This window comes from Salmo salar, chromosome 17, assembly GCF_965601325.2.
Source record: "Salmo salar chromosome 17, fSalSal1, whole genome shotgun sequence".
Classification (NCBI taxonomy): Eukaryota; Metazoa; Chordata; class Actinopteri; order Salmoniformes; family Salmonidae; genus Salmo; species Salmo salar.
The window spans coordinates 35,914,470-35,986,558 of record NC_138307.1 but is presented as its reverse complement, the minus strand read 5'-3'; positions in this window follow the sequence as shown (position 1 = coordinate 35,986,558).

Sequence of the window (72,089 nt, the reverse complement as noted above, 5' to 3'; positions counted from 1 at the left end):
TTACCTATATGCCTAGTTTCCTGTGTTTTCATGTTATCCATATGCCTAGTTTCCTGTGTTTTCATGTTACCCATACCCCTAGTTTCCTGTGTTTTCATGTTACCTATATGCCTAGTTTCCTGTGTTTTCATGTTATCCATACGCCTAGATTCCTGTGTTTTCATGTTATCCATATGCCTAGTTTCCATGTTATCCATACACCTAGTTTCCTCTGTTTTCATGTTATCCTTTCACCTAGTTTCCTGTGTTTTCATATTACCCATACGCCTAGTTTCCTGTGTTTTCATGTTATCCATACGCCTAGATTCCTGTGTTTTCATGTTATCCTTTCACCTAGTTTCCTGTGTTTTCATATTACCCATACGCCTAGTTTCCTGTGTTTTCATGTTATCCATACGCCTAGTTTCCTGTGTTTTCATGTTATCCATACACCTAGTTTCCTGTGTTTTCATGTTACCCATACGCCTAGTTTCCTGTGTTTTCATGTTATCCATACGCCTAGAATGCTGTGTTTTCATGTTATCCTTTCACCTAGTTTCCTGTGTTTTCATGTTACCCATACGCCTAGTTTCCTGTGTTTTCATGTTATCCATAAGCCTAGATTCCTGTGTTTTCATGTTACCCTTTCACCTAGTTTCCTTGTGTTTTCATGTTACCCATACGCCTAGCTTCCTGTGTTTTCATGTTATCCATAAGCCTAGTTTCCTGTGTTTTCATGTTATCCATACGCCTAGTTTCCTGTGTTTTCATGTTATCCATATGCCTAGTTTCCTGTGTTTTCATGTTATCCATACGCCTAGTTTCCTGTGTTTTCATGTTATCCAAACACCTAGTTTCCTGTGTTTTCATGTTACCCATACGCCTAGTTTCCTGTGTTTTCATGTTATCCATACGCCTAGATTGCTGTGTTTTCATGTTATCCTTTCACCTAGTTTCCTGTGTTTTCATGTTACCCATACGCCTAGTTTCCTGTGTTTTCATGTTATCCAGATGCCTAGATTCCTGTGTTTTCATGTTAACCTTTCACCTAGTTTCCTTGTGTTTTCATGTTACCCATATGCCTAGCTTCCTGTGTTTTCATGTTATCCATAAGCCTAGTTTCCTGTGTTTTCATGTTATCCATATGCCTAGTTTCCTGTGTTTTCATGTTATCCATACGCCTAGTTTCCTGTGTTTTCATGTTATCCAAACACCTAGTTTCCTGTGTTTTCATGTTACCCATACGCCTAGATTGCTGTGTTTTCATGTTATCCTTTCACCTAGTTTCCTGTGTTTTCATGTTACCCATACGCCTAGTTTCCTGTGTTTTCATGTTATCCATATGCCTAGATTCCTGTGTTTTCATGTTAACCTTTCACCTAGTTTCCTTGTGTTTTCATGTTACCCATACGCCTAGCTTCCTGTGTTTTCATGTTATCCATAAGCCTAGTTTCCTGTGTTTTCATGTTATCCATAAGCCTAGTTTCCTGTGTTTTCATGTTATCCATACGCCTAGTTTCCTGTGTTTTCATGTTATCCATACACCTAGTTTCCTGTGTTTTCATGTTACCCATACGCCTAGTTTCCTGTGTTTTCATGTAACCCATACGCTTAGTTTCCTGTGTTTTCATGTTACCCATACGCCTAGTTTCCTGGGTTTTCATGTTACCCATACGCGTAGTTTCCTGTGTTTTCATGTTATCCATACGCCTAGTTTCCTGTGTTTTCATGTTACCTATATGCCTAGTTTCCTGTGTTTTCATGTTATCCATATGCCTAGTTTCCTGTGTTTTCATGTTACCCATACGCCTAGTTTCCTGGGTTTTCATGTTACCCATACGCGTAGTTTCCTGTGTTTTCATGTTATCCATACGCCTAGTTTCCTGTGTTTTCATGTTACCTATATGCCTAGTTTCCTGTGTTTTCATGTTATCCATATGCCTAGTTTCCTGTGTTTTCATGTTACCCATACCCCTAGTTTCCTGTGTTTCATGTTACCTATATGCCTAGTTTCCTGTGTTTTCATGTTATCCATACGCCTAGATTCCTGTGTTTTCATGTTATCCATATGCCTAGTTTCCATGTTATCCATACACCTAGTTTCCTTTGTTTTCATGTTATCCATACACCTAGTTTCCTGTGTTTTCTTGTTACCCATACTCCTAGTTTGCTGTGTTTTCATGTTATCCATACACCTAGTTTCCTGTGTTTTCATGTTATCCATACGCCTAGATTCCTGTGTTTTCATGTTATCCTTTCACCTAGTTTCCTGTGTTTTCATATTACCCATACGCCTAGTTTCCTGTGTTTTCATGTTATCCATACGCCTAGATTCCTGTGTTTTCATGTTATCCTTTCACCTAGTTTCCTGTGTTTTCATATTACCCATACGCCTAGTTTCCTGTGTTTTCATGTTATCCATACGCCTAGTTTCCTTTGTTTTCATGTTATCCATACACCTAGTTTCCTGTGTTTTCATGTTACCCATACGCCTAGTTTCCTGTGTTTTCATGTTATCCATACGCCTAGATTGCTGTGTTTTCATGTTATCCTTTCACCTAGTTTCCTGTGTTTTCATGTTACCCATACGCCTAGTTTCCTGTGTTTTCATGTTACCCATACGCCTAGCTTCCTGTGTTTTCATGTTATCCATAAGCCTAGTTTCCTGTGTTTTCATGTTATCCATAAGCCTAGTTTCCTGTGTTTTCATGTTATCCATACGCCTAGTTTCCTGTGTTTTCATGTTATCCATACGCCTAGTTTCCTGTTTTTTCATGTTATCCATACGCCTAGTTTCCTGTGTTTTCATGTTATCCATGCACCTAGTTTCCTGTGTTTTTATGTTACCCATACGCCTAGTTTCCTGTGTTTTCATGTAACCCATACGCTTAGTTTCCTGTGTTTTCATGTTACCCATACGCCTAGTTTCCTGGGTTTTCATGTTACCCATACGCGTAGTTTCCTGTGTTTTCATGTTATCCATACGCCTAGTTTCCTGTGTTTTCATGTTACCTATATGCCTAGTTTCCTGTGTTTTCATGTTATCCATATGCCTAGTTTCCTGTGTTTTCATGTTACCCATACCCCTAGTTTCCTGTGTTTTCATGTTACCTATATGCCTAGTTTCCTGTGTTTTCATGTTATCCATACGCCTAGATTCCTGTGTTTTCATGTTATCCATATGCCTAGTTTCCATGTTATCCATACACCTAGTTTCCTCTGTTTTCATGTTATCCATACACCTAGTTTCCTGTGTTTTCTTGTTACCCATACACCTAGTTTGCTGTGTTTTCATGTTATCCATACACCTAGTTTCCTGTGTCTTCATGTTATCCATACGCCTAGATTCCTGTGTTTTCATGTTATCCTTTCACCTAGTTTCCTGTGTTTTCATATTACCCATACGCCTAGTTTCCTGTGTTTTCATGTTATCCATACGCCTAGATTCCTGTGTTTTCATGTTATCCTTTCACCTAGTTTCCTGTGTTTTCATATTACCCATACGCCTAGTTTCCTGTGTTTTCATGTTATCCATACGCCTAGTTTCCTGTGTTTTCATGTTATCCATACACCTAGTTTCCTGTGTTTTCATGTTACCCATACGCCTAGTTTCCTGTGTTTTCATGTTATCCATACGCCTAGATTGCTGTGTTTTCATGTTATCCTTTCACCTAGTTTCCTGTGTTTTCATGTTACCCATACGCCTAGTTTCCTGTGTTTTCATGTTATCCATACGCCTAGATTGCTGTGTTTTCATGTTATCCTTTCACCTAGTTTCCTGTGTTTTCATGTTACCCATACGCCTAGTTTCCTGTGTTTTCATGTTATCCATATGCCTAGATTCCTGTGTTTTCATGTTACCCTTTCACCTAGTTTCCTTGTGTTTTCATGTTACCCATACGCCTAGCTTCCTGTGTTTTCATGTTATCCATAAGCGTAGTTTCCTGTGTTTTCATGTTATCCATAAGCCTAGTTTCCTGTGTTTTCATGTTATCCATACGCCTAGTGTCCTGTGATTTCATGTTATCCATACGCCTAGTTTCCTGTGTTTTCATGTTATCCATACGCCTAGTTTCCTGTGTTTTCATGTTATCCATGCACCTAGTTTCCTGTGTTTTTATGTTACCCATACGCCTAGTTTCCTGTGTTTTCATGTAACCCATACGCTTAGTTTCCTGTGTTTTCATGTTACCCATACGCCTAGTTTCCTGGGTTTTCATGTTACCCATACGCGTAGTTTCCTGTGTTTTCATGTTATCCATACGCCTAGTTTCCTGTGTTTTCATGTTACCTATATGCCTAGTTTCCTGTGTTTTCATGTTATCCATATGCCTAGTTTCCTGTGTTTTCATGTTACCCATACCCCTAGTTTCCTGTGTTTTCATGTTACCTATATGCCTAGTTTCCTGTGTTTTCATGTTATCCATACGCCTAGATTCCTGTGTTTTCATGTTATCCATATGCCTAGTTTCCATGTTATCCATACACCTAGTTTCCTCTGTTTTCATGTTATCCATACACCTAGTTTCCTGTGTTTTCTTGTTACCCATACACCTAGTTTGCTGTGTTTTCATGTTATCCATACACCTAGTTTCCTGTGTTTTCATGTTATCCATACGCCTAGATTCCTGTGTTTTCATGTTATCCTTTCACCTAGTTTCCTGTGTTTTCATATTACCCATACGCCTAGTTTCCTGTGTTTTCATGTTATCCATACGCCTAGATTCCTGTGTTTTCATGTTATCCTTTCACCTAGTTTCCTGTGTTTTCATATTACCCATACGCCTAGTTTCCTGTGTTTTCATGTTATCCATACGCCTAGTTTCCTGTGTTTTCATGTTATCCATACACCTAGTTTCCTGTGTTTTCATGTTACCCATACGCCTAGTTTCCTGTGTTTTCATGTTATCCATACGCCTAGATTGCTGTGTTTTCATGTTATCCTTTCACCTAGTTTCCTGTGTTTTCATGTTACCCATACGCCTAGTTTCCTGTGTTTTCATGTTATCCATATGCCTAGATTCCTGTGTTTTCATGTTACCCTTTCACCTAGTTTCCTTGTGTTTTCATGTTACCCATACGCCTAGCTTCCTGTGTTTTCATGTTATCCATAAGCCTAGTTTCCTGTGTTTTCATGTTATCCATATGCCTAATTTCCTGTGTTTTCATGTTATCCATACGCCTAGTTTCCTGTGTTTTCATGTTATCCAAACACCTAGTTTCCTGTGTTTTCATGTTACCCATACGCCTAGTTTCCTGTGTTTTCATGTTATCCATACGCCTAGATTGCTGTGTTTTCATGTTATCCTTTCACCTAGTTTCCTGTGTTTTCATGTTACCCATACGCCTAGTTTCCTGTGTTTTCATGTTATCCATATGCCTAGATTCCTGTGTTTTCATGTTACCCATACGCCTAGTTTCCTGGGTTTTCATGTTACCCATACGCGTAGTTTCCTGTGTTTTCATGTTATCCATACGCCTAGTTTCCTGTGTTTTCATGTTACCTATATGCCTAGTTTCCTGTGTTTTCATGTTATCCATATGCCTAGTTTCCTGTGTTTTCATGTTACCCATACGCCTAGTTTCCTGGGTTTTCATGTTACCCATACGCGTAGTTTCCTGTGTTTTCATGTTATCCATACGCCTAGTTTCCTGTGTTTTCATGTTACCTATATGCCTAGTTTCCTGTGTTTTCATGTTATCCATATGCCTAGTTTCCTGTGTTTTCATGTTACCCATACCCCTAGTTTCCTGTGTTTTCATGTTACCTATATGCCTAGTTTCCTGTGTTTTCATGTTATCCATACGCCTAGATTCCTGTGTTTTCATGTTATCCTTTCACCTAGTTTCCTGTGTTTTCATATTACCCATACGCCTAGTTTCCTGTGTTTTCATGTTATCCATACGCCTAGATTCCTGTGTTTTCATGTTATCCTTTCACCTAGTTTCCTGTGTTTTCATATTACCCATACGCCTAGTTTCCTGTGTTTTCATGTTATCCATACGCCTAGTTTCCTGTGTTTTCATGTTATCCTTTCACCTAGTTTCCTGTGTTTTCATGTTACCCATACGCCTAGTTTCCTGTGTTTTCATGTTATCCATATGCCTAGATTCCTGTGTTTTCATGTTACCCTTTCACCTAGTTTCCTTGTGTTTTCATGTTACCCATACGCCTAGCTTCCTGTGTTTTCATGTTATCCATAAGCCTAGTTTCCTGTGTTTTCATGTTATCCATAAGCCTAGTTTCCTGTGTTTTCATGTTATCCATACGCCTAGTTTCCTGTGTTTTCATGTTATCCATAAGCCTAGTTTCCTGTGTTTTCATGTTATACATACGCCTAGTTTCCTGTGTTTTCATGTTATCCATACGCCTAGTTTCCTGTGTTTTCATGTTATCCATACACCTAGTTTCCTGTGTTTTCATGTTACCCATACGCCTAGTTTGCTGTGTTTTCATGTAACCCATACGCTTAGTTTCCTGTGTTTTCATGTTACCCATACGCCTAGTTTCCTGGGTTTTCATGTTACCCATACGCGTAGTTTCCTGTGTTTTCATGTTATCCATACGCCTAGTTTCCTGTGTTTTCATGTTACCTATATGCCTAGTTTCCTGTGTTTTCATGTTATCCATATGCCTAGTTTCCTGTGTTTTCATGTTACCCATACGCCTAGTTTCCTGTGTTTTCATGTAACCCATACGCTTAGTTTCCTGTGTTTTCATGTTACCCATACGCCTAGTTTCCTGGGTTTTCATGTTACCCATACGCGTAGTTTCCTGTGTTTTCATGTTATCCATACGCCTAGTTTCCTGTGTTTTCATGTTACCTATATGCCTAGTTTCCTGTGTTTTCATGTTATCCATATGCCTAGTTTCCTGTGTTTTCATGTTACCTATATGCCTAGTTTCCTGTGTTTTCATGTTATCCATACGCCTAGATTCCTGTGTTTTCATGTTATCCATATGCCTAGTTTACATGTTATCCATACACCTAGTTTCCTCTGTTTTCATGTTATCCATACACCTAGTTTCCTGTGTTTTCTTGTTACCCATACAACTAGTTTGCTGTGTGTTCATGTTATCCATACACCTAGTTTCCTGTGTTTTCATGTTATCCATACGCCTAGATTCCTGTGTTTTCATGTTATCCTTTCACCTAGTTTCCTGTATTTTCATATTACCCATACGCCTAGTTTCCTGTGTTTTCATGTTATCCATACGCCTAGATTCCTGTGTTTTCATGTTATCCTTTCACCTAGTTTCCCGTGTTTTCATATTACCCATACGCCTAGTTTCCTGTGTTTTCATGTTATCCATACGCCTAGATTCCTGTGTTTTCATGTTATCCTTTCACCTAGTTTCCTGTGGTTACATGTTACCCATACGCCTAGTTTCCTGTGTTTTCATGTTATCCACAAGCCTAGTTTCCTGTGTTTTCATGTTATCCATACGCCTAGTTTCCTGTGTTTTCATGTTATCCATACGCCTAGTTTCCTGTGTTTTCATGTTATCCATACGCTTAGTTTCCTGTGTTTTCATGTTATCCATATGCCTAGTTTCCTGTGTTTTCATGTTATCCATACGCCTAGTTTCCTCTGTTTTCATGTTATCCATACCCCTAGTTTCCAGTGTTTTCATGTTCTCCATACGCCTAGTTTTCTGTGTTTTCATGTTACCCATACGCCTAGTTTCCTGTGTTTTCATGTTATCCATGCGCCTATTTTCCTGTCTTCATGTTACCCATACGCCTAGTTTCCTGTGTTTTCATGTTATCCATACACCTAGTTTCCTGTGTTTTCATGTTATCCATATGCCTACTTTCCTGTGTTTTCATGTTATCCAAACACCTAGTTTCCTGTGTTTTCATGTTACCCATACGCCTAGTTTCCTGTGTTTTCATGTTATCCATACGCCTAGATTGCTGTGTTTTCATGTTATCCTTTCACCTAGTTTCCTGTGTTTTCATGTTACCCATACGCCTAGTTTCCTGTGTTTTCATGTTATCCATATGCCTAGATTCCTGTGTTTTCATGTTAACCTTTCACCTAGTTTCCTTGTGTTTTCATGTTACCCATACGCCTAGCTTCCTGTGTTTTCATGTTATCCATAAGCCTAGTTTCCTGTGTTTTCATGTTATCCATAAGCCTAGTTTCCTGTGTTTTCATGTTATCCATACGCCTAGTTTCCTGTGTTTTCATGTTATCCATACGCCTAGTTTCCTGTGTTTTCATGTTATCCATACGCCTAGTTTCCTGTGTTTTCATGTTATCCATACGCCTAGTTTCCTGTGTTTTCATGTTATCCATACACCTAGTTTCCTGTGTTTTCATGTTACCCATACACCTAGTTTCCTGTGTTTTCATGTAACCCATACGCTTAGTTTCCTGTGTTTTCATGTTACCCATACGCCTAGTTTCCTGGGTTTTCATGTTACCCATACGCGTAGTTTCCTGTGTTTTCATGTTATCCATACGCCTAGTTTCCTGTGTTTTCATGTTACCTATATGCCTAGTTTCCTGTGTTTTCATGTTATCCATATGCCTAGTTTCCTGTGTTTTCATGTTACCCATACGCCTAGTTTCCTGGGTTTTCATGTTACCCATACGCGTAGTTTCCTGTGTTTTCATGTTATCCATACGCCTAGTTTCCTGTGTTTTCATGTTACCTATATGCCTAGTTTCCTGTGTTTTCATGTTATCCATATGCCTAGTTTCCTGTGTTTTCATGTTACCCATACCCCTAGTTTCCTGTGTTTTCATGTTACCTATATGCCTAGTTTCCTGTGTTTTCATGTTACCCATACGCCTAGTTTCCTGTGTTTTCATGTTATCCATACGCCTAGATTGCTGTGTTTTCATGTTATCCTTTCACCTAGTTTCCTGTGTTTTCATGTTACCCATACGCCTAGTTTCCTGTGTTTTCATGTTATCCATATGCCTAGATTCCTGTGTTTTCATGTTAACCTTTCACCTAGTTTCCTTGTGTTTTCATGTTACCCATACGCCTAGCTTCCTGTGTTTTCATGTTATCCATAAGCCTAGTTTCCTGTGTTTTCATGTTATCCATAAGCCTAGTTTCCTGTGTTTTCATGTTATCCATACGCCTAGTTTCCTGTGTTTTCATGTTATCCATACGCCTAGTTTCCTGTGTTTTCATGTTATCCATACGCCTAGTTTCCTGTGTTTTCATGTTATCCATACGCCTAGTTTCCTGTGTTTTCATGTTATCCATACACCTAGTTTCCTGTGTTTTCATGTTACCCATACGCCTAGTTTCCTGTGTTTTCATGTAACCCATACGCTTAGTTTCCTGTGTTTTCATGTTACCCATACGCCTAGTTTCCTGGGTTTTCATGTTACCCATACGCGTAGTTTCCTGTGTTTTCATGTTATCCATACGCCTAGTTTCCTGTGTTTTCATGTTACCTATATGCCTAGTTTCCTGTGTTTTCATGTTATCCATATGCCTAGTTTCCTGTGTTTTCATGTTACCCATACGCCTAGTTTCCTGGGTTTTCATGTTACCCATACGCGTAGTTTCCTGTGTTTTCATGTTATCCATACGCCTAGTTTCCTGTGTTTTCATGTTACCTATATGCCTAGTTTCCTGTGTTTTCATGTTATCCATATGCCTAGTTTCCTGTGTTTTCATGTTACCCATACCCCTAGTTTCCTGTGTTTTCATGTTACCTATATGCCTAGTTTCCTGTGTTTTCATGTTATCCATACGCCTAGATTCCTGTGTTTTCATGTTATCCTTTCACCTAGTTTCCTGTGTTTTCATATTACCCATACGCCTAGTTTCCTGTGTTTTCATGTTATCCATACGCCTAGATTCCTGTGTTTTCATGTTATCCTTTCACCTAGTTTCCTGTGTTTTCATATTACCCATACGCCTAGTTTCCTGTGTTTTCATGTTATCCATACGCCTAGTTTCCTGTGTTTTCATGTTATCCTTTCACCTAGTTTCCTGTGTTTTCATGTTACCCATACGCCTAGTTTCCTGTGTTTTCATGTTATCCATATGCCTAGATTCCTGTGTTTTCATGTTACCCTTTCACCTAGTTTCCTTGTGTTTTCATGTTACCCATACGCCTAGCTTCCTGTGTTTTCATGTTATCCATAAGCCTAGTTTCCTGTGTTTTCATGTTATCCATAAGCCTAGATTCCTGTGTTTTCATGTTATCCATACGCCTAGTTTCCTGTGTTTTCATGTTATCCATAAGCCTAGTTTCCTGTGTTTTCATGTTATACATACGCCTAGTTTCCTGTGTTTTCATGTTATCCATACGCCTAGTTTCCTGTGTTTTCATGTTATCCATACACCTAGTTTCCTGTGTTTTCATGTTACCCATACGCCTAGTTTGCTGTGTTTTCATGTAACCCATACGCTTAGTTTCCTGTGTTTTCATGTTACCCATACGCCTAGTTTCCTGGGTTTTCATGTTACCCATACGCGTAGTTTCCTGTGTTTTCATGTTATCCATACACCTAGTTTCCTGTGTTTTCTTGTTACCCATACAACTAGTTTGCTGTGTTTTCATGTTATCCATACACCTAGTTTCCTGTGTTTTCATGTTATCCATACGCCTAGATTCCTGTGTTTTCATGTTATCCTTTCACCTAGTTTCCTGTATTTTCATATTACCCATACGCCTAGTTTCCTGTGTTTTCATGTTATCCATACGCCTAGATTCCTGTGTTTTCATGTTATCCTTTCACCTAGTTTCCCGTGTTTTCATATTACCCATACGCCTAGTTTCCTGTGTTTTCATGTTATCCATACGCCTAGATTCCTGTGTTTTCATGTTATCCTTTCACCTAGTTTCCTGTGGTTACATGTTACCCATACGCCTAGTTTCCTGTGTTTTCATGTTATCCACAAGCCTAGTTTCCTGTGTTTTCATGTTATCCATACGCCTAGTTTCCTGTGTTTTCATGTTATCCATACGCCTAGTTTCCTGTGTTTTCATGTTATCCATACGCTTAGTTTCCTGTGTTTTCATGTTATCCATACGCCTAGTTTCCTGTGTTTTCATGTTATCCATACGCCTAGTTTCCTCTGTTTTCATGTTATCCATACCCCTAGTTTCCAGTGTTTTCATGTTCTCCATACGCCTAGTTTTCTGTGTTTTCATGTTACCCATACGCCTAGTTTCCTGTGTTTTCATGTTATCCATGCGCCTATTTTCCTGTCTTCATGTTACCCATACGCCTAGTTTCCTGTGTTTTCATGTTATCCATACACCTAGTTTCCTGTGTTTTCATGTTATCCATATGCCTACTTTCCTGTGTTTTCATGTTATCCAAACACCTAGTTTCCTGTGTTTTCATGTTACCCATACGCCTAGTTTCCTGTGTTTTCATGTTATCCATACGCCTAGATTGCTGTGTTTTCATGTTATCCTTTCACCTAGTTTCCTGTGTTTTCATGTTACCCATACGCCTAGTTTCCTGTGTTTTCATGTTATCCATATGCCTAGATTCCTGTGTTTTCATGTTAACCTTTCACCTAGTTTCCTTGTGTTTTCATGTTACCCATACGCCTAGCTTCCTGTGTTTTCATGTTATCCATAAGCCTAGTTTCCTGTGTTTTCATGTTATCCATAAGCCTAGTTTCCTGTGTTTTCATGTTATCCATACGCCTAGTTTCCTGTGTTTTCATGTTATCCATACGCCTAGTTTCCTGTGTTTTCATGTTATCCATACGCCTAGTTTCCTGTGTTTTCATGTTATCCATACACCTAGTTTCCTGTGTTTTCATGTTACCCATACGCCTAGTTTCCTGTGTTTTCATGTAACCCATACGCTTAGTTTCCTGTGTTTTCATGTTACCCATACGCCTAGTTTCCTGGGTTTTCATGTTACCCATACGCGTAGTTTCCTGTGTTTTCATGTTATCCATACGCCTAGTTTCCTGTGTTTTCATGTTACCTATATGCCTAGTTTCCTGTGTTTTCATGTTATCCATATGCCTAGTTTCCTGTGTTTTCATGTTACCCATACGCCTAGTTTCCTGGGTTTTCATGTTACCCATACGCGTAGTTTCCTGTGTTTTCATGTTATCCATACGCCTAGTTTCCTGTGTTTTCATGTTACCTATATGCCTAGTTTCCTGTGTTTTCATGTTATCCATATGACTAGTTTCCTGTGTTTTCATGTTACCCATACCCCTAGTTTCCTGTGTTTTCATGTTACCTATATGCCTAGTTTCCTGTGTTTTCATGTTACCCATACGCCTAGTTTCCTGTGTTTTCATGTTATCCATACGCCTAGATTGCTGTGTTTTCATGTTATCCTTTCACCTAGTTTCCTGTGTTTTCATGTTACCCATACGCCTAGTTTCCTGTGTTTTCATGTTATCCATATGCCTAGATTCATGTGTTTTCATGTTAACCTTTCACCTAGTTTCCTTGTGTTTTCATGTTACCCATACGCCTAGCTTCCTGTGTTTTCATGTTATCCATAAGCCTAGTTTCCTGTGTTTTCATGTTATCCATAAGCCTAGTTTCCTGTGTTTTCATGTTATCCATACGCCTAGTTTCCTGTGTTTTCATGTTATCCATACGCCTAGTTTCCTGTGTTTTCATGTTATCCATACGCCTAGTTTCCTGTGTTTTCATGTTATCCATACACCTAGTTTCCTGTGTTTTCATGTTACCCATACGCCTAGTTTCCTGTGTTTTCATGTAACCCATACGCTTAGTTTCCTGTGTTTTCATGTTACCCATACGCCTAGTTTCCTGGGTTTTCATGTTACCCATACGCGTAGTTTCCTGTGTTTTCATGTTATCCATACGCCTAGTTTCCTGTGTTTTCATGTTACCTATATGCCTAGTTTCCTGTGTTTTCATGTTATCCATATGCCTAGTTTCCTGTGTTTTCATGTTACCCATACGCCTAGTTTCCTGGGTTTTCATGTTACCCATACGCGTAGTTTCCTGTGTTTTCATGTTATCCATACGCCTAGTTTCCTGTGTTTTCATGTTACCTATATGCCTAGTTTCCTGTGTTTTCATGTTATCCATATGCCTAGTTTCCTGTGTTTTCATGTTACCCATACCCCTAGTTTCCTGTGTTTTCATGTTACCTATATGCCTAGTTTCCTGTGTTTTCATGTTATCCATACGCCTAGATTCCTGTGTTTTCATGTTATCCTTTCACCTAGTTTCCTGTGTTTTCATATTACCCATACGCCTAGTTTCCTGTGTTTTCATGTTATCCATACGCCTAGATTCCTGTGTTTTCATGTTATCCTTTCACCTAGTTTCCTGTGTTTTCATATTACCCATACGCCTAGTTTCCTGTGTTTTCATGTTATCCATACGCCTAGTTTCCTGTGTTTTCATGTTATCCTTTCACCTAGTTTCCTGTGTTTTCATGTTACCCATACGCCTAGTTTCCTGTGTTTTCATGTTATCCATATGCCTAGATTCCTGTGTTTTCATGTTACCCTTTCACCTAGTTTCCTTGTGTTTTCATGTTACCCATACGCCTAGCTTCCTGTGTTTTCATGTTATCCATAAGCCTAGTTTCCTGTGTTTTCATGTTATCCATAAGCCTAGTTTCCTGTGTTTTCATGTTATCCATACGCCTAGTTTCCTGTGTTTTCATGTTATCCATAAGCCTAGTTTCCTGTGTTTTCATGTTATACATACGCCTAGTTTCCTGTGTTTTCATGTTATCCATACGCCTAGTTTCCTGTGTTTTCATGTTATCCATACACCTAGTTTCCTGTGTTTTCATGTTACCCATACGCCTAGTTTGCTGTGTTTTCATGTAACCCATACGCTTAGTTTCCTGTGTTTTCATGTTACCCATACGCCTAGTTTCCTGGGTTTTCATGTTACCCATACGCGTAGTTTCCTGTGTTTTCATGTTATCCATACGCCTAGTTTCCTGTGTTTTCATGTTACCTATATGCCTAGTTTCCTGTGTTTTCATGTTATCCATATGCCTAGTTTCCTGTGTTTTCATGTTACCCATACGCCTAGTTTCCTGTGTTTTCATGTAACCCATACGCTTAGTTTCCTGTGTTTTCATGTTACCCATACGCCTAGTTTCCTGGGTTTTCATGTTACCCATACGCGTAGTTTCCTGTGTTTTCATGTTATCCATACGCCTAGTTTTCTGTGTTTTCATGTTACCCATACGCCTAGTTTCCTGTGTTTTCATGTTACCTATATGCCTAGTTTCCTGTGTTTTCATGTTATCCATATGCCTAGTTTCCTGTGTTTTCATGTTACCTATATGCCTAGTTTCCTGTGTTTTCATGTTATCCATACGCCTAGATTCCTGTGTTTTCATGTTATCCATATGCCTAGTTTACATGTTATCCATACACCTAGTTTCCTCTGTTTTCATGTTATCCATACACCTAGTTTCCTGTGTTTTCTTGTTACCCATACAACTAGTTTGCTGTGTTTTCATGTTATCCATACACCTAGTTTCCTGTGTTTTCATGTTATCCATACGCCTAGATTCCTGTGTTTTCATGTTATCCTTTCACCTAGTTTCCTGTATTTTCATATTACCCATACGCCTAGTTTCCTGTGTTTTCATGTTATCCATACGCCTAGATTCCTGTGTTTTCATGTTATCCTTTCACCTAGTTTCCCGTGTTTTCATATTACCCATACGCCTAGTTTCCTGTGTTTTCATGTTATCCATACGCCTAGATTCCTGTGTTTTCATGTTATCCTTTCACCTAGTTTCCTGTGGTTACATGTTACCCATACGCCTAGTTTCCTGTGTTTTCATGTTATCCACAAGCCTAGTTTCCTGTGTTTTCATGTTATCCATACGCCTAGTTTCCTGTGTTTTCATGTTATCCATACGCCTAGTTTCCTGTGTTTTCATGTTATCCATACGCTTAGTTTCCTGTGTTTTCATGTTATCCATATGCCTAGTTTCCTGTGTTTTCATGTTATCCATACGCCTAGTTTCCTCTGTTTTCATGTTATCCATACCCCTAGTTTCCAGTGTTTTCATGTTCTCCATACGCCTAGTTTTCTGTGTTTTCATGTTACCCATACGCCTAGTTTCCTGTGTTTTCATGTTATCCATGCGCCTATTTTCCTGTCTTCATGTTACCCATACGCCTAGTTTCCTGTGTTTTCATGTTATCCATACACCTAGTTTCCTGTGTTTTCATGTTATCCATATGCCTACTTTCCTGTGTTTTCATGTTATCCATACGCCTAGTTTCCTGTGTTTTCATGTTATCCATACACCTAGTTTCCTGTGTTTTCATGTTATCCATACGCCTAGTTTCCTGTGTTTTCATGTTATCCATACGCCTAGTTTCCTGTGTTTTCATGTTATCCATACACCTAGTTTCCTGTGTTTTCATGTTACCCATACGCCTAGTTTCCTGTGTTTTCATGTAACCCATACGCTTAGTTTCCTGTGTTTTCATGTTACCCATACGCCTAGTTTCCTGGGTTTTCATGTTACCCATACGCGTAGTTTCCTGTGTTTTCATGTTATCCATACGCCTAGTTTCCTGTGTTTTCATGTTATCCATACACCTAGTTTCCTGTGTTTTCATGTTATCCATACGCCTAGTTTCCTGTGTTTTCATGTTATCCATACGCCTAGTTTCCTGTGTTTTCATGTTATCCATACACCTAGTTTCCTGTGTTTTCATGTTACCCATACGCCTAGTTTCCTGTGTTTTCATGTAACCCATACGCTTAGTTTCCTGTGTTTTCATGTTACCCATACGCCTAGTTTCCTGGGTTTTCATGTTACCCATACGCGTAGTTTCCTGTGTTTTCATGTTATCCATACGCCTAGTTTCCTGTGTTTTCATGTTACCTATATGCCTAGTTTCCTGTGTTTTCATGTTATCCATATGCCTAGTTTCCTGTGTTTTCATGTTACCCATACGCCTAGTTTCCTGGGTTTTCATGTTACCCATACGCGTAGTTTCCTGTGTTTTCATGTTATCCATACGCCTAGTTTCCTGTGTTTTCATGTTACCTATATGCCTAGTTTCCTGTGTTTTCATGTTATCCATATGCCTAGTTTCCTGTGTTTTCATGTTACCCATACCCCTAGTTTCCTGTGTTTTCATGTTACCTATATGCCTAGTTTCCTGTGTTTTCATGTTATCCATACGCCTAGATTCCTGTGTTTTCATGTTATCCATATGCCTAGTTTCCATGTTATCCATACACCTAGTTTCCTTTGTTTTCATGTTATCCATACACCTAGTTTCCTGTGTTTTCTTGTTACCCATACACCTAGTTTGCTGTGTTTTCATGTTATCCATACACCTAGTTTCCTGTGTTTTCATGTTATCCATACGCCTAGATTCCTGTGTTTTCATGTTATCCTTTCACCTAGTTTCCTGTGTTTTCATATTACCCATACGCCTAGTTTCCTGTGTTTTCATGTTATCCATACGCCTAGATTCCTGTGTTTTCATGTTATCCTTTCACCTAGTTTCCTGTGTTTTCATATTACCCATACGCCTAGTTTCCTGTGTTTTCATGTTATCCATACGCCTAGTTTCCTGTGTTTTCATGTTATCCATACACCTAGTTTCCTGTGTTTTCATGTAACCCATACGCCTAGTTTCCTGTGTTTTCATGTTATCCATACGCCTAGATTGCTGTGTTTTCATGTTATCCTTTCACCTAGTTTCCTGTGTTTTCATGTTACCCATACGCCTAGTTTCCTGTGTTTTCATGTTATCCATATGCCTAGATTCCTGTGTTTTCATGTTACCCTTTCACCTAGTTTCCTTGTGTTTTCATGTTACCCATACGCCTAGCTTCCTGTGTTTTCATGTTATCCATAAGCCTAGTTTCCTGTGTTTTCATGTTATCCATAAGCCTAGTTTCCTGTGTTTTCATGTTATCCATACGCCTAGTTTCCTGTGTTTTCATGTTATCCATACGCCTAGTTTCCTGTGTTTTCATGTTATACATACGCATAGTTTCCTGTGTTTTCATGTTATCCATATGCCTAGTTTCCTGTGTTTTCATGTTACCCATACGCCTAGTTTCCTGTGTTTTCATGTAACCCATACGCTTAGTTTCCTGTGTTTTCATGTTACCCATACGCCTAGTTTCCTGGGTTTTCATGTTACCCATACGCGTAGTTTCCTGTGTTTTCATGTTATCCATACGCCTAGTTTCCTGTGTTTTCATGTTACCTATATGCCTAGTTTCCTGTGTTTTCATGTTATCCATATGCCTAGTTTCCTGTGTTTTCATGTTACCTATATGCCTAGTTTCCTGTGTTTTCATGTTATCCATACGCCTAGATTCCTGTGTTTTCATGTTATCCATATGCCTAGTTTACATGTTATCCATACACCTAGTTTCCTCTGTTTTCATGTTATCCATACACCTAGTTTCCTGTGTTTTCTTGTTACCCATACAACTAGTTTGCTGTGTTTTCATGTTATCCATACACCTAGTTTCCTGTGTTTTCATGTTATCCATACGCCTAGATTCCTGTGTTTTCATGTTATCCTTTCACCTAGTTTCCTGTATTTTCATATTACCCATACGCCTAGTTTCCTGTGTTTTCATGTTATCCATACGCCTAGATTCCTGTGTTTTCATGTTATCCTTTCACCTAGTTTCCCGTGTTTTCATATTACCCATACGCCTAGTTTCCTGTGTTTTCATGTTATCCATACGCCTAGATTCCTGTGTTTTCATGTTATCCTTTCACCTAGTTTCCTGTGGTTACATGTTACCCATACGCCTAGTTTCCTGTGTTTTCATGTTATCCACAAGCCTAGTTTCCTGTGTTTTCATGTTATCCATACGCCTAGTTTCCTGTGTTTTCATGTTATCCATACGCCTAGTTTCCTGTGTTTTCATGTTATCCATACGCTTAGTTTCCTGTGTTTTCATGTTATCCATATGCCTAGTTTCCTGTGTTTTCATGTTATCCATACGCCTAGTTTCCTCTGTTTTCATGTTATCCATACCCCTAGTTTCCAGTGTTTTCATGTTCTCCATACGCCTAGTTTTCTGTGTTTTCATGTTACCCATACGCCTAGTTTCCTGTGTTTTCATGTTATCCATGCGCCTATTTTCCTGTCTTCATGTTACCCATACGCCTAGTTTCCTGTGTTTTCATGTTATCCATACACCTAGTTTCCTGTGTTTTCATGTTATCCATATGCCTACTTTCCTGTGTTTTCATGTTATCCATACGCCTAGTTTCCTGTGTTTTCATGTTATCCATACACCTAGTTTCCTGTGTTTTCATGTTATCCATACGCCTAGTTTCCTGTGTTTTCATGTTATCCATACGCCTAGTTTCCTGTGTTTTCATGTTATCCATACACCTAGTTTCCTGTGTTTTCATGTTACCCATACGCCTAGTTTCCTGTGTTTTCATGTAACCCATACGCTTAGTTTCCTGTGTTTTCATGTTACCCATACGCCTAGTTTCCTGGGTTTTCATGTTACCCATACGCGTAGTTTCCTGTGTTTTCATGTTATCCATACGCCTAGTTTCCTGTGTTTTCATGTTATCCATACACCTAGTTTCCTGTGTTTTCATGTTATCCATACGCCTAGTTTCCTGTGTTTTCATGTTATCCATACGCCTAGTTTCCTGTGTTTTCATGTTATCCATACACCTAGTTTCCTGTGTTTTCATGTTACCCATACGCCTAGTTTCCTGTGTTTTCATGTAACCCATACGCTTAGTTTCCTGTGTTTTCATGTTACCCATACGCCTAGTTTCCTGGGTTTTCATGTTACCCATACGCGTAGTTTCCTGTGTTTTCATGTTATCCATACGCCTAGTTTCCTGTGTTTTCATGTTACCTATATGCCTAGTTTCCTGTGTTTTCATGTTATCCATATGCCTAGTTTCCTGTGTTTTCATGTTACCCATACGCCTAGTTTCCTGGGTTTTCATGTTACCCATACGCGTAGTTTCCTGTGTTTTCATGTTATCCATACGCCTAGTTTCCTGTGTTTTCATGTTACCTATATGCCTAGTTTCCTGTGTTTTCATGTTATCCATATGCCTAGTTTCCTGTGTTTTCATGTTACCCATACCCCTAGTTTCCTGTGTTTTCATGTTACCTATATGCCTAGTTTCCTGTGTTTTCATGTTATCCATACGCCTAGATTCCTGTGTTTTCATGTTATCCATATGCCTAGTTTCCATGTTATCCATACACCTAGTTTCCTTTGTTTTCATGTTATCCATACACCTAGTTTCCTGTGTTTTCTTGTTACCCATACACCTAGTTTGCTGTGTTTTCATGTTATCCATACACCTAGTTTCCTGTGTTTTCATGTTATCCATACGCCTAGATTCCTGTGTTTTCATGTTATCCTTTCACCTAGTTTCCTGTGTTTTCATATTACCCATACGCCTAGTTTCCTGTGTTTTCATGTTATCCATACGCCTAGATTCCTGTGTTTTCATGTTATCCTTTCACCTAGTTTCCTGTGTTTTCATATTACCCATACGCCTAGTTTCCTGTGTTTTCATGTTATCCATACGCCTAGTTTCCTGTGTTTTCATGTTATCCATACACCTAGTTTCCTGTGTTTTCATGTAACCCATACGCCTAGTTTCCTGTGTTTTCATGTTATCCATACGCCTAGATTGCTGTGTTTTCATGTTATCCTTTCACCTAGTTTCCTGTGTTTTCATGTTACCCATACGCCTAGTTTCCTGTGTTTTCATGTTATCCATATGCCTAGATTCCTGTGTTTTCATGTTACCCTTTCACCTAGTTTCCTTGTGTTTTCATGTTACCCATACGCCTAGCTTCCTGTGTTTTCATGTTATCCATAAGCCTAGTTTCCTGTGTTTTCATGTTATCCATAAGCCTAGTTTCCTGTGTTTTCATGTTATCCATACGCCTAGTTTCCTGTGTTTTCATGTTATCCATACGCCTAGTTTCCTGTGTTTTCATGTTATACATACGCATAGTTTCCTGTGTTTTCATGTTATCCATACGCCTAGTTTCCTGTGTTTTCATGTTATCCATACACCTAGTTTCCTGTGTTTTCATGTTACCCATACGCCTAGTTTGCTGTGTTTTCATGTAACCCATACGCTTAGTTTCCTGTGTTTTCATGTTACCCATACGCCTAGTTTCCTGGGTTTTCATGTTACCCATACGCGTAGTTTCCTGTGTTTTCATGTTATCCATACGCCTAGTTTCCTGTGTTTTCATGTTACCTATATGCCTAGTTTCCTGTGTTTTCATGTTATCCATATGCCTAGTTTCCTGTGTTTTTATGTTACCCATACGCCTAGTTTCCTGTGTTTTCATGTAACCCATACTCTTAGTTTCCTGTGTATTCATGTTACCCATACGCCTAGTTTCCTGGGTTTTCATGTTACCCATACGCGTAGTTTCCTGTGTTTTCATGTTATCCATACGCCTAGTTTCCTGTGTTTTCATGTTACCTATATGCCTAGTTTCCTGTGTTTTCATGTTATCCATATGCCTAGTTTCCTGTGTTTTCATGTTACCTATATGCCTAGTTTCCTGTGTTTTCATGTTATCCATACGCATAGATTCCTGTGTTTTCATGTTATCCATATGCCTAGTTTCCATGTTATCCATACACCTAGTTTCCTCTGTTTTCATGTTATCCATACACCTAGTTTCCTGTGTTTTCTTGTTACCCATACAACTAGTTTGCTTTGTTTTCATGTTATCCATACACCTAGTTTCCTGTGTTTTCATGTTATCCATACGCCTAGATTCCTGTGTTTTCATGTTATCCTTTCACCTAGTTTCCTGTGTTTTCATATTACCCATACGCCTAGTTTCCTGTGTTTTCATGTTACCCATACAACTAGTTTGCTTTGTTTTCATGTTATCCTTTCACCTAGTTTCCTGTGTTTTCATATTACCCATACGCCTAGTTTCCTGTGTTTTCATGTTATCCTTTCACCTAGTTTCCTGTGTTTTCATATTATCCATACACCTAGTTTCCTGTGTTTTCTTGTTACCCATACAACTAGTTTGCTTTGTTTTCATGTTATCCTTTCACCTAGTTTCCTGTGTTTTCATATTACCCATACGCCTAGTTTCCTGTGTTTTCATGTTATCCATACGCCTAGATTCCTGTGTTTTCATGTTATCCTTTGACCTAGTTTCCTGTGGTTACATGTTACCCATACGCCTAGTTTCCTGTGTTTTCATGTTATCCATACGCCTAGTTTCCTGTGTTTTCATGTTATCCATACGCCTAGTTTCCTGTGTTTTCATGTTATCCATACGCTTAGTTTCCTGTGTTTTCATGTTATCCATATGCCTAGTTTCCTGTGTTTTCATGTTATCCATACGCCTAGTTTCCTCTGTTTTCATGTTATCCATACCCCTAGTTTCCAGTGTTTTCATGTTCTCCATACGCCTAGTTTTCTGTGTTTTCATGTTACCCATACGCCTAGTTTCCTGTGTTTTCATGTTATCCATGCGCCTATTTTCCTGTCTTCATGTTACCCATACGCCTAGTTTCCTGTGTTTTCATGTTATCCATACACCTAGTTTCCTGTGTTTTCATGTTATCCATATGCCTAGTTTCCTGTGTTTTCATGTTATCCATACGCCTAGTTTCCTGTGTTTTCATGTTATCCATACACCTAGTTTCCTGTGTTTTCATGTTACCCATACGCCAAGTTTGCTGTGTTTTCATGTTATCCATACACCTAGTTTCCTGTGTTTTCATGTTATCCATACGCCTAGTTTCCTGTGTTTTCATGTTATCCATACGCCTAGATTCCTGTGTTTTCATGTTATCCTTTCACCTAGTTTCCTGTGTTTACATGTTACCCATACGCCTAGTTTCCTGTGTTTTCATGTTATCCATAAGCCTAGTTTCCTGTGTTTTCATGTTATCCATAAGCCTAGTTTCCTGTGTTTTCATGTTATCCATACACTTAGTTTCCTGTGTTTTCATGTTATCCATATGCCTAGTTTCCTGTGTTTTCATGTTATCCATACGCCTAGTTTCCTCTGTTTTCATGTTATCCATACCCCTAGTTTCCTGTGTTTTCATGTTCTCCATACGCCTAGTTTTCTGTGTTTTCATGTTACCCATACGCCTAGTTTCCTGTGTTTTCATGTTATCCATACGCCTATTTTCCTGTCTTCATGTTACCCATACGCCTAGTTTCCTGTGTTTTCATGTTATCCATATGCCTAGTTTCCTGTGTTTTCATGTTATCCATACGCCTAGTTTCCTGTGTTTTCATGTTATCCATACGCCTAGTTTCCTGTGTTTTCATGTTATCCATATGCCTAGTTTCCTGTGTTTTCATGTTATCCATACGCCTAGTTTCCTGTGTTTTCATGTTATCCAAACACCTAGTTTCCTGTGTTTTCATGTTACCCATACGCCTAGTTTCCTGTGTTTTCATGTAATCCATACGCCTAGATTGCTGTGTTTTCATGTTATCCTTTCACCTAGTTTCCTGTGTTTTCATGTTACCCATACGCCTAGTTTCCTGTGTTTTCATGTTATCCATATGCCTAGATTCCTGTGTTTTCATGTTAACCTTTCACCTAGTTTCCTTGTGTTTTCATGTTACCCATACGCCTAGCTTCCTGTGTTTTCATGTTATCCATAAGCCTAGTTTCCTGTGTTTTCATGTTATCCATAAGCCTAGTTTCCTGTGTTTTCATGTTATCCATACGCCTAGTTTCCTGTGTTTTCATGTTATCCATACGCCTAGTTTCCTGTGTTTTCATGTTATCCATACGCCTAGTTTCCTGTGTTTTCATGTTATCCATACGCCTAGTTTCCTGTGTTTTCATGTTATCCATACACCTAGTTTCCTGTGTTTTCATGTTACCCATACGCGTAGTTTCCTGTGTTTTCATGTTATCCATACGCCTAGTTTCCTGTGTTTTCATGTTACCTATATGCCTAGTTTCCTGTGTTTTCATGTTATCCATATGCCTAGTTTCCTGTGTTTTCATGTTACCCATACGCCTAGTTTCCTGTGTTTTCATGTAACCCATACGCTTAGTTTCCTGTGTTTTCATGTTACCCATACACCTAGTTTCCTGGGTTTTCATGTTACCCATACGCGTAGTTTCCTGTGTTTTCATGTTATCCATACGCCTAGTTTCCTGTGTTTTCATGTTACCTATATGCCTAGTTTCCTGTGTTTTCATGTTATCCATATGCCTAGTTTCCTGTGTTTTCATGTTACCCATACCCCTAGTTTCCTGTGTTTTCATGTTACCTATATGCCTAGTTTCCTGTGTTTTCATGTTATCCATACGCCTAGATTCCTGTGTTTTAATGTTATCCATATGCCAAGTTTCCATGTTATCCATACACCTAGTTTCCTCTGTTTTCATGTTATCCATACACCTAGTTTCCTGTGTTTTCTTGTTACCCATACACCTAGTTTGCTGTGTTTTCATGTTATCCATACACCTAGTTTCCTGTGTTTTCATGTTATCCATACGCCTAGATTCCTGTGTTTTCATGTTATCCTTTCACCTAGTTTCCTGTGTTTTCATATTACCCATACGCCTAGTTTCCTGTGTTTTCATGTTATCCATACGCCTAGATTCCTGTGTTTTCATGTTATCCTTTCACCTAGTTTCCTGTGTTTTCATATTACCCATACGCCTAGTTTCCTGTGTTTTCATGTTATCCATACGCCTAGTTTCCTGTGTTTTCATGTTATCCATACACCTAGTTTCCTGTGTTTTCATGTTACCCATACGCCTAGTTTCCTGTGTTTTCATGTTATCCATACGCCTAGATTGCTGTGTTTTCATGTTATCCTCTATGTGACCGGCGGGACGAATTCGTCCCACCTACGTAACATCCACTGCCAGCCTGTGGCGCGATTTTCAAAATCTTCAAAATCCTATTACTTCAATTTCTCAAACATATGACTATTTTACAGCCATTTAAAGATAAGACTCTCGTTAATCTAACCACACTGTCCGATTTCAAAAAGGCTTTACAACGAAAGCAAAACATTAGATTATGTCAGCAGAGTACCAAGCCAGAAATAATCAGACACCCATTTTTCAAGCCAGCATATAATGTCACCAAAACCCAGAAGACAGCTAAATGCAGCACTCACCTTTGATGATCTTCATCAGATGACAACCCTAGGACATTATGTTATACAATACATGCATGTTTTGTTCAATCAAGTTCATATTTATATCAAAAACCAGCTTTTTACATTGGCATGTGACGTTCAGAACTAGCATACCCCCCGCAAACTTACGGGGAATTCGCTAACATTTTACTAAATTACTCACGATAAACGTTCACAAAAAGCATAACAATTATTTTAAGAATTATAGATACAGACCTCCTCTATGCACTCGATATGTCCGATTTTAAAATAGCTTTTTGGTGAAAGCACATTTTGCAATATTCTAAGTATATAGCCCAGGCATCACGGGCTCGCTATTTAGACACCCGGCAAGTTTAGCACTCACCATAATCATATTTACTATTATAAAAATGTCATTACCTTTTGTTGTCTTCGTCAGAATGCACACCCAGGACGTCTACTTCAATAACAAATGTTGGTTTGGTCCAAAATAATCCATCGTTATATCCGAATAGCGGCGTTTTGTTCGTGCGTTCCAGACACTATCCGAAATAGTAAAGAAGTGTCGCGCGCTTGGCGCAATTCCTGACAATAAAATTCAAAGTATTCAATTGCCGTACGTCGAAGCATGTCAACCGCTGTTTAAAATCAATTTTTACGTCATTTTTCTCGTAGAAAAGCGGTAAAATTCCGACAGGGAATCTCCTTTTCGGCAAACAGAGGAAAAAATCCCAAAGGCGGGGGCGGTCGGGGTCACGCGCATAAGCTAGTGTCTCTTGATGGGCCACTTGAGAAAGGCGATAATGTGTTTCAGCCTGGGGCTGGAATGACGACATTCTCTTTTTTCCCGGGCTATGAGAGCCTATGGACGACGTGGGAAGTGTCACGTTAGAGCAGAGATCCTTAGTAAATGATAGAGATGGCAAAGAAGTTCCAGAAATGGTCAGACAGGCCACTTCCTGTAAAGGAATCTCTCAGGTTTTGACCTGCCATTTGAGTTCTGTTATACTCACAGACACCATTCAAACAGTTTTAGAAAATTTAGGGTGTTTTCTATCCATATGTAATAAGTATATGCATATTCTAGTTACTGAGTAGGAGTGGTAACCAGATTAAATCGGGTATGTTTTTTATCCAGCCGTGTCAATGCTGCCCCCTAGCCCTAACAGGTTATCCTTTCACCTAGTTTCCTGTGTTTTCATGTTACCCATACGCCTAGTTTCCTGTGTTTTCATGTTATCCATATGCCTAGATTCCTGTGTTTTCATGTTACCCTTTCACCTAGTTTCCTTGTGTTTTCATGTTACCCATACGCCTAGCTTCCTGTGTTTTCATGTCATCCATAAGCCTAGTTTCCTGTGTTTTCATGTTATCCATAAGCCTAGTTTCCTGTGTTTTCATGTTATCCATACGCCTAGTTTCCTGTGTTTTCATGTTATCCATATGCCTAGTTTCCTGTGTTTTCATGTTATCCATACGCCTAGTTTCCTGTGTTTTCATGTTATCCAAACACCTAGTTTCCTGTGTTTTCATGTTACCCATACGCCTAGTTTCCTGTGTTTTCATGTTATCCATACGCCTAGATTGCTGTGTTTTCATGTTATCCTTTCACCTAGTTTCCTGTGTTTTCATGTTACCCATACGCCTAGTTTCCTGTGTTTTCATGTTATCCATATGCCTAGATTCCTGTGTTTTCATGTTAACCTTTCACCTAGTTTCCTTGTGTTTTCATGTTACCCATACGCCTAGCTTCCTGTGTTTTCATGTTATCCATATGCCTAGTTTCCTGTGTTTTCATGTTATCCATAAGCCTAGTTTCCTGTGTTTTCATGTTATCCATACGCCTAGTTTCCTGTGTTTTCATGTTATCCATACGCCTAGTTTCCTGTGTTTTCATGTTATCCATACGCCTAGTTTCCTGTGTTTTCATGTTATCCATACGCCTAGTTTCCTGTGTTTTCATGTTATCCATACACCTAGTTTCCTGTGTTTTCATGTTACCCATACGCCTAGTTTCCTGTGTTTTCATGTAACCCATACGCTTAGTTTCCTGTGTTTTCATGTTACCCATACGCCTAGTTTCCTGGGTTTTCATGTTACCCATACGCGTAGTTTCCTGTGTTTTCATGTTATCCATACGCCTAGTTTCCTGTGTTTTCATGTTACCTATATGCCTAGTTTCCTGTGTTTTCATGTTATCCATATGCCTAGTTTCCTGTGTTTTCATGTTAACCATACGCCTAGTTTCCTGTGTTTTCATGTAACCCATACGCTTAGTTTCCTGTGTTTTCATGTTACCCATACGCCTAGTTTCCTGGGTTTTCATGTTACCCATACGCGTAGTTTCCTGTGTTTTCATGTTATCCATACGCCTAGTTTCCTGTGTTTTCATGTTACCTATATGCCTAGTTTCCTGTGTTTTCATGTTATCCATATGCCTAGTTTCCTGTGTTTTCATGTTACCCATACCCCTAGTTTCCTGTGTTTTCATGTTACCTATATGCCTAGTTTCCTGTGTTTTCATGTTATCCATACGCCTAGATTCCTGTGTTTTCATGTTATCCATATGCCTAGTTTCCATGTTATCCATACACCTAGTTTCCTTTGTTTTCATGTTATCCATACACCTAGTTTCCTGTGTTTTCTTGTTACCCATACACCTAGTTTGCTGTGTTTTCATGTTATCCATACACCTAGTTTCCTGTGTTTTCATGTTATCCATACGCCTAGATTCCTGTGTTTTCATGTTATCCTTTCACCTAGTTTCCTGTGTTTTCATATTACCCATACGCCTAGTTTCCTGTGTTTTCATGTTATCCATACGCCTAGATTCCTGTGTTTTCATGTTATCCTTTCACCTAGTTTCCTGTGTTTTCATATTACCCATACGCCTAGTTTCCTGTGTTTTCATGTTATCCATATGCCTAGTTTCCTGTGTTTTCATGTTATCCATACACCTAGTTTCCTGTGTTTTCATGTTACCCATACGCCTAGTTTCCTGTGTTTTCATGTTATCCATACGCCTAGATTGCTGTGTTTTCATGTTATCCTTTCACCTAGTTTCCTGTGTTTTCATGTTACCCATACGCCTAGTTTCCTGTGTTTTCATGTTATCCATATGCCTAGATTCCTGTGTTTTCATGTTACCCTTTCACCTAGTTTCCTTGTGTTTTCATGTTACCCATACGCCTAGCTTCCTGTGTTTTCATGTTATCCATAAGCCTAGTTTCCTGTGTTTTCATGTTATCCATAAGCCTAGTTTCCTGTGTTTTCATGTTATCCATACGCCTAGTTTCCTGTGTTTTCATGTCATCCATACGCCTAGTTTCCTGTGTTTTCATGTTATCCATACGCCTAGTTTCCTGTGTTTTCATGTTATCCATACGCCTAGTTTCCTGTGTTTTCATGTTATCCATACACCTAGTTTCCTGTGTTTTCATGTTACCCATACGCCTAGTTTCCTATGTTTTCATGTAACCCATACGCTTAGTTTCCTGTGTTTTCATGTTACCCATACGCCTAGTTTCCTGGGTTTTCATGTTACCCATACGCGTAGTTTCCTGTGTTTTCATGTTATCCATACGCCTAGTTTCATGTGTTTTCATGTTACCTATATGCCTAGTTTCCTGTGTTTTCATGTTATCCATATGCCTAGTTTCCTGTGTTTTCATGTTACCCATACGCCTAGTTTCCTGTGTTTTCATGTAACCCATACGCTTAGTTTCCTGTGTTTTCATGTTACCCATACGCCTAGTTTCCTGGGTTTTCATGTTACCCATACGCTTAGTTTCCTGTGTTTTCATGTTATCCATACGCCTAGTTTCCTGTGTTTTCATGTTACCTATATGCCTAGTTTCCTGTGTTTTCATGTTATCCATACGCCTAGATTCCTGTGTTTTCATGTTATCCATATGCCTAGTTTCCATGTTATCCATACACCTAGTTTCCTCTGTTTTCATGTTATCCATACACCTAGTTTCCTGTGTTTTCTTGTTACCCATACACCTAGTTTGCTGTGTTTTCATGTTATCCATACACCTAGTTTCCTGGGTTTTCATGTTACCCATACGCGTAGTTTCCTGTGTTTTCATGTTATCCATACGCCTAGTTTCATGTGTTTTCATGTTACCTATATGCCTAGTTTCATGTGTTTTCATGTTACCTATATGCCTAGTTTCCTGTGTTTTCATGTTATCCATATGCCTAGTTTCCTGTGTTTTCATGTTACCCATACGCCTAGTTTCCTGTGTTTTCATGTAACCCATACGCTTAGTTTCCTGTGTTTTCATGTTACCCATACGCCTAGTTTCCTGGGTTTTCATGTTACCCATACGCGTAGTTTCCTGTGTTTTCATGTTATCCATACGCCTAGTTTCCTGTGTTTTCATGTTACCTATATGCCTAGTTTCCTGTGTTTTCATGTTATCCATATGCCTAGTTTCCTGTGTTTTCATGTTACCCATACCCCTAGTTTCCTGTGTTTTCATGTTACCTATATGCCTAGTTTCCTGTGTTTTCATGTTATCCATACGCCTAGATTCCTGTGTTTTCATGTTATCCATATGCCTAGTTTCCATGTTATCCATACACCTAGTTTCCTCTGTTTTCATGTTATCCATACACCTAGTTTCCTGTGTTTTCTTGTTACCCATACACCTAGTTTGCTGTGTTTTCATGTTATCCATACACCTAGTTTCCTGTGTTTTCATGTTATCCATACGCCTAGATTCCTGTGTTTTCATGTTATCCTTTCACCTAGTTTCCTGTGTTTTCATATTACCCATACGCCTAGTTTCCTGTGTTTTCATGTTATCCATACGCCTAGATTCCTGTGTTTTCATGTTATCCTTTCACCTAGTTTCCTGTGTTTTCATATTACCCATACGCCTAGTTTCCTGTGTTTTCATGTTATCCATACGCCTAGATTCCTGTGTTTTCATGTTATCCTTTCACCTAGTTTCCTGTGGTTACATGTTACCCATACGCCTAGTTTCCTGTGTTTTCATGTTATCCACAAGCCTAGTTTCCTGTGTTTTCATGTTATCCATACGCCTAGTTTCCTGTGTTTTCATGTTATCCATAAGCCAAGTTTCCTGTGTTTTCATGTTATCCATACACTTAGTTTCCTGTGTTTTCATGTTATCCATATGCCTAGTTTCCTGTGTTTTCATGTTATCCATACGCCTAGTTTCCTCTGTTTTCATGTTATCCATACCCCTAGTTTCCTGTGTTTTCATGTTCTCCATACGCCTAGTTTTCTGTGTTTTCATGTTACCCATACGCCTAGTTTCCTGTGTTTTCATGTTATCCATACGCCTATTTTCCTGTCTTCATGTTACCCATACGCCTAGTTTCCTGTGTTTTCATGTTATCCATACACCTAGTTTCCTGTGTTTTCATGTTATCCATACGCCTAGTTTCCTGTGTTTTCATGTTATCCATACACCTAGTTTCCTGTGTTTTCATGTTATCCATAAGCCTAGTTTCCTGTGTTTTCATGTTACCCATACGCCTAGCTTCCTGTGTTTTCATGTTATCCATAAGCCTAGTTTCCTGTGTTTTCATGTTATCCATAAGCCTAGTTTCCTGTGTTTTCATGTTATCCATACGCCTAGTTTCCTGTGTTTTCATGTTATCCATACGCCTAGTTTCCTGTGTTTTCATGTTATCCATACGCCTAGTTTCCTGTGTTTTCATGTTATCCATACGCCTAGTTTCCTGTGTTTTCATGTTATCCATACACCTAGTTTCCTGTGTTTTCATGTTACCCATACGCCTAGTTTCCTGTGTTTTCATGTAACCCATACGCTTAGTTTCGTGTGTTTTCATGTTAGCCATACGCCTAGTTTCCTGGGTTTTCATGTTACCCATACGCGTAGTTTCCTGTGTTTTCATGTTATCCATACGCCTAGTTTCCTGTGTTTTCATGTTACCTATATGCCTAGTTTCCTGTGTTTTCATGTTATCCATATGCCTAGTTTCCTGTGTTTTCATGTTACCCATACGCCTAGTTTCCTGTGTTTTCATGTAACCCATACGCTTAGTTTCCGGTGTTTTCATGTTACCCATACGCCTAGTTTCCTGGGTTTTCATGTTACCCATACGCGTAGTTTCCTGTGTTTTCATGTTATCCATACGCATAGTTTCCTGTGTTTTCATGTTACCTATATGCCTAGTTTCCTGTGTTTTCATGTTATCCATATGCCTAGTTTCCCGTGTTTTCATGTTACCCATACCCCTAGTTTCCTGTGTTTTCATGTTACCTATATGCCTAGTTTCCTGTGTTTTCATGTTGTCCATACGCCTAGATTCCTGTGTTTTCATGTTATCCATATGCCTAGTTTCCATGTTATCCATACACCTAGTTTCCTCTGTTTTCATGTTATCCATACATCTAGTTTCCTGTGTTTTCTTGTTACCCATACACCTAGTTTGCTGTGTTTTCATGTTATCCATACACCTAGTTTCCTGTGTTTTCATGTTATCCATACGCCTAGATTCCTGTGTTTTCATGTTATTCTTTCACCTAGTTTCCTGTGTTTTCATATTACCCATACGCCTAGTTTCCTGTGTTTTCATGTTATCCATACGCCTAGATTCCTGTGTTTTCATGTTATCCTTTCACCTAGTTTCCTGTGTTTTCATATTACCCATACGCCTAGTTTCCTGTGTTTTCATGTTATCCATACGCCTAGATTCCTGTGTTTTCATGTTATCCTTTCACCTAGTTTCCTGTGGTTACATGTTACCCATACGCCTAGTTTCCTGTGTTTTCATGTTATCCACAAGCCTAGTTTCCTGTGTTTTCATGTTATCCATACGCCTAGTTTCCTGTATTTTCATGTTATCCATACGCCTAGTTTCCTGTGTTTTCATGTTATCCATATGCTTAGTTTCCTGTGTTTTCATGTTATCCATATGCCTAGTTTCCTGTGTTTTCATGTTATCCATACGCCTAGTTTCCTCTGTTTTCATGTTATCCATACCCCTAGTTTCCAGTGTTTTCATGTTCTCCATACGCCTAGTTTTCTGTGTTTTCATGTTACCCATACGCCTAGTTTCCTGTGTTTTCATGTTATCCATACGCCTATTTTCCTGTCTTCATGTTACCCATACGCCTAGTTTCCTGTGTTTTCATGTTATCCATACACCTAGTTTCCTGTGTTTTCATGTTATCCATATGCCTAGTTTCCTGTGTTTTCATGTTATCCATACGCCTAGTTTCCTGTGTTTTCATGTTATCCATACACCTAGTTTCCTGTGTTTTCATGTTACCCATACGCCAAGTTTGCTGTGTTTTCATGTTATCCATACACCTAGTTTCCTGTGTTTTCATGTTATCCATACGCCTAGATTCCTATGTTTTCATGTTATCCTTTCACCTAGTTTCCTGTGTTTACATGTTACCCATACGCCTAGTTTCCTGTGTTTTCATGTTATCCATAAGCCTATTTTCCTGTGTTTTCATGTTATCCATAAGCCTAGTTTCCTGTGTTTTCATGTTATCCATACGCTTAGTTTCCTGTGTTTTCATGTTATCCATATGCCTAGTTTCCTGTGTTTTCATGTTATCCATACGCCTAGTTTCCTGTGTTTTCATGTTATCCATACGCCTAGTTTCCTGTGTTTTAATGTTATCCATAGGCTTAGTTTCCTGTGTTTTCATGTTATCCATATGCCTAGTTTCCTGTGTTTTCATGTTATCCATACGCCTAGTTTCCTCTGTTTTCATGTTATCCATACCCCTAGTTTCCAGTGTTTTCATGTTCTCCATACGCCTAGTTTTCTGTGTTTTCATGTTACCCATACGCCTAGTTTCCTGTGTTTTCATGTTATCCATATGCCTAGTTTCCTGTGTTTTCATGTTATCCATACGCCTAGTTTCCTGTGTTTTCATGTTATCCATACACCTAGTTTCCTGTGTTTTCATGTTACCCATACGCCAAGTTTGCTGTGTTTTCATGTTATCCATACACCTAGTTTCCTGTGTTTTCATGTTATCCATACGCCTAGATTCCTATGTTTTCATGTTATCCTTTCACCTAGTTTCCTGTGTTTACATGTTACCCATACGCCTAGTTTCCTGTGTTTTCATGTTATCCATAAGCCTAGTTTCCTGTGTTTTCATGTTATCCATAAGCCTAGTTTCCTGTGTTTTCATGTTATCCATACGCTTAGTTTCCTGTGTTTTCATGTTATCCATATGCCTAGTTTCCTGTGTTTTCATGTTATCCATACGCCTAGTTTCCTCTGTTTTCATGTTATCCATACCCCTAGTTTCCTGTGTTTTCATGTTCTCCATACGCCTAGTTTTCTGTGTTTTCATGTTACCCATACGCCTAGTTTCCTGTGTTTTCATGTTATCCATACGCCTATTTTCCTGTCTTCATGTTACCCATACGCCTAGTTTCCTGTGTTTTCATGTTATCCATACACCTAGTTTCCTGTGTTTTCATGTTATCCATATGCCTAGTTTCCTGTGTTTTCATGTTATCCATACGCCTAGTTTCCTGTGTTTTCATGTTATCCATACACCTAGTTTCCTGTGTTTTCATGTTACCCATACGCCTAGTTTCCTGTGTTTTCATGTTATCCATATGCCTAGATTGCTGTGTTTTCATGTTATCCTTTCACCTAGTTTCCTGTGTTTTCATGTTACCCATACGCCTAGTTTCCTGTGTTTTCATGTTATCCATATGCCTAGATTCCTGTGTTTTCATGTTACCCTTTCACCTAGTTTCCTTGTGTTTTCATGTTACCCATACGCCTAGTTTCCTGTGTTTTCATGTTATCCATACGCCTAGTTTCCTGTGTTTTCATGTAACCCATACGCTTAGTTTCCTGTGTTTTCATGTTACCCATACGCCTAGTTTCCTGGGTTTTCATGTTACCCATACGCGTAGTTTCCTGTGTTTTCATGTTAACCATACGCCTAGTTTCCTGTGTTTTCATGTTACCTATATGCCTAGTTTCCTGTGTTTTCATGTTATCCATATGCCTAGTTTCCTGTGTTTTCATGTTACCCATACGCCTAGTTTCCTGTGTTTTCATGTAACCCATACGCTTAGTTTCCTGTGTTTTCATGTTACCCATACGCCTAGTTTCCTGGGTTTTCATGTTACCCATACGCGTAGTTTCCTGTGTTTTCATGTTATCCAAACGCCTAGTTTCCTGTGTTTTCATGTTACCTATATGCCTAGTTTCCTGTGTTTTCATGTTATCCATATGCCTAGTTTCCTGTGTTTTCATGTTACCCATACCCCTAGTTTCCTGTGTTTTCATGTTACCTATATGCCTAGTTTCCTGTGTTTTCATGTTATCCTTTCACCTAGTTTCCTGTGTTTTCATGTTACCCATACGCCTAGTTTCCTGTGTTTTCATGTTATCCATATGCCTAGATTCCTGTGTTTTCATGTTACCCTTTCACCTAGTTTCCTTGTGTTTTCATGTTACCCATACGCCTAGTTTCCTGTGTTTTCATGTTATCCATACGCCTAGTTTCCTGTGTTTTCATGTAACCCATACGCTTAGTTTCCTGTGTTTTCATGTTACCCATACGCCTAGTTTCCTGGGTTTTCATGTTACCCATACGCGTAGTTTCCTGTGTTTTCATGTTATCCATACGCCTAGTTTCCTGTGTTTTCATGTTACCTATATGCCTAGTTTCCTGTGTTTTCATGTTATCCATATGCCTAGTTTCCTGTGTTTTCATGTTACCCATACGCCTAGTTTCCTGTGTTTTCATGTAACCCATACGCTTAGTTTCCTGTGTTTTCATGTTACCCATACGCCTAGTTTCCTGGGTTTTCATGTTACCCATACGCGTAGTTTCCTGTGTTTTCATGTTATCCAAACGCCTAGTTTCCTGTGTTTTCATGTTACCTATATGCCTAGTTTCCTGTGTTTTCATGTTATCCATATGCCTAGTTTCCTGTGTTTTCATGTTACCCATACCCCTAGTTTCCTGTGTTTTCATGTTACCTATATGCCTAGTTTCCTGTGTTTTCATGTTATCCATACGCCTAGTTTCCTGTGTTTTCAAGTTATCCATACACCTAGTTTCCGGTGTTTTCATGTTATCCATACGCCTAGATTCCTTTGTTTTCATGTTATCCATATGCCTAGTTTCCATGTTATCCATACGCCTAGTTTCCTCTGTTTTCATGTTATCCATACACCTAGTTTCCTGTGTTTTCTTGTTACCCATACACCTAGTTTGCTGTGTTTTCATGTTATCCATACACCTAGTTTCCTGTGTTTTCATGTTATCCATACGCCTAGATTCCTGTGTTTTCATGTTATCCTTTCACCTAGTTTCCTGTGTTTTCATATTACCCATACGCCTAGTTTCCTGTGTTTTCATGTTATCCATACGCCTAGATTCCTGTGTTTTCATGTTATCCTTTCACCTAGTTTCCTGTGTTTTCATGTTACCCATACGCCTAGTTTCCTGTGTTTTCATGTTATCCATAAGCCTAGTTTCCTGTGTTTTCATGTTATCCATAAGCCTAGTTTCCTGTGTTTTCATGTTATCCATACGCCTAGTTTCCGGTGTTTTCATGTTATCCATACGCCTAGTTTCCTGTGTTTTCATGTTATCCATACGCTTAGTTTCCTGTGTTTTCATGTTATCCATACGCCTAGTTTCCTCTGTTTTCATGTTATCCATACCCCTAGTTTCCTGTGTTTTCATGTTCTCCATACGCCTAGTTTTCTGTGTTTTCATGTTACCCATACGCCTAGTTTCCTGTGTTTTCATGTTATCCATACGCCTATTTTCCTGTCTTCATGTTACCCATACGCCTAGTTTCCTGTGTTTTCATGTTATCCATACACCTAGTTTCCTGTGTTTTCATGTTATCCATATGCCTAGTTTCCTGTGTTTTCATGTTATCCATACGCCTAGTTTCCTGTGTTTTCATGTTATCCATACACCTAGTTTCCTGTGTTTTCATGTTACCCATACGCCTAGTTTCCTGTGTTTTCATGTTATCCATATGCCTAGATTGCTGTGTTTTCATGTTATCCTTTCACCTAGTTTCCTGTGTTTTCATGTTACCCATACGCCTAGTTTCCTGTGTTTTCATGTTATCCATATGCCTAGATTCCTGTGTTTTCATGTTACCCTTTCACCTAGTTTCCTTGTGTTTTCATGTTACCCATACGCCTAGTTTCCTGTGTTTTCATGTTATCCATACGCCTAGTTTCCTGTGTTTTCATGTTACCCATACGCCTAGTTTCCTGGGTTTTCATGTTACCCATACGCGTAGTTTCCTGTGTTTTCATGTTATCCATACGCCTAGTTTCCTGTGTTTTCATGTTACCTATATGCCTAGTTTCCTGTGTTTTCATGTTATCCATATGCCTAGTTTCCTGTGTTTTCATGTTACCCATACGCCTAGTTTCCTGTGTTTTCATGTAACCAATACGCTTAGTTTCCTGTGTTTTCATGTTACCCATACGCCTAGTTTCCTGGGTTTTCATGTTACCCATACGCGTAGTTTTCTGTGTTTTCATGTTATCCAAACGCCTAGTTTCCTGTGTTTTCATGTTACCTATATGCCTAGTTTCCTGTGTTTTCATGTTATCCATATGCCTAGTTTCCTGTGTTTTCATGTTACCCATACCCCTAGTTTCCTGTGTTTTCATGTTACCTATATGCCTAGTTTCCTGTGTTTTCATGTTATCCTTTCACCTAGTTTCCTGTGTTTTCATGTTACCCATACGCCTAGTTTCCTGTGTTTTCATGTTATCCATATGCCTAGATTCCTGTGTTTTCATGTTACCCTTTCACCTAGTTTCCTTGTGTTTTCATGTTACCCATACGCCTAGTTTCCTGTGTTTTCATGTTATCCATACGCCTAGTTTCCTGTGTTTTCATGTAACCCATACGTTTAGTTTCCTGTGTTTTCATGTTACCCATACGCCTAGTTTCCTGGGTTTTCATGTTACCCATACGCGTAGTTTCCTGTCTTTTCATGTTATCCATACGCCTAGTTTCCTGTGTTTTCATGTTACCTATATGCCTAGTTTCCTGTGTTTTCATGTTATCCATATGCCTAGTTTCCTGTGTTTTCATGTTACCCATACGCCTAGTTTCCTGTGTTTTCATGTAACCCATACGCTTAGTTTCCTGTGTTTTCATGTTACCCATACGCCTAGTTTCCTGGGTTTTCATGTTACCCATACGCGTAGTTTCCTGTGTTTTCATGTTATCCAAACGCCTAGTTTCCTGTGTTTTCATGTTACCTATATGCCTAGTTTCCTGTGTTTTCATGTTATCCATATGCCTAGTTTCCTGTGTTTTCATGTTACCCATACCCCTAGTTTCCTGTGTTTTCATGTTACCTATATGCCTAGTTTCCTGTGTTTTCATGTTATCCATACGCCTAGTTTCCTGTGTTTTCAAGTTATCCATACACCTAGTTTCGGTGTTTTCATGTTATCCATACGCCTAGATTCCTTTGTTTTCATGTTATCCATATGCCTAGTTTCCATGTTATCCATACGCCTAGTTTCCTCTGTTTTCATGTTATCCATACACCTAGTTTCCTGTGTTTTCTTGTTACCCATACACCTAGTTTGCTGTGTTTTCATGTTATCCATACACCTAGTTTCCTGTGTTTTCATGTTATCCATACGCCTAGATTCCTGTGTTTTCATGTTATCCTTTCACCTAGTTTCCTGTGTTTTCATATTACCCATACGCCTAGTTTCCTGTGTTTTCATGTTATCCATACGCCTAGATTCCTGTGTTTTCATGTTATCCATATGCCTAGTTTCCATGTTATCCATACGCCTAGTTTCCTCTGTTTTCATGTTATCCATACACCTAGTTTCCTGTTTTTCCTTGTTACCCATACACCTAGTTTGCTGTGTTTTCATGTTATCCATACACCTAGTTTCCTGTGTTTTCATGTTATCCATACGCCTAGATTCCTGTGTTTTCATGTTATCCTTTCACCTAGTTTCCTGTGTTTTCATATTACCCATACGCCTAGTTTCCTGTGTTTTCATGTTATCCATACGCCTAGATTCCTGTGTTTTCATGTTATCCTTTCACCTAGTTTCCTGTGTTTTCATGTTACCCATACGCCTAGTTTCCTGTGTTTTCATGTTATCCATAAGCCTAGTTTCCTGTGTTTTCATGTTATCCATAAGCCTAGTTTCCTGTGTTTTCATGTCATCCATACGCCTAGTTTCCTGTGTTTTCATGTTATCCATACGCCTAGTTTCCTGTGTTTTCATGTTATCCATATGCTTAGTTTCCTGTGTTTTCATGTTATCCATATGCCTAGTTTCGTGTGTTTTCATGTTATCCATACGCCTAGTTTCCTGTGTTTTCATGTTATCCATACCCCTAGTTTCCTGTGTTTTCATGTTCTCCATACGCCTAGTTTCCTGTGTTTTCATGTTACCCATACGCCTAGTTTCCTGTGTTTTCATGTTATCCATACGCCTATTTTCCTGTCTTCATGTTACCCATACGCCTAGTTTCCTGTGTTTTCATGTTATCCATACACCTAGTTTCCGGTGTTTTCATGTTATCCATACCCCTAGTTTCCTGTGTTTTCATGTTATCCATTTGCCTAGTTTCCTGTGTTTTCATGTTATCCATATGCCTAGTTTCCTGTGTTTTCATGTTATCCATACACCTAGTTTCCTGTGTTTTCATGTTACCCATACGCCTAGTTTCCTGTGTTTTCATGTTATCCATACGCCTAGATTCCTGTGTTTTCATGTTACCGTTTCACCTAGTTTCCTGTGTTTTCATGTTACCCATAAGCCTAGTTTCCTGTGTTTTCATCTTATCCATACACCTAGTTTCCGGTGTTTTCATGTTATCCATACCCCTAGTTTCCTGTGTTTTCATGTTATCCATATGCCTAGTTTCCTGTGTTTTCATGTTATCCATACGCCTAGTTTCCTGTGTTTTCATGTTATCCATACACCTAGTTTCCTGGGTTTTCATGTTACCCATACACCTAGTTTGCTGTTGTCATGTTATCCATACGCCGAGTTTCCTGTGTTTTCATGTTATCCATACGCCTAGATTCCTGTGTTTTCATGTTATCCATACGCCTAGTTTCCTGTGTTTTCAAGTTATCCATACACCTAGTTTCGGTGTTTTCATGTTATCCATACGCCTAGATTCCTTTGTTTTCATGTTATCCATATGCCTAGTTTCCATGTTATCCATACGCCTAGTTTCCTCTGTTTTCATGTTATCCATACACCTAGTTTCCTGTGTTTTCTTGTTACCCATACACCTAGTTTGCTGTGTTTTCATGTTATCCATACACCTAGTTTCCTGTGTTTTCATGTTATCCATACGCCTAGATTCCTGTGTTTTCATGTTATCCTTTCACCTAGTTTCCTGTGTTTTCATATTACCCATACGCCTAGTTTCCTGTGTTTTCATGTTATCCATACGCCTAGATTCCTGTGTTTTCATGTTATCCTTTTCACCTAGTTTCCTGTGTTTTCATGTTACCCATACGCCTAGTTTCCTGTGTTTTCATGTTATCCATAAGCCTAGTTTCCTGTGTTTTCATGTTATCCATAAGCCTAGTTTCCTGTGTTTTCATGTTATCCAGACGCCTAGTTTCCGGTGTTTTCATGTTATCCATACGCCTAGTTTCCTGTGTTTTCATGTTATCCATACGCTTAGTTTCCTGTGTTTTCATGTTATCCATATGCCTAGATTCCTGTGTTTTCATGTTACCCTTTCACCTAGTTTCCTGTGTTTTCATGTTACCCATACGCCTAGTTTCCTGTGTTTTCATGTTATCCATAAGCCTAGTTTCCTGTGTTTTCATGTTATCCATAAGCCTAGTTTCCTGTGTTTTCATGTTACCTATATGCCTAGTTTCCTGTGTTTTCATGTTATCCATACGCCTAGTTTCCTGTGTTTTCAAGTTATCCATACACCTAGTTTCCAGTGTTTTCATGTTATCCATACGCCTAGATTCCTGTGTTTTCATGTTATCCATATGCCTAGTTTCCATGTTATCCATACGCCTAGTTTCCTCTGTTTTCATGTTATCCATACACCTAGTTTCCTGTTTTTCCTTGTTACCCATACACCTAGTTTGCTGTGTTTTCATGTTATCCATACACCTAGTTTCCTGTGTTTTCATGTTATCCATACGCCTAGATTCCTGTGTTTTCATGTTATCCTTTCACCTAGTTTCCTGTGTTTTCATATTACCCATACGCCTAGTTTCCTGTGTTTTCATGTTATCCATACGCCTAGATTCCTGTGTTTTCATGTTATCCTTTCACCTAGTTTCCTGTGTTTTCATGTTACCCATACGCCTAGTTTCCTGTGTTTTCATGTTATCCATAAGCCTAGTTTCCTGTGTTTTCATGTTATCCATAAGCCTAGTTTCCTGTGTTTTCATGTCATCCATACGCCTAGTTTCCTGTGTTTTCATGTTATCCATACGCCTAGTTTCCTGTGTTTTCATGTTATCCATATGCTTAGTTTCCTGTGTTTTCATGTTATCCATATGCCTAGTTTCGTGTGTTTTCATGTTATCCATACGCCTAGTTTCCTGTGTTTTCATGTTATCCATACCCCTAGTTTCCTGTGTTTTCATGTTCTCCATACGCCTAGTTTCCTGTGTTTTCATGTTACCCATACGCCTAGTTTCCTGTGTTTTCATGTTATCCATACGCCTATTTTCCTGTCTTCATGTTACCCATACGCCTAGTTTCCTGTGTTTTCATGTTATCCATACACCTAGTTTCCGGTGTTTTCATGTTATCCATACCCCTAGTTTCCTGTGTTTTCATGTTATCCATTTGCCTAGTTTCCTGTGTTTTCATGTTATCCATATGCCTAGTTTCCTGTGTTTTCATGTTATCCATACACCTAGTTTCCTGTGTTTTCATGTTACCCATACGCCTAGTTTCCTGTGTTTTCATGTTATCCATACGCCTAGATTCCTGTGTTTTCATGTTACCGTTTCACCTAGTTTCCTGTGTTTTCATGTTACCCATAAGCCTAGTTTCCTGTGTTTTCATCTTATCCATACACCTAGTTTCCGGTGTTTTCATGTTATCCATACCCCTAGTTTCCTGTGTTTTCATGTCAACCATACGGCTAGATTCCTGTGTTTTCATGTTATCCTTTCACCTAGTTTCCTGTGTTTTCATGTTACCCATACGCCTAGTTTCTTGTGTTTTCATGTTATCCATAAGCCTAGTTTCCTGTGTTTCCATGTTATCCATAAGCCTAGTTTCCTCTGTTTTCATGTTATCCATATGCCTAGTTTCCTGTGTTTTCATGTTATCCATACGCCTAGTTTCCTGTGTTTTCATGTTATCCATACGCTTAGTTTCCTGTGTTTTCATGTTATCCATATGCCTAGTTTCCTGTGTTTTCATGTTATCCATACGCCTAGTTTCCTGTGTTTTCATGTTACCCATACCCCTAGTTTCCTGTGTTTTCATGTTCTCCATACCCCTAGTTTCCTGTGTTTTCATGTTATCCATATGCCTAGTTTCCTGTGTTTTCATGTTTTCCATACGCCTAGTTTCCTGTGTTTTCATGTTATCCATACACCTAGTTTCCTGTGTTTTCATGTTACCCATACGCCTAGTTTGCTGTGTTTTCATGTTATCCATACGCCTAGTTTCCTGTGTTTTCATGTTATCCATACGCCTAGTTTCCTGTGTTTTCATGTTATCCATACACCTAGTTTCCTGTGTTTTCATGTTACCCATACGCCTAGTTTCCTGTGTTTTCATGTTACCCATACGCCTAGTTTCCTGTGTTTTCATGTCAACCATACGGCTAGATTCCTGTGTTTTCATGTTATCCTTTCACCTAGTTTCCTGTGTTTTCATGTTACCCATACGCCTAGTTTCCTGTGTTTTCATGTTATCCATAAGCCTAGTTTCCTGTGTTTCCATGTTATCCATAAGCCTAGTTTCCTCTGTTTTCATGTTATCCATATGCCTAGTTTCCTGTGTTTTCATGTTATCCATACGCCTAGTTTCCTGTGTTTTCATGTTATCCATACGCTTAGTTTCCTGTGTTTTCATGTTATCCATATGCCTAGTTTCCTGTGTTTTCATGTTATCCATACGCCTAGTTTCCTGTGTTTTCATGTTACCCATACCCCTAGTTTCCTGTGTTTTCATGTTCTCCATACGCCTAGTTACCTGTGTTTTCATGTTACCCATACGCCTAGTTTCCTGTGTTTTCATGTTATCCATATGCCTATTTTCCTGTCTTCATGTTACCCATACGCCTAGTTTCCTGTGTTTTCATGTTATCCAAACACCTAGTTTCCTGTGTTTTCATGTTATCCATACACCTAGTTTCCTGTGTTTTCATGTTACCCATACGCCTAGTTTGCTGTGTTTTCATGTTATCCATACGCCTAGTTTCCTGTGTTTCCATGTTATCCATAAGCCTAGTTTCCTCTGTTTTCATGTTATCCATATGCCTAGTTTCCTGTGTTTTCATGTTATCCATACGCCTAGTTTCCTGTGTTTTCATGTTATCCATACGCTTAGTTTCCTGTGTTTTCATGTTATCCATATGCCTAGTTTCCTGTGTTTTCATGTTATCCATACGCCTAGTTTCCTGTGTTTTCATGTTACCCATACCCCTAGTTTCCTGTGTTTTCATGTTCTCCATACGCCTAGTTACCTGTGTTTTCATGTTACCCATACGCCTAGTTTCCTGTGTTTTCATGTTATCCATATGCCTATTTTCCTGTCTTCATGTTACCCATACGCCTAGTTTCCTGTGTTTTCATGTTATCCAAACACCTAGTTTCCTGTGTTTTCATGTTATCCATACACCTAGTTTCCTGTGTTTTCATGTTACCCATACGCCTAGTTTGCTGTGTTTTCATGTTATCCATACGCCTAGTTTCCTGTGTTTTCATGTTATCCATACACCTAGTTTCCTGTGTTTTCATGTTATCCATACACCTAGTTTCCTGTGTTTTCATGTTACCCATACGCCTAGTTTGCTGTGTTTTCATGTTATCCATACGCCTAGTTTCCTGTGTTTTCATGTTATCCATACGCCTAGATTCCTGTGTTTTCATGGTACCCATACGCCTAGTTTCCTGTGTTTTCATGTTATCCATACGCCTAGATTCCTGTGTTTTCATGTTACCCATACGCCTAGTTTCCTGTGTTTTCATGTTACCCATACGCCTAGTTTGCTGTGTTTTCATGTTATCCTTTCACCTAGTTTCCTGTGTTTTCATGTTACCCATACGCCTAGTTTTCTGTGTTTTCATGTTACCCATACGCCTAGTTTCCTGTGTTTTCATGTTATCCATAAGCCTAGTTTCCTGTGTTTCCATGTTATCCATAAGCCTAGTTTCCTCTGTTTTCATGTTATCCATATGCCTAGTTTCCTGTGTTTTCATGTTATCCATACGCCTAGTTTCCTGTGTTTTCATGTTATCCATACGCTTAGTTTCCTGTGTTTTCATGTTATCCATATGCCTAGTTTCCTGTGTTTTCATATTATCCATACGCCTAGTTTCCTGTGTTTTCATGTTACCCATACCCCTAGTTTCCTGTGTTTTCATGTTCTCCATACGCCTAGTTACCTGTGTTTTCATGTTACCCATACGCCTAGTTTCCTGTGTTTTCATGTTATCCATATGCCTATTTTCCTGTCTTCATGTTACCCATACGCCTAGTTTCCTGTGTTTTCATGTTATCCAAACACCTAGTTTCCTGTGTTTTCATGTTATCCATACACCTAGTTTCCTGTGTTTTCATGTTACCCATACGCCTAGTTTGCTGTGTTTTCATGTTATCCATACGCCTAGTTTCCTGTGTTTTCATGTTATCCATACGCCTAGTTTCCTGTGTTTTCATGTTACCCATACACCTAGTTTCCTGTGTTTTCATGTTACCCATACGCCTAGTTTGCTGTGTTTTCATGTTATCCATACGCCTAGTTTCCTGTGTTTTCATGTTATCCATACGCCTAGATTCCTGTGTTTTCATGTTACCCATACGCTTAGTTTCCTGTGTTTTCATGTTATCCATACGCCTAGATTCCTGTGTTTTCATGTTACCCATACGCCTAGTTTCCTGTGTTTTCATGTTACCCATACGCCTAGTTTGCTGTGTTTTCATGTTATCCTTTCACCTAGTTTCCTGTGTTTTCATGTTACCCATACGCCTAGTTTTCTGTGTTTTCATGTTACCCATACGCCTAGTTTCCTGTGTTTTCATGTTACCCATACGCCTAGTTTCCTGTGTTTTCATGTTATCCATACGCCTAGTTTCCTGTGTTTTCATGTTACCTATATGCCTAGTTTCCCGTGTTTTCATGTTATCCATACGCCTAGTTTCCTGTCTTTTCATGTTACCCATACGCCCAGTTTCCTGTGTTTTCATGTAACCCATACGCTTAGTTTCCTGTGTTTTCATGTTACCCATATGCCTAGTTTCCTGTGTTTTCATGTTACCCATACTCCTAGTTTCCTGTGTTTTCATGTTATCCATACGCCTAGTTTCCTGTGTTTTCATGTTATCCAAACGCTTAGTTTCCTGTGTTTTCATGTTATCATAAGCCTAGTTTCCTGTGTTTTCATGTTACCTATATGCCTAGTTTCCTGTGTTTTCATGTTATCCAATCGCCTATTTTCCTGTGTTTTCATGTTACCCATACGCCTAGTTTCCTGTGTTTTCATGTTATCCATACGCCTAGTTTCCTGTGTTTTCATGTTATCCATACGCCTAGTTTCCTGTGTTTTCATGTTATTCTTATGCCTAGTTTCCTGTGTTTTCATGTTATCCATACCGCTAGTTTCCTGTGTTTTCATGTTATCCATATGCCTAGTTTCCTGTGTTTTCATGTTATCCATACCCCTAGTTTCCTGCCTTTTCATGTTATCCATACGCCTAGTTTCCTGCCTTTTCATGTTATCCATAAGCCTAGTTCCCTGTGTTTTCATGTTATCCATACGCCTATTTTCCTGTCTTCATGTTACCCATACGCCTAGTTTCCTGTGCTTTCAAGTTATCCATACACCTAGTTTCCGGTGTTTTCATGTTATCCATACCCCTAGTTTCCTGTGTTTTCATGTTATCCATATGCCTAGTTTCCTGTGTTTTCATGTTACCCATACGCCTAGTTTGCTGTGTTTTCATGTTATCCATACGCCTAGTTTCCTGTGTTTTCATGTTATCCATACACCTAGTTTACTGTGTTTTCATGTTACCCATACGCCTAGTTTGCTGTGTTTTCATGTTATCGATACGCCTAGTTTCCTGTGTTTTCATGTTATCCATACGCCTAGATTCCTGTGTTTTCATGTTATCATTTCACCTAGTTTCCTGTGTTTTCATGTTACCCATACGCCTAGTTTCCTGTGTTTTCATGTTATCCATAAGCCTAGTTTCCTGTGTTTTCATGTTATCCATAAGCATAGTTTCCTGTGTTTTCATGTTATCCATACGCCTAGTTTCCTGTGTTTTCATGTTACCCATACGCCTAGTTTCCTGTGTTTTCATGTTATCCATACGCCTATTTTCCTGTCTTCATGTTACCCATACGCCTAGTTTCCTGTGTTTTCATGTTATCCATACACTTAGTTTCCTGTGTTTTCATGTTATCCATACCCCTAGTTTCCTGTGTTTTCTTGTTATCCATACGCCTAGTTTCCTGTGTTTTCATGTTACCCATACGCCTAGTTTCCTGTGTTTTCATGTTATCCATACGCCTATTTTCCTGTCTTCATGTTACCCATACGCCTAGTTTCCTGTGTTTTCATGTTATCCATACACCTAGTTTCCTGTGTTTTCATGTTATCCATACGCCTAGTTTCCTGTGTTTTCATGTTATTCTTATGCCTAGTTTCCTGTGTTTTCATGTTATCCATACCCCTAGTTTCCTGTGTTTTCATGTTATCCATATGCCTAGTTTCCTGTGTTTTCATGTTATCCATACCCCTAGTTTCCTGCCTTTTCATGTTATCCATACGCCTAGTTTCCTGCCTTTTCATGTTATCCATAAGCCTAGTTCCCTGTGTTTTCATGTTACCGTTTCACCTAGTTTCCTGTGTTTTCATGTTACCCATAAGCCTAGTTTCCTGTGTTTTCATCTTATCCATACACCTAGTTTCCGGTGTTTTCATGTTATCCATACCCCTAGTTTCCTGTGTTTTCATGTTATCCATATGCCTAGTTTCCTGTGTTTTCATGTTATCCATACGCCTAGTTTCCTGTGTTTTCATGTTATCCATACACCTAGTTTCCTGGGTTTTCATGTTACCCATACACCTAGTTTGCTGTTGTCATGTTATCCATACGCCGAGTTTCCTGTGTTTTCATGTTATCCATACGCCTAGATTCCTGTGTTTTCATGTTATCCTTTCACCTAGTTTCGAGTGTTTTCATGTTACCCATACGCCTAGTTTCCTGTGTTTTCATGTCAACCATACGGCTAGATTCCTGTGTTTTCATGTTATCCTTTCACCTAGTTTCCTGTGTTTTCATGTTACCCATACGCCTAGTTTCCTGTGTTTTCATGTTATCCATAAGCCTAGTTTCCTGTGTTTCCATGTTATCCATAAGCCTAGTTTCCTCTGTTTTCATGTTATCCATATGCCTAGTTTCCTGTGTTTTCATGTTATCCATACGCCTAGTTTCCTGTGTTTTCATGTTATCCATACGCTTAGTTTCCTGTGTTTTCATGTTATCCATACGCCTAGTTTCCTGTGTTTTCATGTTATCCATACACCTAGTTTCCTGGGTTTTCATGTTACCCATACACCTAGTTTGCTGTTGTCATGTTATCCATACGCCGAGTTTCCTGTGTTTTCATGTTATCCATACGCCTAGATTCCTGTGTTTTCATGTTATCCTTTCACCTAGTTTCGAGTGTTTTCATGTTACCCATACGCCTAGTTTCCTGTGTTTTCATGTCAACCATACGGCTAGATTCCTGTGTTTTCATGTTATCCTTTCACCTAGTTTCCTGTGTTTTCATGTTACCCATACGCCTAGTTTCCTGTGTTTTCATGTTATCCATAAGCCTAGTTTCCTGTGTTTCCATGTTATCCATAAGCCTAGTTTCCTCTGTTTTCATGTTATCCATATGCCTAGTTTCCTGTGTTTTCATGTTATCCATACGCCTAGTTTCCTGTGTTTTCATGTTATCCATACGCTTAGTTTCCTGTGTTTTCATGTTATCCATATGCCTAGTTTTCTGTGTTTTCATGTTATCCATACGCCTAGTTTCCTGTGTTTTCACGTTACCCATACCCCTAGTTTCCTGTGTTTTCATGTTCTCCATACCCCTAGTTTCCTGTGTTTTCATGTTATCCATATGCCTAGTTTCCTGTGTTTTCATGTTTTCCATACGCCTAGTTTCCTGTGTTTTCATGTTATCCATACACCTAGTTTCCTGTGTTTTCATGTTACCCATACGCCTAGTTTGCTGTGTTTTCATGTTATCCATACGCCTAGTTTCCTGTGTTTTCATGTTATCCATACGCCTAGTTTCCTGTGTTTTCATGTTATCCATACACCTAGTTTCCTGTGTTTTCATGTTACCCATACGCCTAGTTTCCTGTGTTTTCATGTTACCCATACGCCTAGTTTCCTGTGTTTTCATGTCAACCATACGGCTAGATTCCTGTGTTTTCATGTTATCCTTTCACCTAGTTTCCTGTGTTTTCATGTTACCCATACGCCTAGTTTCCTGTGTTTTCATGTTACCCATAAGCCTAGTTTCCTGTGTTTCCATGTTATCCATAAGCCTAGTTTCCTCTGTTTTCATGTTATCCATATGCCTAGTTTCCTGTGTTTTCATGTTATCCATACGCCTAGTTTCCTGTGTTTTCATGTTATCCATACGCTTAGTTTCCTGTGTTTTCATGTTATCCATATGCCTAGTTTCCTGTGTTTTCATGTTATCCATATGCCTAGTTTCCTGTGTTTTCATGTTTTCCATACGCCTAGTTTCCTGTGTTTTCATGTTATCCATACACCTAGTTTCCTGTGTTTTCATGTTACCCATACGCCTAGTTTGCTGTGTTTTCATGTTATCCATACGCCTAGTTTCCTGTGTTTTCATGTTATCCATACGCCTAGTTTCCTGTGTTTTCATGTTATCCATACACCTAGTTTCCTGTGTTTTCATGTTACCCATACGCCTAGTTTCCTGTGTTTTCATGTTACCCATACGCCTAGTTTCCTGTGTTTTCATGTCAACCATACGGCTAGATTCCTGTGTTTTCATGTTATCCTTTCACCTAGTTTCCTGTGTTTTCATGTTACCCATACGCCTAGTTTCCTGTGTTTTCATGTTACCCATAAGCCTAGTTTCCTGTGTTTCCATGTTATCCATAAGCCTAGTTTCCTCTGTTTTCATGTTATCCATATGCCTAGTTTCCTGTGTTTTCATGTTATCCATACGCCTAGTTTCCTGTGTTTTCATGTTATCCATACGCTTAGTTTCCTGTGTTTTCATGTTATCCATATGCCTAGTTTCCTGTGTTTTCATGTTATCCATACGCCTAGTTTCCTGTGTTTTCATGTTACCCATACCCCTAGTTTCCTGTGTTTTCATGTTCTCCATACGCCTAGTTACCTGTGTTTTCATGTTACCCATACGCCTAGTTTCCTGTGTTTTCATGTTATCTATATGCCTATTTTCCTGTCTTCATGTTACCCATACGCCTAGTTTCCTGTGTTTTCATGTTATCCATACACCTAGTTTCCTGTGTTTTCATGTTACCCATACGCCTAGTTTGCTGTGTTTTCATGTTATCCATACGCCTAGTTTCCTGTGTTTTCATGTTATCCATACGCCTAGTTTCCTGTGTTTTCATGTTATCCATACACCTAGTTTCCTGTGTTTTCATGTTACCCATACGCCTAGTTTCCTGTGTTTTCATGTTACCCATACGCCTAGTTTCCTGTGTTTTCATGTCAACCATACGGCTAGATTCCTGTGTTTTCATGTTATCCTTTCACCTAGTTTCCTGTGTTTTCATGTTACCCATACGCCTAGTTTCCTGTGTTTTCATGTTACCCATAAGCCTAGTTTCCTGTGTTTCCATGTTATCCATAAGCCTAGTTTCCTCTGTTTTCATGTTATCCATATGCCTAGTTTCCTGTGTTTTCATGTTATCCATACGCCTAGTTTCCTGTGTTTTCATGTTATCCATACGCTTAGTTTCCTGTGTTTTCATGTTATCCATATGCCTAGTTTCCTGTGTTTTCATGTTATCCATACGCCTAGTTTCCTGTGTTTTCATGTTACCCATACCCCTAGTTTCCTGTGTTTTCATGTTCTCCATACGCCTAGTTACCTGTGTTTTCATGTTACCCATACGCCTAGTTTCCTGTGTTTTCATGTTATCTATATGCCTATTTTCCTGTCTTCATGTTACCCATACGCCTAGTTTCCTGTGTTTTCATGTTATCCATACACCTAGTTTCCTGTGTTTTCATGTTACCCATACGCCTAGTTTGCTGTGTTTTCATGTTATCCATACGCCTAGTTTCCTGTGTTTTCATGTTATCCATACGCCTAGATTCCTGTGTTTTCATGTTACCCATACGCCTAGTTTCCTGTGTTTTCATGTTATCCATACGCCTAGATTCCTGTGTTTTCATGTTACCCATACGCCTAGTTTCCTGTGTTTTCATGTTACCCATACGCCTAGTTTGCTGTGTTTTCATGTTATCCTTTCACCTAGTTTCCTGTGTTTTCATGTTACCCATACGCCTAGTTTTCTGTGTTTTCATGTTACCCATACGCCTAGTTTCCTGTGTTTTCATGTTATCCATAAGCCTAGTTTCCTGTGTTTCCATGTTATCCATAAGCCTAGTTTCCTCTGTTTTCATGTTATCCATATGCCTAGTTTCCTGTGTTTTCATGTTATCCATACGCCTAGTTTCCTGTGTTTTCATGTTATCCATACGCTTAGTTTCCTGTGTTTTCATGTTATCCATATGCCTAGTTTCCTGTGTTTTCATGTTATCCATACGCCTAGTTTCCTGTGTTTTCATGTTACCCATACCCCTAGTTTCCTGTGTTTTCATGTTCTCCATACGCCTAGTTACCTGTGTTTTCATGTTACCCATACGCCTAGTTTCCTGTGTTTTCATGTTATCCATATGCCTATTTTCCTGTCTTCATGTTACCCATACGCCTAGTTTCCTGTGTTTTCATGTTATCCAAACACCTAGTTTCCTGTGTTTTCATGTTATCCATACACCTAGTTTCCTGTGTTTTCATGTTACCCATACGCCTAGTTTGCTGTGTTTTCATGTTATCCATACGCCTAGTTTCCTGTGTTTTCATGTTATCCATACGCCTAGTTTCCTGTGTTTTCATGTTATCCATACACCTAGTTTCCTGTGTTTTCATGTTACCCATACGCCTAGTTTGCTGTGTTTTCATGTTATCCATACGCCTAGTTTCCTGTGTTTTCATGTTATCCATACGCCTAGATTCCTGTGTTTTCATGTTACCCATACGCCTAGTTTCCTGTGTTTTCATGTTATCCATACGCCTAGATTCCTGTGTTTTCATGTTACCCATACGCCTAGTTTCCTGTGTTTTCATGTTACCCATACGCCTAGTTTGCTGTGTTTTCATGTTATCCTTTCACCTAGTTTCCTGTGTTTTCATGTTACCCATACGCCTAGTTTTCTGTGTTTTCATGTTACCCATACGCCTAGTTTCCTGTGTTTTCATGTTACCCATACGCCTAGTTTCCTGTGTTTTCATGTTATCCATACGCCTAGTTTCCTGTGTTTTCATGTTACCTATATGCCTAGTTTCCCGTGTTTTCATGTTATCCATACGCCTAGTTTCCTGTCTTTTCATGTTACCCATACGCCCAGTTTCCTGTGTTTTCATGTAACCCATACGCTTAGTTTCCTGTGTTTTCATGTTACCCATATGCCTAGTTTCCTGTGTTTTCATGTTACCCATACTCCTAGTTTCCTGTGTTTTCATGTTATCCATACGCCTAGTTTCCTGTGTTTTCATGTTATCCAAACGCTTAGTTTCCTGTGTTTTCATGTTATCATAAGCCTAGTTTCCTGTGTTTTCATGTTACCTATATGCCTAGTTTCCTGTGTTTTCATGTTATCCATACGCCTATTTTCCTGTGTTTTCATGTTACCCATACGCCTAGTTTCCTGTGTTTTCATGTTATCCATACGCCTAGTTTCCTGTGTTTTCATGTTATCCATACCCCTAGTTTCCTGTGTTTTCATGTTATCCATATGCCTAGTTTCCTGTGTTTTCATGTTATCCATACCCCTAGTTTCCTGCCTTTTCATGTTATCCATACGCCTAGTTTCCTGCCTTTTCATGTTATCCATAAGCCTAGTTCCCTGTGTTTTCATGTTATCCATACGCCTATTTTCCTGTCTTCATGTTACCCATACGCCTAGTTTCCTGTGCTTTCAAGTTATCCATACACCTAGTTTCCGGTGTTTTCATGTTATCCATACCCCTAGTTTCCTGTGTTTTCATGTTATCCATATGCCTAGTTTCCTGTGTTTTCATGTTACCCATACGCCTAGTTTGCTGTGTTTTCATGTTATCCATACGCATAGTTTCCTGTGTTTTCATGTTATCCATACACCTAGTTTACTGTGTTTTCATGTTACCCATACGCCTAGTTTGCTGTGTTTTCATGTTATCCATACGCCTAGTTTCCTGTGTTTTCATGTTATCCATACGCCTAGATTCCTGTGTTTTCATGTTATCATTTCACCTAGTTTCCTGTGTTTTCATATTACCCATACGCCTAGTTTCCTGTGTTTTCATGTTATCCATACGCCTAGATTCCTGTGTTTTCATGTTATCCTTTCACCTAGTTTCCTGTGTTTTCATGTTACCCATACGCCTAGTTTCCTGTGTTTTCATGTTATCCATAAGCCTAGTTTCCTGTGTTTTCATGTTATCCATAAGCATAGTTTCCTGTGTTTTCATGTTATCCATACGCCTAGTTTCCTGTGTTTTCATGTTACCCATACGCCTAGTTTCCTGTGTTTTCATGTTATCCATACGCCTATTTTCCTGTCTTCATGTTACCCATACGCCTAGTTTCCTGTGTTTTCATGTTATCCATACACCTAGTTTCCTGTGTTTTCATGTTATCCATACGCCTAGTTTCCTGTGTTTTCATGTTATTCTTATGCCTAGTTTCCTGTGTTTTCATGTTATCCATACCCCTAGTTTCCTGTGTTTTCATGTTATCTATATGCCTAGTTTCCTGTGTTTTCATGTTATCCATACCCCTAGTTTCCTGCCTTTTCATGTTATCCATACGCCTAGTTTCCTGCCTTTTCATGTTATCCATAAGCCTAGTTCCCTGTGTTTTCATGTTATCCATACGCCTATTTTCCTGTCTTCATGTTACCCATACGCCTAGTTTCCTGTGCTTTCAAGTTATCCATACACCTAGTTTCCGGTGTTTTCATGTTATCCATACCCCTAGTTTCCTGTGTTTTCATGTTATCCATATGCCTAGTTTCCTGTGTTTTCATGTTACCCATACGCCTAGTTTGCTGTGTTTTCATGTTATCCATACGCCTAGTTTCCTGTGTTTTCATGTTATCCATACACCTAGTTTACTGTGTTTTCATGTTACCCATACGCCTAGTTTGCTGTGTTTTCATGTTATCCATACGCCTAGTTTCCTGTGTTTTCATGTTATCCATACGCCTAGATTCCTGTGTTTTCATGTTATCATTTCACCTAGTTTCCTGTGTTTTCATATTACCCATACCCCTAGTTTCCTGTGTTTTCATGTTATCCATACGCCTAGATTCCTGTGTTTTCATGTTATCCTTTCACCTAGTTTCCTGTGTTTTCATGTTACCCATACGCCTAGTTTCCTGTGTTTTCATGTTATCCATAAGCCTAGTTTCCTGTGTTTTCATGTTATCCATAAGCATAGTTTCCTGTGTTTTCATGTTATCCATACGCCTAGTTTCCTGTGTTTTCATGTTACCCATACGCCTAGTTTCCTGTGTTTTCATGTTATCCATATGCCTATTTTCCTGTCTTCATGTTACCCATACGCCTAGTTTCCTGTGTTTTCATGTTATCCAAACACCTAGTTTCCTGTGTTTTCATGTTATCCATACACCTAGTTTCCTGTGTTTTCATGTTACCCATACGCCTAGTTTGCTGTGTTTTCATGTTATCCATACGCCTAGTTTCCTGTGTTTTCATGATATCCATACGCCTAGTTTCCTGTGTTTTCATGTTATCCATACACCTAGTTTCCTGTGTTTTCATGTTACCCATACGCCTAGTTTGCTGTGTTTTCATGTTATCCATACGCCTAGTTTCCTGTGTTTTCATGTTATCCATACGCCTAGATTCCTGTGTTTTCATGTTACCCATACGCCTAGTTTCCTGTGTTTTCATGTTATCCATACGCCTAGATTCCTGTGTTTTCATGTTACCCATACGCCTAGTTTCCTGTGTTTTCATGTTACCCATACGCCTAGTTTGCTGTGTTTTCATGTTATCCTTTCACCTAGTTTCCTGTGTTTTCATGTTACCCATACGCCTAGTTTTCTGTGTTTTCATGTTACCCATACGCCTAGTTTCCTGTGTTTTCATGTTACCCATACGCCTAGTTTCCTGTGTTTTCATGTTATCCATACGCCTAGTTTCCTGTGTTTTCATGTTACCTATATGCCTAGTTTCCCGTGTTTTCATGTTATCCATACGCCTAGTTTCCTGTCTTTTCATGTTACCCATACGCCCAGTTTCCTGTGTTTTCATGTAACCCATACGCTTAGTTTCCTGTGTTTTCATGTTACCCATATGCCTAGTTTCCTGTGTTTTCATGTTACCCATACTCCTAGTTTCCTGTGTTTTCATGTTATCCATACGCCTAGTTTCCTGTGTTTTCATGTTATCCAAACGCTTAGTTTCCTGTGTTTTCATGTTATCATAAGCCTAGTTTCCTGTGTTTTCATGTTACCTATATGCCTAGTTTCCTGTGTTTTCATGTTATCCATACGCCTATTTTCCTGTGTTTTCATGTTACCCATACGCCTAGTTTCCTGTGTTTTCATGTTATCCATACGCCTAGTTTCCTGTGTTTTCATGTTATCCATACCCCTAGTTTCCTGTGTTTTCATGTTATCCATATGCCTAGTTTCCTGTGTTTTCATGTTATCCATACCCCTAGTTTCCTGCCTTTTCATGTTATCCATACGCCTAGTTTCCTGCCTTTTCATGTTATCCATAAGCCTAGTTCCCTGTGTTTTCATGTTATCCATACGCCTATTTTCCTGTCTTCATGTTACCCATACGCCTAGTTTCCTGTGCTTTCAAGTTATCCATACACCTAGTTTCCGGTGTTTTCATGTTATCCATACCCCTAGTTTCCTGTGTTTTCATGTTATCCATATGCCTAGTTTCCTGTGTTTTCATGTTACCCATACGCCTAGTTTGCTGTGTTTTCATGTTATCCATACGCATAGTTTCCTGTGTTTTCATGTTATCCATACACCTAGTTTACTGTGTTTTCATGTTACCCATACGCCTAGTTTGCTGTGTTTTCATGTTATCCATACGCCTAGTTTCCTGTGTTTTCATGTTATCCATACGCCTAGATTCCTGTGTTTTCATGTTATCATTTCACCTAGTTTCCTGTGTTTTCATATTACCCATACGCCTAGTTTCCTGTGTTTTCATGTTATCCATACGCCTAGATTGCTGTGTTTTCATGTTATCCTTTCACCTAGTTTCCTGTGTTTTCATGTTACCCATACGCCTAGTTTCCTGTGTTTTCATGTTATCCATAAGCCTAGTTTCCTGTGTTTTCATGTTATCCATAAGCATAGTTTCCTGTGTTTTCATGTTATCCATACGCCTAGTTTCCTGTGTTTTCATGTTACCCATACGCCTAGTTTCCTGTGTTTTCATGTTATCCATACGCCTATTTTCCTGTCTTCATGTTACCCATACGCCTAGTTTCCTGTGTTTTCATGTTATCCATACACTTAGTTTCCTGTGTTTTCATGTTATCCATACCTCTAGTTTCCTGTGTTTTCTTGTTATCCATACGCCTAGTTTCCTGTGTTTTCATGTTACCCATACGCCTAGTTTCCTGTGTTTTCATGTTATCCATACGCCTATTTTCCTGTCTTCATGTTACCCATACGCCTAGTTTCCTGTGTTTTCATGTTATCCATACACCTAGTTTCCTGTGTTTTCATGTTATCCATACGCCTAGTTTCCTGTGTTTTCATGTTATTCTTATGCCTAGTTTCCTGTGTTTTCATGTTATCCATACCCCTAGTTTCCTGTGTTTTCATGTTATCTATATGCCTAGTTTCCTGTGTTTTCATGTTATCCATACCCCTAGTTTCCTGCCTTTTCATGTTATCCATACGCCTAGTTTCCTGCCTTTTCATGTTATCCATAAGCCTAGTTCCCTGTGTTTTCATGTTATCCATACGCCTATTTTCCTGTCTTCATGTTACCCATACGCCTAGTTTCCTGTGCTTTCAAGTTATCCATACACCTAGTTTCCGGTGTTTTCATGTTATCCATACCCCTAGTTTCCTGTGTTTTCATGTTATCCATATGCCTAGTTTCCTGTGTTTTCATGTTACCCATACGCCTAGTTTGCTGTGTTTTCATGTTATCCATACGCCTAGTTTCCTGTGTTTTCATGTTATCCATACACCTAGTTTACTGTGTTTTCATGTTACCCATACGCCTAGTTTGCTGTGTTTTCATGTTATCCATACGCCTAGTTTCCTGTGTTTTCATGTTATCCATACGCCTAGATTCCTGTGTTTTCATGTTATCATTTCACCTAGTTTCCTGTGTTTTCATATTACCCATACCCCTAGTTTCCTGTGTTTTCATGTTATCCATACGCCTAGATTCCTGTGTTTTCATGTTATCCTTTCACCTAGTTTCCTGTGTTTTCATGTTACCCATACGCCTAGTTTCCTGTGTTTTCATGTTATCCATAAGCCTAGTTTCCTGTGTTTTCATGTTATCCATAAGCATAGTTTCCTGTGTTTTCATGTTATCCATACGCCTAGTTTCCTGTGTTTTCATGTTACCCATACGCCTAGTTTCCTGTGTTTTCATGTTATCCATACGCCTATTTTCCTGTCTTCATGTTACCCATACGCCTAGTTTCCTGTGTTTTCATGTTATCCATACACTTAGTTTCCTGTGTTTTCATGTTATCCATACCCCTAGTTTCCTGTGTTTTCTTGTTATCCATACGCCTAGTTTCCTGTGTTTTCATGTTACCCATACGCCTAGTTTCCTGTGTTTTCATGTTATCCATACGCCTATTTTCCTGTCTTCATGTTACCCATACGCCTAGTTTCCTGTGTTTTCATGTTATCCATACACCTAGTTTCCTGTGTTTTCATGTTATCCATACCCCTAGTTTCCTGTGTTTTCATGTTATCCATATGCCTAGTTTCCTGTGTTTTCATGTTATCCATATGCCTAGTTTCCTGTGTTTTCATGTTATCCATACACCTAGTTTCCTGTGTTTTCATGTTACCCATACGCCTAGTTTCCTGTGTTTTCATGTTATCCATACGCCTAGATTGCTGTGTTTTCATGTTATCCTTTCACCTAGTTTCCTGTGTTTTCATGTTACCCATACGCCTAGTTTCCTGTGTTTTCATGTTATCCATACACCTAGTTTCCTGTGTTTTCATGTTACCCATACGCCTAGTTTCCTGTGTTTTCATGTTACCCATACGCCTAGTTTCCTGTGTTTTCATGTTATCCATAAGCCTAGTTTCCTGTGTTTTCCTGTTATCCATAAGCCTAGTTTCCTGTGTTTTCATGTTATCCATACGCCTAGTTTCCTGTGTTTTCATGTTACCCACACGCCTAGTTTGCTGTGTTTTCATGTTATCCATACGCCTAGTTTCCTGTGTTTTCATGTTATCCATACGCCTAGTTTTCTGTGTTTTCATGTTATTCTTATGGCTAGTTTCCTGTGTTTTCATGTTATCCATACCCCTAGTTTCCTGTGTTTTCATGTTATCCATATGCCTAGTTTCCTGTGTTTTCATGTTATCCATACCCCTAGTTTCCTGCCTTTTCATGTTATCCATACGCCTAGTTTCCTGCCTTTTCATGTTATCCATAAGCCTAGTTCCCTGTGTTTTCATGTTATCCATACGCCTATTTTCCTGTCTTCATGTTACCCATACGCCTAGTTTCCTGTGCTTTCAAGTTATCCATACACCTAGTTTCCGGTGTTTTCATGTTTTCCATACCCCTAGTTTCCTGTGTTTTCATGTAATCCATATGCCTAGTTTCCTTTGTTTTCATGTTACCCATACGCCTAGTTTGCTGTGTTTTCATGTTATCCATACGCCTAGTTTCCTGTGTTTTCATGTTATCCATACACCTAGTTTACTGTGTTTTCATGTTACCCATACGCCTAGTTTGCTGTGTTTTCATGTTATCCATACGCCTAGTTTCCTGTGTTTTCATGTTATCCATACGCCTAGATTCCTGTGTTTTCATGTTATCCTTTCACCTAGTGTCCTGTATTTTCATATTACCCATACGCCTAGTTTCCTGTGTTTTCATGTTATCCATACGCCTAGTTTCCTGTGTTTTCATGTTATCCATACACCTAGTTTACTGTGTTTTCATGTTACCCATACGCCTAGTTTGCTGTGTTTTCATGTTATCCATAAGCCTAGTTTCCTGTGTTTTCATGTTATCCATACGCCTAGTTTCCTGTGTTTTCATGTTACCCATACGCCTAGTTTCCTGTGTTTTCATGTTATCCATATGCCTATTTTCCTGTCTTCATGTTACCCATACGCCTAGTTTCCTGTGTTTTCATGTTATCCATACACCTAGTTTCCTGTGTTTTCATGTTATCCATACCCCTAGTTTCCTGTGTTTTCTTGTTATCCATACGCCTAGTTTCCTGTGTTTTCATGTTACCCATACGCCTAGTTTCCTGTGTTTTCATGTTATCCATACGCCTATTTTCCTGTCTTCATGTTACCCATACGCCTAGTTTCCTGTGTTTTCATGTTATCCATACACCTAGTTTCCTGTGTTTTCATGTTATCCATACCCCTAGTTTCCTGTGTTTTCATGTTATCCATATGCCTAGTTTCCTGTGTTTTCATGTTATCAATATGCCTAGTTTCCTGTGTTTTCATGTTATCCATACACCTAGTTTCCTGTGTTTTCATGTTACCCATACGCCTAGTTTCCTGTGTTTTCATGTTATCCATACGCCTAGATTCCTGTGTTTTCATGTTACCGTTTCACCTAGTTTCCTGTGTTTTCATGTTATCCATATGCCTAGTTTCCTGTGTTTTCATGTTATCCATAAGCCTAGTTTCCTGTGTTTTCATGTTATCCAAACGCCTAGTTTCCTGTGTTTTCATGTTACCCATACGCCTAGTTTGCTGTGTTTTCATGTTATCCATACACCTAGTTTCCTGTGTTTTCATGTTACCCATACGCCTAGTTTCCTGTGTTTTCATGTAACCCATACGCTTAGTTTCCTGTGTTTTCATGTTACCCATACGCCTAGTTTCCTGTGTTTTCATGTTATCCATACGCCTAGTTTCCTGTGTTTTCATGTTATCCATACCCCTAGTTTCCTGTGTTTTCATGTTATCCATACGCCTAGTTTCCTTTGTTTTCATGTTACCCATACGCCTAGTTTCCTGTGTTTTCATGTCAACCATACGGCTAGATTCCTGTGTTTTCATGTTATCCTTTCAACTAGTTTCCTGTGTTTTCATGTTACCCATACGCCTAGTTTCCTGTGTTTTCATGTTATCCATACGCCTAGTTTCCTGTGTTTTCATGTTACCCATACCCCTAGTTTCCTGTGTTTTCATGTTCTCCATACGCCTAGTTACCTGTGTTTTCATGTTACCCATACGCCTAGTTTCCTGTGTTTTCATGTTACCCATACGCTTAGTTTCCTGTGTTTTCATGTTACCCATACGCCTAGTTTCCTGTGTTTTCATGTTATCCATACGCCTAGTTTCCTGTGTTTTCATGTTATCCATACCCCTAGTTTCCTGTGTTTTCATGTTATCCATACGCCTAGTTTCCTTTGTTTTCATGTTACCCATACGCCTAGTTTCCTGTGTTTTCATGTCAACCATACGGCTAGATTCCTGTGTTTTCATGTTATCCTTTCAACTAGTTTCCTGTGTTTTCATGTTACCCATACGCCTAGTTTCCTGTGTTTTCATGTTATCCATACGCTTAGTTTCCTGTGTTTTCATGTTATCCATATGCCTAGTTTCCTGTGTTTTCATGTTATCCATACGCCTAGTTTCCTGTGTTTTCATGTTACCCATACCCCTAGTTTCCTGTGTTTTCATGTTCTCCATACGCCTAGTTACCTGTGTTTTCATGTTACCCATACGCCTAGTTTCCTGTGTTTTCATGTTACCCATACGCCTAGTTTCCTGTGTTTTCATGTTATCCATACGCCTAGTTTCCTGTGTTTTCATGTTATCCATACCCCTAGTTTCCTGTGTTTTCATGTTATCCATACGCCTAGTTTCCTTTGTTTTCATGTTACCCATACGCCTAGTTTCCTGTGTTTTCATGTCAACCATACGGCTAGATTCCTGTGTTTTCATGTTATCCTTTCACCTAGTTTCCTGTGTTTTCATGTTACCCATACGCCTAGTTTCCTGTGTTTTCATGTTATCCATACGCTTAGTTTCCTGTGTTTTCATGTTATCCATATGCCTAGTTTCCTGTGTTTTCATGTTATCCATAGGCCTAGTTTCCTGTGTTTTCATGTTACCCATACCCCTAGTTTCCTGTGTTTTCATGTTCTCCATACGCCTAGTTACCTGTGTTTTCATGTTACCCATACGCCTAGTTTCCTGTGTTTTCATGTTATCCATATGCCTATTTTCCTGTCTTCATGTTACCCATACGCCTAGTTTCCTGTGTTTTCATGTTATCCAAACACCTAGTTTCCTGTGTTTTCATGTTATCCATACCCCTAGTTTCCTGTGTTTTCATGTTATCCATATGCCTAGTTTCCTGTGTTTTCATGTTATCCATACGCCTAGTTTCCTGTGTTTTCATATTATCCATACACCTAGTTTCCTGTGTTTTCATGTTACCCATACGCCTAGTTTGCTGTGTTTTCATGTTATCCATACGCCTAGTTTCCTGTGTTTTCATGTTATCCATACGCCTAGTTTCCTGTGTTTTCATGTTATCCATACACCTAGTTTCCTGTGTTTTCATGTTACCCATATGCCTAGTTTGCTGTGTTTTCATGTTATCCATACGCCTAGTTTCCTGTGTTTTCATGTTATCCATACGCCTAGATTCCTGTGTTTTCATGTTACCCATACGCCTAGTTTCCTGTGTTTTCATGTTATCCATACGCCTAGATTCCTGTGTTTTCATGTTACCCATACGCCTAGTTTCCTGTGTTTTCATGTTACCCATACGCCTAGTTTGCTGTGTTTTCATGTTATCCTTTCACCTAGTTTCCTGTGTTTTCATGTTACCCATACGCCTAGTTTCCTGTGTTTTCATGTCAACCATACGGCTAGATTCCTGTGTTTTCATGTTATCCATACCCCTAGTTTCCTGTGTTTTCATGTTATCCATATGCCTAGTTTCCTGTGTTTTCATGTTATCCATACGCCTAGTTTCCTGTGTTTTCATATTATCCATACACCTAGTTTCCTGTGTTTTCATGTTACCCATACGCCTAGTTTGCTGTGTTTTCATGTTATCCATACGCCTAGTTTCCTGTGTTTTCATGTTATCCATACGCCTAGTTTCCTGTGTTTTCATGTTATCCATACACCTAGTTTCCTGTGTTTTCATGTTACCCATACGCCTAGTTTTCTGTGTTTTCATGTTATCCATACGCCTAGTTTCCTGTGTTTTCATGTTACCCATACGCCTAGTTTGCTGTGTTTTCATGTTATCCTTTCACCTAGTTTCCTGTGTTTTCATGTTACCCATACGCCTAGTTTCCTGTGTTTTCATGTCAACCATACGGCTAGATTCCTGTGTTTTCATGTTATCCTTTCACCTAGTTTCCTGTGTTTTCATGTTACCCATACGCCTAGTTTCCTGTGTTTTCATGTTATCCATAAGCCTAGTTTCCTGTGTTTCCATGTTATCCATAAGCCTAGTTTCCTCTGTTTTCATGTTATCCATATGCCTAGTTTCCTGTGTTTTCATGTTATCCATACGCCTAGTTTCCTGTGTTTTCATGTTATCCATACCCCTAGTTTCCTGTGTTTTCATTTTATCCATATGCCTAGTTTCCTGTGTTTTCATGTTATCGATACGCCTAGTTTCCTGTGTTTTCATGTTATCCATACACCTAGTTTCCTGTGTTTTCATGTTACCCATACGCCTAGTTTGCTGTGTTTTCATGTTATCCATACTCCTAGTTTCCTGTGTTTTCATGTTATCCATACGCCTAGTTTCCTGTGTTTTCATGTTATCCATACACCTAGTTTCCTGTGTTTTCATGTTACCCATACGCCTAGTTTGCTGTGTTTTCATGTTATCCATACGCCTAGTTTCCTGTGTTTTCATGTTATCCATACGCCTAGATTCCTGTGTTTTCATGTTACCCATACTCCTAGTTTCCTGTGTTTTCATGTTATCCATACGCCTAGATTCCTGTGTTTTCATGTTACCCATACGCCTAGTTTCCTGTGTTTTCATGTTACCCATACGCCGAGTTTGCTGTGTTTTCATGTTATCCTTTCACCTAGTTTCCTGTGTTTTCATGTTACCCATACGCCTAGTTTTCTGTGTTTTCATGTTACCCATACGCCTAGTTTCCTGTGTTTTCATGTTACCTATATGCCTAGTTTCCCGTGTTTTCATGTTATCCATACGCCTAGTTTCCTGTCTTTTCATGTTACCCATACGCCTAGTTTCCTGTGTTTTCATGTAACCCATACGCTTAGTTTCCTGTGTTTTCATGTTACCCATATGCCTAGTTTCCTGTGTTTTCATGTTACCCATACTCCTAGTTTCCTGTGTTTTCATGTTATCCATACGCCTAGTTTCCTGTGTTTTCATGTTATCCAAACGCTTAGTTTCCTGTGTTTTCATGTTATCATAAGCCTAGTTTCCTGTGTTTTCATGTTACCTATATACCTAGTTTCCTGTGTTTTCATGGTATCCATACGCTTAGTTTCCTGTGTTTTCATGTTACCCATACGCCTAGTTTCCTGTGTTTTCATGTTATCCATACGCCTAGTTTCCTGTGTTTTCATGTTATCCATACGCCTAGTTTCCTGTGTTTTCATGTTATTCTTATGTCTAGTTTCCTGTGTTTTCATGTTATCCATACCCCTAGTTTCCTATGTTTTCATGTTACCCATACGCCTAGTTTGCTGTGTTTTCATGTTATCCATACGCCTAGTTTCCTGTGTTTTCATGTTATCCATACGCCTAGATTCCTGTGTTTTCATGTTACCCATACTCCTAGTTTCCTGTGTTTTCATGTTATCCATACGCCTAGATTCCTGTGTTTTCATGTTTCCCATACGCCTAGTTTCCTGTGTTTTCATGTTACCCATACGCCTAGTTTGCTGTGTTTTCATGTTATCCTTTCACCTAGTTTCCTGTGTTTTCATGTTACCCATAAGCTTAGTTTTCTGTGTTTTCATGTTACCCATACGCCTAGTTTCCTGTGTTTTCATGTTACCCATACGCCGAGTTTCCTGTGTTTTCATGTTATCCATACGCCTAGATTCCTGTGTTTTCATGTTATCCTTTCACCTAGTTTCCTGTGTTTTCATATTACCCATACGCCTAGTTTCCTGTGTTTTCATGTTATCCATACGCCTAGATTCCTGTGTTTTCATGTTATCCTTTCACCTAGTTTCCTGTGTTTTCATGTTACCCATACGCCTAGTTTCCTGTGTTTTCATGTTATCCATAAGCCTAGTTTCCTGTGTTTTCATGTTATCCATAAGCCTAGTTTCCTGTGTTTTCATGTTATCCATACGCCTAGTTTCCTGTGTTTTCATGTTACCCATACGCCTAGTTTCCTGTGTTTTCATGTTATCCATACGCCTATTTTCCTGTCTTCATGTTACCCATACGCCTAGTTTCCTGTGTTTTCATGTTATCCATACACCTAGTTTCCTGTGTTTTCATGTTATCCATACCCCTAGTTTCCTGTGTTTTCTTGTTATCCATACGCCTAGTTTCCTGTGTTTTCATGTTACCCATACGCCTAGTTTCCTGTGTTTTCATGTTATCCATATGCCTATTTTCCTGTCTTCATGTTACCCATACGCCTAGTTTCCTGTGTTTTCATGTTATCCATACACCTAGTTTCCTGTGTTTTCATGTTATCCATACCCCTAGTTTCCTGTGTTTTCATGTTATCCATATGCCTAGTTTCCTGTGTTTTCATGTTATCCATATGCCTAGTTTCCTGTGTTTTCATGTTATCCATACACCTAGTTTCCTGTGTTTTCATGTTACCCATACGCCTAGTTTCCTGTGTTTTCATGTTATCCATACGCCTAGATTGCTGTGTTTTCATGTTATCCTTTCACCTAGTTTCCTGTGTTTTCATGTTACCCATACGCCTAGTTTCCTGTGTTTTCATGTTATCCATACGCCTAGATTCCTGTGTTTTCATGTTACCGTTTCACCTAGTTTCCTGTGTTTTCATGTTACCCATACGCCTAGTTTCCTGTGTTTTCATGTTACCCATACGCCTAGTTTCCTGTGTTTTCATGTTATCCATAAGCCTAGTTTCCTGTGTTTTCATGTTATCCATAAGCCTAGTTTCCTGTGTTTTCATGTTATCCATATGCCTAGTTTCCTGTGTTTTCATGTTACCCATACGCCTAGTTTGCTGTGTTTTCATGTTATCCATACACCTAGTTTCCTGTGTTTTCATGTCAACCATACGGCTAGATTCCTGTGTTTTCATGTTATCCTTTCACCTAGTTTCCTGTGTTTTCATGTTACCCATACGCCTAGTTTCCTGTGTTTTCATGTTACCGATACGCTTAGTTTCCTGTGTTGTCATGTTATCCATATGCCTAGTTTTCTGTGTTTTCATGTTATCCATACGCCTAGTTTCCTGTGTTTTCATGTTACCCATACCCCTAGTTTCCTGTGTTTTCATGTTCTCCATACGCCTAGTTACCTGTGTTTTCATGTTACCCATACGCCTAGTTTCCTGTGTTTTCATGTTATCCATATGCCTATTTTCCTGTCTTCATGTTACCCATACGCCTAGTTTCCTGTGTTTTCATGTTATCCAAACACCTAGTTTCCTGTGTTTTCATGTTATCCATACCCCTAGTTTCCTGTGTTTTCTTGTTATCCATACGCCTAGTTTCCTGTGTTTTCATGTTACCCATACGCCTAGTTTCCTGTGTTTTCATGTTATCCATACGCCTATTTTCCTGTCTTCATGTTACCCATACGCCTAGTTTCCTGTGTTTTCATGTTATCCATACACCTAGTTTCCTGTGTTTTCATGTTATCCATACCCCTAGTTTCCTGTGTTTTCATGTTATCCATATGCCTAGTTTCCTATGTTTTCATGTTATCCATATGCCTAGTTTCCTGTGTTTTCATGTTATCCATACACCTAGTTTCCTGTGTTTTCATGTTACCCATACGCCTAGTTTCCTGTGTTTTCATGTTATCCATACGCCTAGATTGCTGTGTTTTCATGTTATCCTTTCACCTAGTTTCCTGTGTTTTCATGTTACCCATACGCCTAGTTTCCTGTGTTTTCATGTTATCCATACGCCTAGATTCCTGTGTTTTCATGTTACCGTTTCACCTAGTTTCCTGTGTTTTCATGTTACCCATACGCCTAGTTTCCTGTGTTTTCATGTTACCCATATGCCTAGTTTCCTGTGTTTTCATGTTATCCATAAGCCTAGTTTCCTGTGTTTTCATGTTATCCATAAGCCTAGTTTCCTGTGTTTTCATGTTATCCATACCCCTAGTTTCCTGTGTTTTCATGTTACCCATACGCCTAGTTTGCTGTGTTTTCATGTTATCTATACACCTAGTTTCCTGTGTTTTCATGTTACCCATACGCCTAGTTTCCTGTGTTTTCATGTAACCCATACGCTTAGTTTCCTGTGTTTTCATGTTACCCATACGCCTAGTTTCCTGGGTTTTCATGTTACCCATACGCCTAGTTTCCTGTGTTTTCATGTTATCCATACGCCTAGTTTCCTGTGTTTTCATGTTATTCTTATGTCTAGTTTCCTGTGTTTTCATGTTATCCATACCCCTAGTTTCCTATGTTTTCATGTTACCCATACGCCTAGTTTGCTGTGTTTTCATGTTATCCATACGCCTAGTTTCCTGTGTTTTCATGTTATCCATACGCCTAGATTCCTGTGTTTTCATGTTACCCATACTCCTAGTTTCCTGTGTTTTCATGTTATCCATACGCCTAGATTCCTGTGTTTTCATGTTTCCCATACGCCTAGTTTCCTGTGTTTTCATGTTACCCATACGCCTAGTTTGCTGTGTTTTCATGTTATCCTTTCACCTAGTTTCCTGTGTTTTCATGTTACCCATAAGCTTAGTTTTCTGTGTTTTCATGTTACCCATACGCCTAGTTTTCTGTGTTTTCATGTTACCCATACGCCTAGTTTCCTGTGTTTTCATGTTATCCATACGCCGAGTTTCCTGTGTTTTCATGTTACCTATATGCCTAGTTTCCCGTGTTTTCATGTTATCCATACGCCTAGTTTCCTGTCTTTTCATGTTACCCATACGCCTAGTTTCCTGTGTTTTCATGTAACCCATACGCTTAGTTTCCTGTGTTTTCATGTTACCCATACGCCGAGTTTCCTGTGTTTTCATGTTATCCATACGCCTAGATTCCTGTGTTTTCATGTTATCCTTTCACCTAGTTTCCTGTGTTTTCATATTACCCATACGCCTAGTTTCCTGTGTTTTCATGTTATCCATACGCCTAGATTCCTGTGTTTTCATGTTATCCTTTCACCTAGTTTCCTGTGTTTTCATGTTACCCATACGCCTAGTTTCCTGTGTTTTCATGTTATCCATAAGCCTAGTTTCCTGTGTTTTCATGTTATCCATAAGCCTAGTTTCCTGTGTTTTCATGTTATCCATACGCCTAGTTTCCTGTGTTTTCATGTTACCCATACGCCTAGTTTCCTGTGTTTTCATGTTATCCATACGCCTATTTTCCTGTCTTCATGTTACCCATACGCCTAGTTTCCTGTGTTTTCATGTTATCCATACACCTAGTTTCCTGTGTTTTCATGTTATCCATACCCCTAGTTTCCTGTGTTTTCTTGTTATCCATACGCCTAGTTTCCTGTGTTTTCATGTTACCCATACGCCTAGTTTCCTGTGTTTTCATGTTATCCATATGCCTATTTTCCTGTCTTCATGTTACCCATACGCCTAGTTTCCTGTGTTTTCATGTTATCCATACACCTAGTTTCCTGTGTTTTCATGTTATCCATACCCCTAGTTTCCTGTGTTTTCATGTTATCCATATGCCTAGTTTCCTGTGTTTTCATGTTATCCATATGCCTAGTTTCCTGTGTTTTCATGTTATCCATACACCTAGTTTCCTGTGTTTTCATGTTACCCATACGCCTAGTTTCCTGTGTTTTCATGTTATCCATACGCCTAGATTGCTGTGTTTTCATGTTATCCTTTCACCTAGTTTCCTGTGTTTTCATGTTACCCATACGCCTAGTTTCCTGTGTTTTCATGTTATCCATACGCCTAGATTCCTGTGTTTTCATGTTACCGTTTCACCTAGTTTCCTGTGTTTTCATGTTACCCATACGCCTAGTTTCCTGTGTTTTCATGTTACCCATACGCCTAGTTTCCTGTGTTTTCATGTTATCCATAAGCCTAGTTTCCTGTGTTTTCATGTTATCCATAAGCCTAGTTTCCTGTGTTTTCATGTTATCCATATGCCTAGTTTCCTGTGTTTTCATGTTACCCATACGCCTAGTTTGCTGTGTTTTCATGTTATCCATACACCTAGTTTCCTGTGTTTTCATGTCAACCATACGGCTAGATTCCTGTGTTTTCATGTTATCCTTTCACCTAGTTTCCTGTGTTTTCATGTTACCCATACGCCTAGTTTCCTGTGTTTTCATGTTATCGATACGCTTAGTTTCCTGTGTTGTCATGTTATCCATATGCCTAGTTTTCTGTGTTTTCATGTTATCCATACGCCTAGTTTCCTGTGTTTTCATGTTACCCATACCCCTAGTTTCCTGTGTTTTCATGTTCTCCATACGCCTAGTTACCTGTGTTTTCATGTTACCCATACGCCTAGTTTCCTGTGTTTTCATGTTATCCATATGCCTATTTTCCTGTCTTCATGTTACCCATACGCCTAGTTTCCTGTGTTTTCATGTTATCCAAACACCTAGTTTCCTGTGTTTTCATGTTATCCATACCCCTAGTTTCCTGTGTTTTCTTGTTATCCATACGCCTAGTTTCCTGTGTTTTCATGTTACCCATACGCCTAGTTTCCTGTGTTTTCATGTTATCCATACGCCTATTTTCCTGTCTTCATGTTACCCATACGCCTAGTTTCCTGTGTTTTCATGTTATCCATACACCTAGTTTCCTGTGTTTTCATGTTATCCATACCCCTAGTTTCCTGTGTTTTCATGTTATCCATATGCCTAGTTTCCTATGTTTTCATGTTATCCATATGCCTAGTTTCCTGTGTTTTCATGTTATCCATACACCTAGTTTCCTGTGTTTTCATGTTACCCATACGCCTAGTTTCCTGTGTTTTCATGTTATCCATACGCCTAGATTGCTGTGTTTTCATGTTATCCTTTCACCTAGTTTCCTGTGTTTTCATGTTACCCATACGCCTAGTTTCCTGTGTTTTCATGTTATCCATACGCCTAGATTCCTGTGTTTTCATGTTACCGTTTCACCTAGTTTCCTGTGTTTTCATGTTACCCATACGCCTAGTTTCCTGTGTTTTCATGTTACCCATACGCCTAGTTTCCTGTGTTTTCATGTTATCCATAAGCCTAGTTTCCTGTGTTTTCATGTTATCCATAAGCCTAGTTTCCTGTGTTTTCATGTTATCCATACCCCTAGTTTCCTGTGTTTTCATGTTACCCATACGCCTAGTTTGCTGTGTTTTCATGTTATCTATACACCTAGTTTCCTGTGTTTTCATGTTACCCATACGCCTAGTTTCCTGTGTTTTCATGTAACCCATACGCTTAGTTTCCTGTGTTTTCATGTTACCCATACGCCTAGTTTCCTGGGTTTTCATGTTACCCATACGCCTAGTTTCCTGTGTTTTCATGTTATCCATACGCCTAGTTTCCTGTGTTTTCATGTTATCCATACCCCTAGTTTCCTGTGTTTTCATGTTATCCATACGCCTAGTTTCCTGTGTTTTCATGTTACCCATACGCCTAGTTTCCTGTGTTTTCATGTCAACCATACGCCTAGTTTCCTGTGTTTTCATGTTATCCATACACCTAGTTTCCTGTGTTTTCATGTTACTCATACGCCTAGTTTGCTGTGTTTTCATGTTATCCATACGCCTAGTTTCCTGTGTTTTCATGTTATCCATACGCCTAGATTCCTGTGTTTTCATGTTACCCATACGCCTAGTTTCCTGTGTTTTCATGTTATCCATACGCCTAGATTCCTGTGTTTTCATGTTACCCATACGCCTAGTTTCCTGTGTTTTCATGTTACCCATACGCCTAGTTTGCTGTGTTTTCATGTTATCCTTTCACCTAGTTTCCTGTGTTTTCATGTTACCCATACGCCAAGTTTTCTGTGTTTTCATGTTACCCATACCCCTAGTTTCCTGTGTTTTCATTTTACCCATACGCCTAGTTTCCCGTGTTTTCATGTAACCCATACGCTTAGTTTCCTGTGTTTTCATGTTACCCATATGCCTAGTTTCCTGTGTTTTCATGTTACCCATACGCCTAGTTTCCTGTGTTTTCATGTTATCCATACGCCTAGTTTCCTGTGTTTTCATGTTATCCAAACGCTTAGTTTCCTGTGTTTTCATGTTACCTATATGCCTAGTTTCCTGTGTTTTCACGTTATCCATACGCCTATTTTCCTGTGTTTTCATGTTACCCATACGCCTAGTTTCCTGTGTTTTCATGTTATCCATACGCCTAGTTTCCTGTGTTTTCATGTTATCCATACGCCTAGTTTCCTGTGTTTTCATGTTATTCTTATGCCTAGTTTCCTGTGTTTTCATGTTATCCATACGCCTAGTTTCCTGTGTTTTCATGTTATCCAAACGCTTAGTTTATTGTGTTTTCATGTTACCTATATGCCTAGTTTCCTGTGTTTTCATGTTATCCATACGGCTATTTTCCTGTGTTTTCATGTTACCCATACGCCTATTTTCCTGTGTTTTCATGTTATCCATACGCCTAGTTTCCTGTGTTTTCATGTTATCCATACGCCTAGTTTCCTGTGTTTTCATGTTATTCTTATGCCTAGTTTCCTGTGTTTTCATGTTATCCATACCCCTAGTTTCCTGTGTTTTCATGTTATCCATATGCCTAGTTTCCTGTGTTTTCATGTTATCCATACCCCTAGTTTCCTGCCTTTTCATGTTATCCATACGCCTAGTTTCCTGCCTTTTCATGTTATCCATAAGCCTAGTTCCCTGTGTTTTCATGTTATCCATACGCCTATTTTCCTGTCTTCATGTTACCCATACGCCTAGTTTCCTGTGCTTTCAAGTTATCCATACACCTAGTTTCCGGTGTTTTCATGTTATCCATACCCCTAGTTTCCTGTGTTTTCATGTTATCCATATGCCTAGTTTCCTGTGTTTTCATGTTATCCATACGCCTAGTTTCCTGTGTTTTCATGTTATCCATACACCTAGTTTACTGTGTTTTCAAGTTACCCATACGCCTAGTTTGCTGTGTTTTCATGTTATCCATACGCCTAGATTCCTGTGTTTTCATGTTATCCTTTCACCTAGTTTCCTGTGTTTTCATATTACCCATACGCCTAGTTTCCTGTGTTTTCATGTTATCCATATGCCTAGATTCCTGTGTTTTCATGTTATCCTTTCACCTAGTTTCCTGTGTTTTCATGTTACCCATACGCCTAGTTTCCTGTGTTTTCATGTTACCTATATGCCTAGTTTCCTGTGTTTTCATGTTATCCATATGCCTAGTTTCCTGTGTTTTCATGTTATCCATACGCCTAGTTTCCTGTGTTTTCATGTTATCCATACACCTAGTTTCCTGTGTTTTCATGTTACCCATACGCCTAGTTTGCTGTGTTTTCATGTTATCCATACGCCTAGTTTCCTGTGTTTTCATGTTATCCATACGCCTAGATTCCTGTGTTTTCATGTTACCCATACGCCTAGTTTCCTGTGTTTTCATGTTATCCATACGCCTAGATTCCTGTGTTTTCATGTTACCCATACGCCTAGTTTCCTGTGTTTTCATGTTACCCATACGCCTAGTTTGCTGTGTTTTCATGTTATCCTTTCACCTAGTTTCCTGTGTTTTCATGTTACCCATACGCCAAGTTTTCTGTGTTTTCATGTTACCCATACGCCTAGTTTCCTGTGTTTTCATGTTACCCATACGCCTAGTTTCCCGTGTTTTCATGTAACCCATACGCTTAGTTTCCTGTGTTTTCATGTTACCCATACGCCTAGTTTCCTGTGTTTTCATGTTATCCATACGCCTAGTTTCCTGTGTTTTCATGTTATCCAAACGCTTAGTTTCCTGTGTTTTCATGTTACCTATATGCCTAGTTTCCTGTGTTTTCACGTTATCTATACGCCTATTTTCCTGTGTTTTCATGTTACCCATACGCCTAGTTTCCTGTGTTTTCATGTTATCCATACGCCTAGTTTCCTGTGTTTTCATGTTATCCATACGCCTAGTTTCCTGTGTTTTCATGTTATTCTTATGCCTAGTTTCCTGTGTTTTCATGTTATCCATACGCCTAGTTTCCTGTGTTTTCATGTTATCCAAACGCTTAGTTTCCTGTGTTTTCATGTTACCTATATGCCTAGTTTCCTGTGTTTTCATGTTATCCATACGGCTATTTTCCTGTGTTTTCATGTTACCCATACGCCTATTTTCCTGTGTTTTCATGTTATCCATACGCCTAGTTTCCTGTGTTTTCATGTTATCCATACGCCTAGTTTCCTGTGTTTTCATGTTATTCTTATGCCTAGTTTCCTGTGTTTTCATGTTATCCATACCCCTAGTTTCCTGTGTTTTCATGTTATCCATATGCCTAGTTTCCTGTGTTTTCATGTTATCCATACCCCTAGTTTCCTGCCTTTTCATGTTATCCATACGCCTAGTTTCCTGCCTTTTCATGTTATCCATAAGCCTAGTTCCCTGTGTTTTCATGTTATCCATACGCCTATTTTCCTGTCTTCATGTTACCCATACGCCTAGTTTCCTGTGCTTTCAAGTTATCCATACACCTAGTTTCCGGTGTTTTCATGTTATCCATACCCCTAGTTTCCTGTGTTTTCATGTTATCCATATGCCTAGTTTCCTGTGTTTTCATGTTATCCATACGCCTAGTTTCCTGTGTTTTCATGTTATCCATACACCTAGTTTACTGTGTTTTCAAGTTACCCATACGCCTAGTTTGCTGTGTTTTCATGTTATCCATACGCCTAGATTCCTGTGTTTTCATGTTATCCTTTCACCTAGTTTCCTGTGTTTTCATATTACCCATACGCCTAGTTTCCTGTGTTTTCATGTTATCCATATGCCTAGATTCCTGTGTTTTCATGTTATCCTTTCACCTAGTTTCCTGTGTTTTCATGTTACCCATACGCCTAGTTTCCTGTGTTTTCATGTTACCTATATGCCTAGTTTCCTGTGTTTTCATGTTATCCATATGCCTAGTTTCCTGTGTTTTCATGTTATCCATACGCCTAGTTTCCTGTGTTTTCATGTTATCCATACACCTAGTTTCCTGTGTTTTCATGTTACCCATACGCCTAGTTTCCTGTGTTTTCATGTTATCCATACGCCTAGATTCCTGTGTTTTCATGTTACCCATACACCTAGTTTCCTGTGTTTTCATGTTATCCATACGCCTAGATTCCTGTGTTTTCATGTTACCCATACGCCTAGTTTCCTGTGTTTTCATGTTACCCATACGCCTAGTTTGCTGTGTTTTCATGTTATCCTTTCACCTAGTTTCCTGTGTTTTCATGTTACCCATACGCCAAGTTTTCTGTGTTTTCATGTTACCCATACGCCTAGTTTCCTGTGTTTTCATGTTACCCATACGCCTAGTTTCCCGTGTTTTCATGTAACCCATACGCTTAGTTTCCTGTGTTTTCATGTTACCCATACGCCTAGTTTCCTGTGTTTTCATGTTATCCATACGCCTAGTTTCCTGTGTTTTCATGTTATCCAAACGCTTAGTTTCCTGTGTTTTCATGTTACCTATATGCCTAGTTTCCTGTGTTTTCACGTTATCCATACGCCTATTTTCCTGTGTTTTCATGTTACCCATACGCCTAGTTTCCTGTGTTTTCATGTTATCCATACGCCTAGTTTCCTGTGTTTTCATGTTATCCATACGCCTAGTTTCCTGTGTTTTCATGTTATTCTTATGCCTAGTTTCCTGTGTTTTCATGTTATCCATACGCCTAGTTTCCTGTGTTTTCATGTTATCCAAACGCTTAGTTTCCTGTGTTTTCATGTTACCTATATGCCTAGTTTCCTGTGTTTTCATGTTATCCATACGGCTATTTTCCTGTGTTTTCATGTTACCCATACGCCTATTTTCCTGTGTTTTCATGTTATCCATACGCCTAGTTTCCTGTGTTTTCATGTTATCCATACGCCTAGTTTCCTGTGTTTTCATGTTATTCTTATGCCTAGTTTCCTGTGTTTTCATGTTATCCATACCCCTAGTTTCCTGTGTTTTCATGTTATCCATATGCCTAGTTTCCTGTGTTTTCATGTTATCCATACCCCTAGTTTCCTGCCTTTTCATGTTATCCATACGCCTAGTTTCCTGCCTTTTCATGTTATCCATAAGCCTAGTTCCCTGTGTTTTCATG